Source organism: Danio rerio, chromosome 22 (genome assembly GCF_049306965.1).
Source record: "Danio rerio strain Tuebingen ecotype United States chromosome 22, GRCz12tu, whole genome shotgun sequence".
NCBI lineage: Eukaryota > Metazoa > Chordata > Actinopteri > Cypriniformes > Danionidae > Danio > Danio rerio.
This window is the reverse complement of record NC_133197.1, coordinates 20312297-20384385: the sequence shown is the minus strand read 5'-3', so window position 1 is coordinate 20384385 and position 72089 is coordinate 20312297. Positions and strand designations below refer to the sequence as shown.

The following is a 72089-nucleotide window of genomic DNA, read 5'->3' as shown; positions in this document are numbered from 1 at the left end:
AAAGGGAGTAAATTATGACATTTTTGTTTTTTGGTGAACTGTCCCTTTAAAGTAAGGTCAGAAGCATCCCTGCAGGCTCAGACGTTGTACCCCAATGTCATGGGGAAGTTGGATTTTATTTGTAAATGATGGTTGATGTCAGAACCCAATGTCAGGCCACCAAAAATCAACGTCTAATCATGTTACACCCTGACATTGTTTGGACATTACCACTATCCATCTATCAGACGTTGGATTTTGGTCACTTTCCAACACAACTTAAAATCAACCAAATATCAACATCTAATCATGTTATACCTTTACATTGTATGGACATTACCACTATGGCATCTATCAGACGTTAGATTTTGGTAATTTTCCAACACAACCTGAAATCAACCAAATATCAACATAATTTGACATCGTTATTGGACCTATATGCTTTGATTAAAATTAGATGGAATTCAAGACATTTTTCAAACTGTGTAAATATTAGAGAAAGCACATGTAAACCAATATACAGTCAAATCTTTTGGGAGTATTGGACAAAGCCACTATTGACCTCCTCCATCAATGCTGCACAGAACAACAGATCTTCCACCATTTTTAATGTTTGCAGACTGATTGCTAATTGAAGATTTGTGTGAAGAAGTGTCAAACCGGTTCTTCAGTGAATTAATCTTGGTAGTTTCTAATGGTTAGGAATAGATGGTTTCTGTTTGGTTACCATAGCTAAAACAATTTAGTTTGGACTGCTTGAATGACATCGTGTTAACTGTTATGAAAAATGTTGGGAAAAATGTTTCAAACCAATGAGAAAGGGTTTACACATTTACAAGACCTGTCTTCTGCTCTGCTGGGATAGTAATAATGAAAATGAAGTGGAACCTAGTTTCTTTAACCAGGTCAAAGCAAACAATAAAAACTGTAACCAGGTAAGTCAATTGAGAATCTGTTCTCATGACAACCTGGCCAAGAGGCAACATGAAAAGCAGATAGGAAGCAGCAGTGACACATTACAATTACAATTTCACAGATGCAGATAAACTAAAACTAAAATAGAAAAACTAAAAATGAGCCCAATGGTCTTGCACTATTAACTGGATTGAATTTTTAAAGGATGATAGTGGAATGAAAGTGTTGAGCTTTATGGCCTGCTGCAGATATTTCCAAGCATCAGCAGCAGAAAAGTTTAGCAATCAAATAAAGTGCAAACTTTGGGTATGCAAAGATTAATTGTTAAGAAGTGAGTGTAAATAAAGTGGAGTCTTCCCAATAAAAGTTTTGTAAATGAACAGAAACCAACAAATTTGTCGATGTGGTTAAAGAAAAGGCCAAATTAGTAAAGAATACAGTTGAGAGTGATAGGTATTAAATGGCGCAACAGTAAGAAAACGAATTGTTGCATGGTAAATAACATCCAATTTGTGAAGGAGAGTTTTTGAAGTGTAACTAGGTAAGAGCCTCCCATAGGATAATTACTTCATGTATTATTGTGTTTTAACTGGTAAGTTAACACTAACTGTTAAAAAGGGTGGCTCAGTGGTTTGCACTGTTGCCTCACAGCAAGAAGGTCGATGGTTTCAGTCCCGGCTAAGCCAGTTGCCATTTCTGGTGTTGTTGGGTACTCTGGTTTACCCCACAATCCAACGACACACAGTATAGGTATCAGATTAAGCAAATTGGAGAGTGTGTGTAAATGCCAGTGTATAGGTGTTTCCCATTACTGGGTTTCGGCTGGTAGAGCATCCGCTGTGTAAAATGTAGTGGTGCAGTAGGTAGTGCTGTCGCCTCATAGCAAGAAGGTCACTGGTTCGAGCCTCGGCTGGGTCAGTTGGCGTTTCTGTGTGAAGTTTGCATGTTCTCCCTCCGTTCGCGTGGGTTTTCTCTGGGTGCTCCGGTTTCTCCCACAACTCATTCAGTATAGGTGAATTGGGTAAGCTAAATTGTCCATAGTGAATGTGAATGAGTGTGTATGGATGTTTCCCAGAGATGGGTTGCAGCTGGAAGGGCATCCGCTGCGTAAAAAAATCTTGTGCTGGATAAGTTGGCGGTTCATTCCGCTGTGGCGACCTCGGATTAATAAAGGGACTAAGCTGAAAAGAAAATGAATCAATAAATGAATTGGCCACCACAGGGTCCAGACCTTAACCCTATTGAGAATCTTAGGGATGTGCTGGAGAAGACTTTTCTATCCCATCATTAACAACATCTTAGTGAAAAATGTATGCAACTCTGAAAGGGATTAAAGGTTGAGACATTGCAGAAGCATTTTGAAATGATGCCTCAGCAAATGGTTGCCATAATCAAACGTAAAGGCGGTCCAAGTTTTAGTGTGAGTGTTTTTTGGACTTGCAGTGTATTCTTTATAATAAATCTTGTAAAAAATATTTTAATGTTTTGCTAATAGTTCATAACCTTTTTTTTTTAAGTGATAATTAGAAAATTTCATGAGCACTAAATTACCTTTTCACAGTTACTAACCACATAAAATAATACAAATATAATAATAATAATGGCTGCACGGTTTCCCAGTAATGGGTTGCTGCTGGAATGGCATATGCTAGATAAGTTGGCGGTTCGTTCCACTTATTAAAGAAATCTAAGCCGAAAAGAAAATGAATGAATAATGAATGAATAATAATGAATAAATATTCTATATATTATATGAAATATACATTCATAAAAAAGTGTAAGGACCCCCAAAATAATGAATTGGTTTTCTATATCAGAAAATAATAAAACATTTTCTGGTCTTTGTCAAGTCTTAAGATTTGGAAATATAGCTTTAACACACTGTGCCACTATTTATTTCACCAAAAGGGAAAACAATAGGTGGCAGGTGTATGATACCTTGGTTTTACAGCATGTAATAATTTTCTTTTTTCATTTTTTCATATTGGTCTGAAAGAATTTCATCCCACTCTTCTTTATAGTCTTGCTAAGTTCATAGAGATTTGTGGACTTTAGTTTCTACACAACATTTCAGTCAGGATGAGGTCTGGACTTTGACTTTGTATCTTGATTCTTTTCTTCAGCTGTTCTTTCACAGATTTTCTGGTGTGTTTGGCATGATTGAACTGTTGCATGACCCTATTGTGGCCAGACTTGGTCAACTCAATGTGGTTTGTGCAGGTTCTCCCGTCACTACAAAACAAGCCCAAAATCATGAACTTTCCATCAGCTTGCTTGACTTTCGGTATGAGGTGTTGTTGCTGTGCATTATGGTTAAACATCTCCACTTTGCACTAGGACATTGTTTCAGAAGCATTTATGGCTGTATAAAATAGGGTTTATTCTGGCAACCTTTACAAACATGCCATACCTTTCCTGTACTAAATGTGCCATCATTAACTTGATCATTTAGCAGTTTTTGAAGTTCTTGAATTTTCTGACATTTCTGAGCATCAGTATTGTGTGGTCTGATCTTTGAATGAATCTACTCACTGTGATTTCAAATGGGATCTTGAATTGTTTGAAAATGGCAGTATTTGATTGACGGGAGCAACAGATGCTTCTCTAAGATCTTTGCTGATGTCTTTTTTTTGCGTGGCATTGTGTTAACACACACACGCACACACCTGAAGGCTCCAGACTAACAATAATAATAATAATAAATTAATAATAATTTCATATAAAATAAATAGCACTTTATGAAAATAACTTGATTGTATGCTATTTGTATAATATTAAGAGTTGTTGTTCTTGTTTTTTTCTCACATCATGGGACCTATTTAAGGTTACAGTTCTGTAAAAATGCTAAAACTGACAGAATTGATCAATTAAGTGACGCCTTAATTTGACCTTTGACCTCTAGGAGTGACAGTGTGTCCGAGGGATCCTCAAAAGTCTTAAAATGTTAAATTTCAAAAACACAACAGTATTTGTTTTTTGGGGGTATATCTACAGGTATCTCCTCTTGCCCACTGATTGCCATCTTTGGGATTTTGCCCACGTCATACAATCTTACAAAGACACAATCTGATTGCATAGCTTTTATTGTGCTCTTAGCCAAATGACTAATATTGCTTAGGTGGAAGGATCAGAAACCTCCAACCTCAACACAGTGGTATCGTGATGTCCTATTCTTCCTAAAGTTGGAAAAAATTAGACCGTCTAGAGATTCATCTAATCTGTTTAAGAAAATGTAGGACCCATTTAGGAAATATATCCAAGCACATGTTTTATTGTCAAATATAGACCAAGTTCTTTTTTCACCAAATTGATTCTTTTTCTTTCCTAAGTGCAACGGAGAGTGTATTGTGTGATACAAATTGTACAATTGTATAGTTTTTGTTAGCCACATTATCATTTACGTTTTTATTTGTTGGTATGTTTTTTTTTACATTGTATGCTAAAGTTGATACTATCTGAACTTTTTGAAATATATATGTATATATGTCTTTATCTTACTGTAATTTGCCATAAAAATCATAAATGAAATTATTTTAAAACGTTACATAATTTTAAGCCTTAAAAAGTCTTAAATTTACTGAAACATTGTGTTATATGTTTTAAATCATTTTAAATGTAATTTTTTTTATTGCAAAGAGACTCAATTCACAACAGCTGTTAGACATTTTCACAGCAAATTCTCCTGATTAAATTCTCTAATCAGGGAAAGAAAACTTAAGAAGCACATCCCTTCACATCAAACTGTAGTTCTCAAACTCGATTCCCGGAGGGCCGCAGCTCTGCACAGTTTTGCTCCAACTCTAATCAAACACAGCTGATGGAACTAATCAAGGTGTTCAAGACTACTAGAGACTATTAAGGTGTGAGTTGGAGCTGGTTGAAGCTAAACTGTACAGAGCTGCGGCCCTCCAGTAATTGAGTTTGAGATCATTGTTTTACATGATCGTCCAATAATACAAACAGTATTAACAGAAGTAACCTGGCCATTAGAAAAAAAAACCTTAGTGTTTAGCCCTGTATAAATCTAAAATTTCATTCACAATGGTCTTAAAAGGGTCTTTAAATGTTTTACGTTTGATTTGGACAAACCTGCTGAAACCCTGGAATGAGACCTTTTTCATTTTTCTCTGAAAGTTAATCAAATAAAAGTAAAAAGCATTTTGGAGCCTGAATCTCTGTAAATGATGTTTTAAGTAGTTTGAAACAATATATTGCATGGGTTGATCAGGTTTTTTTTAGCACTTCTGTCATTGTATGGATTTATTTACATATGTAATGTATGTTGTAATGTTTCAAAATACTTGGAATAGCAGCAAGTCACCTGCAAATCCGCACCTTTACGGATAACAGAGCAAGAGCAGAGGAGCAAGAAAATGTTCACAGTATGTCTGATAATATTTTTTCTTCTGGAGAAAGTCTTATTTGTTTTAATTTGTGCTAGAATAAAAGCAATTTTACATTTTTAAAAATCATTTTAAGGTCAAAATTATTAGCCCCTTTAAGCTATTTTTTTCGATAGACTACAGAACAAACCATGGTTATACGATAACTTGCCTAGTTAACCTAGTTAAGCCTTTAAATGTAGAGTTTACCTGTATAGAAGTGTTTTGAAAAATATCTAGTCAAATACTATTTACTGTCATCATGGCAAAGATACAATAAATCAGTTATTAGAAATGAGTTATTAAAACTATTATGTTTAGAAATGTGTTGAAAAAATTGGGGTGGGGGTGGGGTGGGGGAAATAAACAGGGGGCTAATCTTTCAAGAGGGCTTATAGTTCTGACTTCAGTTATATATAAATAAAATTATTTAAAATCATGGTACCCCTACTCTAACTAAATATCCAGTCTACTAACCATCAACCACTACTGAGGGAGGAAAAATGTAAAAACCTAATTGCTTGGGGTATAAATGATCATGTTTTCCTATTTCTTACACACCAGGGAACACACAATCTACGACATGATGGTAACAATTGGAAGGTGTTTAATAAAGGATGTCTTTCATCATTGACAGTCGTGATAGCCTTATTTAAAACTCTTTCTTTGTATACTATCAATGCTCTTTAGTTCTATTCCCAACAACTTACTGGCTGTTTTTACAGCCTTCTCCAGTGACCTCTTCTGGGTCTCAGAAGCATTTCCATACCAACAGATTACACAAAAATATCGCAGTACTTTCAATAAAAGCACTATAAAATATATAACCAAGTATGTCTCACCTCCATATTCTCTCGACTTTTGAGCATCCCTCCACACCCCAAATCCACTCTTTTAAACCAGATTCCTACTTAAATCTAAGCAATGGACTCCTATCGCTGGGACTGGTATTTCTCACACCCTCTGGTAATAACGCAAGTTAGGGTGTCTTTTTGAGCCCAGAGCCACCAAGTATGCATAGTCTATTCATTCAAAATATCTGTTAGTGTGAACTTGTGAATTACACACAAGAATCATGTTGGCAATCACGTTGGAATCTATTGGCAACTGTTAACTAACAGATATTTCCCTTTTTTTTCTAGATTTCAGTGGTGCAGTGGTTCATTATAGAGAAATTTCAGTATTTTGGCATTGTTCAAATTAAAAATCACAGTTTCTAACAGGATTAATGTGAACCATTTGCTTGTTGATACACCAATTTTAAGAATAGCCCTACTGCCACAACAAAAAATCTGCATCCAACGTTATTTGTAGCACTTTGTCATCCCATCACTAATGGCAAATGGCATATTCACCATATGCAGCCTGCGAATCAGGCAGTTAGTCTGAATATATTCCATTTATTCTGTCTGATGTCAGATCACGGTCAACTTTTTCATCATGCCCAGACCCTTTAGTAGGCCTCCATCAGCACCTGTGGAACCCATGCGGTGAGGCTTTGAGAGCGAGATGTATACTCTCGTTGCGGTTTTACAGCCATAGAGAAACAGTTAAACGGTAATGGAGCATTGCCAGTAGCAACCTGGTCAACCGGACACACATCTCTGCAGGTCTGGGTATCCTCATCTCGCAAACCACTCTGCATCTGATAGAGGCCACATGTAAAAATAGATGAGCTTGATAGGACTTGAGACACGTTATCTCGCACAAACACACGTTTGTGCAGCCAAACCTCCTACACACCTTTAGCGCTGCCCACTGAGCTCTGATAGCCTGTAAAAAGGGGCCACCGCAAGGGGAAATCTTTTGATTTAAGATCTGAAATGCTGATGATATGAAATAAGGAAGATGAGAATCTTCATTTGGGGCCTTTTTATGGCTTGGCAACAAGTGAATTGATGCTAATTTAGCTGCAGTGCATTTGGCTGCCACTAGATGGAGCACTAGATGACCTATACTTTAAAAAAAAAATGCTGGATTTGTTTTAACACAAATTTGGGAATATATGTGCCAACCCAACAGTTGGGTTAGTGTTTTTTTATTACATTTAACAACCCAGATTTTGGATGTATCCACATTTAAATGTTCAGTTTTGGGGTGTAGAGGCAGAGCAGCAGTTTTTGGGTTAGCCATCTATTTACGATTGTCTATCAGAACAGAATTTAATATTAGATATTATAAGATGTCTTCATTGTACTTATCTGATTAATTCGTCTTCCTCTGTAAGTTAAACACAGTCGAAAAAACATGTCTTTTTCACACCTAATGCTGTTCTCAGACACTTTAGCACTAAGAAACTTCCTGGCTGTACTGACATTTAGTAAATGTGCAAAGTAAAATCTATTTCTATGAAGCCAAAAGCAGAAGTGAAAGAGATAAATGACAACAAGATTAAGGCATAATAAAACAACAGCTCTGCCATCTTGTGAACTTTTCAATCTGCAACATAGAAGCCATTTGAGCAACACACAAACTAAACGACTCATTTTAAAAAAGTTAAAACAATTGCTTTCTTTATCGTTACCCTTTTTAAAAAAACTTTTATTTATGTGCTTTTTACATTTTGCAAAACTACAACAAAATATAGAAATGAAGAAAAATAAACAATACAACACAGTACAATAATGCACATGAAAGCAAAATATATTTTAGCTGCTCAGGTAATGCATTAATAAAAGCAATTATAAAGTTAAATTGTTCTTGTATTACTAGAAAAAAATGCATTGTCCTGACTAGTTTTATTGTCAAATAATAATTTGGCCCCATTATATAAAACATTATTGATTATGAATACTGAATAGTAATCTTTAATCACTGTGTTTTTGACAGGGGTCATTTGCTACGCTTGCATTTCTTCCTGTTATCCTTTTTTGACCAGTAAAAGAAACCTGGCTGTATTATGGTCCAGAGATATTCAATGTATTTATACTCTCATTTCAATTCGTCAAATCAAGTTTATTCGCTTTTCACAATAATTATCATTCCAAAGCAGCTATACTAAAAGTGCACATCATTACATTACAAAGTTAAGGGGTTGTGTATAAAGTGCACAGTATATAAACATGCTTAACCTGCAGTTATACAGTATATTCTACTTGTTCTTCAGTATATTGTACTTGTACAGTTCTGTCATGCATTATGGGATGTTGATCTCTGCTCTGTTGATTTTCTATGTGGGAAATTCAACTCTACAGTTTAACAAAGTGACATTTATTGACATTTCAGTCGTTTGAAGTAATATAATGTAACAAAATAACAAAAAAATGTACTGGCGGTTTATTACAAGGTTTTTGTGGAGTAATATACAACATCAACCAAGACCAAATATCCCTTTAAATCAGAGATGCCAAGTTGGCCCATTTCTAACCTTTGATCTGGCCCACCATTTCATCTGAGAAGATAGTGGGAATGATGGAGAGGGTTGAGGCGAATGCCTTTAAAAGAGATCGTCATTTCTAATTTGACATCATTTTAGTGAAACTTTTTAATGAAATGTTATAAATGAATCTGATTTTTAACAATGTCTCAATGGATAGAGGACTATGCAGAAGACATCGGTGAGCAAATCAAGGCAAAATCTAGTGTAACTTTATTCTGTTATAAATGAGATTGCTTTTGTTTTTACCGTAATACATTCATCATAATATGCAACGGCGTAGATTTGCTCTTGACATTGGTGGGGACATGCATCCTTAGAGCGCATGCGTCATGCAAATTGTTTCTGCATTTCTATAAACAAGAATAATGTATATAATACAAATAACAATGAATGAATCACGTGTCATGCTGCAAAAGTCAATTTACATGATTTTACTGCAGTTGGACTTTGAGGAGGTATGAATGTAGAAAATATTTATTATTATTGTTTTTCATAATCACGGAGGTCAAAATCCAAACTTAATTTTTATTAATTGCACAGCCTTAGTTTATGGTATTATAGTGAAATCATAGCAAACTTGACTTTAACCCCTTGTGCACAGGTAGGTTACTAAGGGTTGATGCAGCAATATTTTATTTTGAAGCATCGCGAGTGTGAGGTATTTCCCTGCTACATCAAACCAATCTGCTTATTTTGTGTTTTAAATGTAATAATTAAAATGGACCATTTATTATTTTCTTGTTGTTCACAATCACAGAGATTTTTGTGACACCAGCTACTGAACTTGTCTGAGTTTATTATGTCTGAGAGATTCACTACATGTGATTAACCATAGGCTGTTAAACAGAAATGTTGGACTTCTCATTGGCAACACTATGACAGTCTGCCAGCGATCAGAGTTAAGCTGTAATAGAGGTAGGTAGAGTGTGCAAGAGTGAGAATTTTGAGAACGTTTGGCGGGTGGGGGAAGCCTACTTTTTAACAGGCACTTTATTTTCCAAAAATGCTAGGGCCTTATACCTGGAATTACTAAGGGCTCCCAAATCACTAAGTCCGTCCCTGATAACAAGCAGGAAATGTTCATGGACTAATAACATGACCACACTGAAATAGGCTATAGTGTACTTCCAAAAAATAAATAAATAAATGTGCAAGTCTTATACATGATTACTTTTAAACATTTTTTTCAGCTTATCACAATGTAAACATTTCTACAAAAAGAGTCCAACATCATACCTTAAAGTTGCAAATAAGTACTTAAAGAGTACTATTATGTAAAGTTTAGAAGTGAACCTCTTGAAAAGGCACCAGCCAGGCACATTTTTTGTATTTAATTTCAGAAAGTGTACAAAACATGCATTATAATCTTAGCTGACTCCCCTGCGATCAGTTTTTACATACAATTGCTATATTTTTCTATCTCTCGCTCTCTCTAAAACAACAACATACACTGTAAAAGGATTCTGTTATTTAACAGATTTTGTATTTACTACTTATTTACAGTTCTGGATTGCATTATGGTATGCTGATCTCTGCTCTGTCGACATTTGATTTTGGAAATTCAACTCTGAAGTTTAACAAAGTGATTTTTATTGACAATCCAGTCATTTGAAGTGATATAATGTAACAAAAACAAAAACAAAAAATGCACTGGCAGTTTATTACAAGGTTTTTGTAGAGTAATATACAACACCAACCTCAACAATATCACTTTGATCTATTAAAAATCTTTATAAAAGTCACTTTTTTAATTTTCAACGTTAAAAGTGAGTGGAAAATAGATCAAGAGTCCATAATGCAATTCAAAAGCGTAAATAAATGGAGAAAAATTAAAACATAATCACACAATATGGAAAACTGCTAATTTATGGATATATTTACAGTGTATATATACAGTCAAACCCGAAATTATTTATACCCCTTGGGTATCTGTTGTTGGTTTAATACTTTTTATTTTTGTCATGTCTTTGCAAAATCTTAGGGGAATCCCTTTGGAAGTGTGTGTTTGCTTATGTCAGTTTAACTTAGGGAAAGCACCTTTCATCACTTTAGGTAATTAAACCATAGGTGAAATTCTCTCTCAAACCTAAATCAGATCAGGTCTGCTTAATAAGCCATAACAGACATTAAAAATAAATACATGGATAAAGTCATATTACATAATGTGTGGCTGCATGAAATCATCAATAAACATCAGATATTTGCAAGACCTGCAGGCCTAAAACAACAAGACAATACATTTTAAACAGTTGCAGGATCAGGGGATTTTCAATGGCTTGTTGTAAGCAAAAAAACAAAAACAAAAAATGAAAAGACTCAACCTGACCTTTCATTTACAGAGTGTCAAATCAGAACAATATTAAACCATCATCTATACTTAAATGTACTAAATAATGTTTTAAGGTGATTTGATCAAGAATATGGAAAATAATTAAACTCATGTCACCATATATAGCCTTTAACACATTCTCCAGACATATGATTACATTAAAGAAAAGGATATCTCACCTGGGCGAGATGCAGAGGATGCAGTAGATCTGCTGAAGTAAAAGTGAAGGTGAGGTTTGTGGGTGGGTGAAGCTGCGAAGGAACACTGGAAGTTGTGTTTCAGTTCTACTGATTTAATTACCAAACGATACCTAAAGACCAAAATCATGCAGCCTTGATGTGATAATGTATATGCTAAAAGATTTTCCTTCATTTTGACTGCTGTTATAGTAAAGCAAAATGGCACAAATTTCAGTGATTTGTGATATGTTGTATTTTTCCAGAACCGAAAGCTTTACTTTTTAAAAAAATGTCTTCTTAATTTATCTCAAGTCATTATTGAACGCAGAAATTGTCCTTGTTAGCCTAAATATTTGCCGTATGCTAGCTCAAATAGCTTACAGTTGTCGAACAGGCTGAAGACTGATCAAATGATGATTCCTTGGATTTACAAAATGTTTTAAGTGGTTGTAAACAATTTATTTGAGCTGAATTGAAACAAACAAATTAAGTTATACGAGCATTAATCAGTTTAATTTGTTTAAATTCAACACATAAATTGTTTGCAACAATTTTGCAGTTATTTTTCAGTGTATTAGAATACATAATTCAGTAGGCTACTAAATAGTCTGATAGAAATGGTCAATCCTAAATCTGTAGCAATAAAATTTTCCCTCATTGAATGCATGTCCAAAATATAAATGAAAATAGAATATAATAATAATAATCATAATAATAATAATAATAAAAATGCTAATAATAATCTGGAAATATGTCGTGAGAACACTAACCATCTATTTAACCTTTTAAAGGTTGACAGTTGCAGGCAGTGGTTAACGGTCGTATTCATGCGTTGTTTCGCTGCAAAACTTTTCCCAAAGTTTCCACCCGGTCTGTTGAATGTAAGTTAGAAACCTTTTGATCGTACTGGCTTAAAGTAGTCATGTGTTGTCTTGGCTTGTTGCCAGTTACAGTTAACCCGCCAGTCTGACCTTTCTCTGAAAATAAAATTGCAAATAGTTCCCATAAGTGGCAAACACTTTTATTCTACTTGTGGTCATGCGGATTTGTGGTATTAGTTCTTCTAAATGTGATAGAAGATTTCACATTGTAAATGCAAATGTCAAATACAATGGAATGCATTTTGTTTTCGTCATGGTTATTTGGATTAATTTATGTTAGCATTAGGATACCTCCAGGCTTTTCAAAATACTTTTGTGTTAACTAGCGGCTATGGAATATTGTTTAGCTTATTTGGAGACACAATTTTACATTTTACAATTACATTTAATTATAACACACAAAGCTACTTACAAAAGAGGAATTGCCTTTCCCACTTAAAGAGCACTGATGATGAAAATCATATTTTGTAAGTTGTTTTAACAGAATAATGTGTTGGTATAGTGTTTCTACAGACATATTGGAACAATATAAACACAACAAGTCTCTTTCAAAAAAATTCATGATATTAAAACAGGATCCAAATCCCTCCCATTTTGAGGCCCACCGCAATGTGATGTATGAGTGCGTTTTTTCTGACCACCGAATTTATTGACAGCTGCGTATTAACATGTCTCTGTAGTAACACCCGTTATCATATTCACAAAATATAGGACGTGCGCAAATCAACTGGGATTGAAAGATGAATCACAGCGTTTTTACCGTCTTCATCACCACAGCCGCATGTCAGTACAATTATAAAAGAAGATGCTTCAATCCTGGTTTGTGGACGTTAAATCAGGTTTTTTTGTACATTAACATAACAGATATCCATACAGCAGTGGATTTTAACGTGTGTCCTGACTCCTATCACATTTTGCGCGTGCTGTGTGAACTTTGCAATGACCTTGTGTGTGACTCCACAACACAAACATTAAACAATCAAAGTTCTTACAGTAGTATTTATCACAAATGTTACGAGAGATCTGCTTCCTTCATGTCTGTCACTGTGCTGTTTATCTGATGAAGCCGAGATGGAGATTGAGGCACACTCTGACTGGCATGTGGAATCAGTGGATGGGGAGAACTAGCATTAAAGCCACAGGCAACAACAATAGCTCCATTGTGTTTGAGAACATTTCCCGTGTTTGAGAAAAATGCTTGGTTGTTATCCCAAAATTGTATTAAAACTACTCATATTTTTATAGTAAGGATCTGCACTAATTAAAAATGCAAAGGAAAGTTTCAGTCATTTGATCACTTTCTTTTACAGAAGAAAGAAAGGAAAGGGAAGGTTTGTGACAAGGGTGAGTAAACGAAGACCCAAGGTTGGGTTGATATAAAACCAATTTTTCGTTGAGAATTTTATCCATTGTGTAGTTTTACCCGATAATATTGGTTAATAAAATAACTAATTTGTTTGGTTATTTGGCCAAAATTAAACTAAAATCGATGTTATAAAATATGTCTTTTGTTGTTGTTGGAATGTTTGTAGGATACTGTAGAGTGTAAAAATGCTTGGTTGTTATCCCAAAATTGGATTAAAACAACCCATATTTTTTATTTTAAGGATTTACACTAATTAAAAAAACAAAGAAAAGTTTCAGTCATTTGACCACTTTCTATCCACTTTCTATTACAGAAGAAAGAAACGTATAAAGGTTTGTGACAAGTGAAGGGTGAGTAAACAAAGACCCAAGTTTAGGTTGATATATAGAACCAACAAATTTTAACCATTGTATAGTTTTACCCTATAATTAACGTTACTAAAATAAACGTTTGTTGGGTTATTTGCCTAAAATGTTGTTTTAACCAAACTGATGTTATGCTTTTAAACATCTGGAATGTAAGATACTGTCTAAAAATATTAGGTTGTTATACTAAAATTGAATTAAAACAACCCATATTTTTATTGCTAAGGATAAGAATCAGCACTATTTAACAATACAAAGGAAAGTTTCAGTCATTTGACCACTTTCTATTACAGAAGAAGTGAAGTTTATTTATAAACTAATTTCAAGAGGACCACTTGATTATGATTGAACACGGCTGGTTCTGCATTAGCTACGTATGATCCACCAATCAGACCAGTCCTAACCCACTGTAAAGAGCCTGGGTTTCTCACTACAGCCATCTTCGATTTGAAGAATCCCCCCTTCCATTCCTACTTCTCCACCTTTCCCTTCGTAGGGCGGCACCGTGGCCCATTGGTTAGCACTGTTGCTTCACAGCAAGAACGTCACCGGTTCTAGTCCTTTAACAGGCCGGCGGGCTATTCTGTGCATAGTTTGCATGTTCTTGCCGTGCTCGCATGGGTTTTCACCGGGTTCTCTGGTTCCCTCCCACATTCCAAAAACATGCACTACATGCAAGTGAATTGATCAATCTAAATTTAGCACTACAGTCAAACTCTCAACCTGCAGCATATCTCTTCATAGCATTCATTTTACTCATCAGCTCTTATCAAGGGGGGAGTTGTCGAAATCTACCTGAGCTCAAAGCTCTCCTCTCACCCTGCAAACGGGAAGGAGCCCAGGGCTCAAGGACCTTTAGGGCTCAGTGCTCTCTCCCGGGACAGCATGCAAACTTGCTTATTATCAATCATCAGCCAGGTGTGAACTCTTGAAAGAACAGAAAGAGAAGGTTTGTGACAAGCGAAGGGTGAGGATATGAAAACCCAAGGTTGGGTTGATATAGAACCAACCTATTGTTGAGAACTTTTTTGAACTATTGTATATTTTGCCCTATAATTTAGGTTATTACAATAACTAATTTGTTGGGTTATTTGGCCAAAATGTTGTTTTAAGCAAATGGATGTTATGCTATTTTTAGCATCTGAAATGTTTTTTTGTTGTTGCAAAATTGGTTAAAAACAAGCAATATTTTAATTGTAAGGATCAGCACTAATTAAAAATACAAAGGAAAGTTTAGGTCATTTGACCACTTCCTATTACAGAAGAAAAAAAGAAAGGAAAGGTTTGTGACAAGTGAAGAGTGACAAAATGAAGACCCAAGGTTGGGTTGATAGAACCAACATATTGTTGAGAACTTTTTTTTTAACCATTGTGTAGTTTTACCCAATAATTTAGGTTAATGAAATAATTTGTTGGGTTATTAGGCTAAAATGTTGTTTTAACCAACTTGATGTAATCTTTTAGTTAACATCTGGAATGGAAGATGCAGTCTAAAAATGCTGGTTTGTTATCCCAATTAGGATTTAAACAACCTTATTGTAAGGATAATGTTAATAATTAGAAACCCAAAGGAAAGTGTTAGTCATTTGCTCACTTTCTATCCACGCAACCAGCATGGGATAGCATGCTATGCAACCACAGACTAATAGTGAATTAAAACCACCTCATCCCTCATGAATCATCTATGTATAGTTTAGTGGTTAGAGTACGGTTACAGGGGGTGTGAAAACATGCTGGCTTGTGCATGTTGCCCGTTTCATTCTTCATTTATTTGCAATGTTTTTTTTTAGATTTATTGCCAATCCTGAATGTTTTGTTTAAGCGTGGGTTTTGAGATCTGGCTACTGACGTGCTGGGTGGAATTGGAGACCTTTCACCGGGTCACAGTCTCAACCAACGCTGTTTTCATTTATGATAAAAGATGCAATATTGTGTTCGACTTTGTTAAGAGCATCTCCCTCTGGCCAAGCACCAGAACTGACTGACTGACTTCAACAGACTGATCTTTAACAAAAATCTTTCATTGATTTTTTTCAAGAAAAAAAAAAGAAAAGGATTTTTTTTCCAGTTTATTTTTTAGGAAATGTAATTAAGAAGCTTTAATAGTGAAATTTACATGAAAAGGGAAATTGATTAGAAAATGCTGCCAATCATGTCTTGTTACAACCACATACATTTTTGCCAATGCTTTTTTGTTGCCAGTATGATTACTTTAAATAAAATACATTTATTACACAAATGTAACCTAAATAAAGCCTAAACACTTTAAAGTAGTTTTATTTGAAATAAAACATCAACAGAAATAAATAATAATAAATAAGAATGCTCTAAAAAACATTTGTTTTTGTTAAAGTTGCAAGGAAATACCTTTCATTTTCATTTAACTTGGTAAATTACAATAACTCAAACTGCAGCTTTTCATTTTGTAGATATATAAATTGTAAATAAATAAAAAAAACTTTAAATTGAGAAAAACATAAAAAACTACCACAATTCAGCTTTAAATACAACAATAAAAATAATATTAACTAATAATAAAACACCTACCTTTTACACAACTTTTTTGGTATTTATTTTAAACGATAATTTTGATCATTCTAATTGCCTTATAATAATTGTCTATTTAATTATTGTTCTTCTTCCATTTGCAGGGACATCAATTCAATCAATCTGAACGGAGATCAAACCGAGAAAGATGGTAAAAATCTACAATTCATACATTTCTATCTGAAAATTTCCACAGGGACGCAAAAAAAGATTTAGCTCTGGTGCAAGCTTCTACTGATGCACGGTCACTGGTCATACTACAACATCAGCATCCTTCTGCGTTATTTCCTCAACAAACCGTGGCTTTTGCTTTGGTGAACACACGGTACAGTTCTTACAATGGCTTCGGCTTTTAGGTAAAACAAATAGGTCACTTAATGCACTTTACACCCACTGACATCAAACCACACAGTGAAAATGTGTGTTATTGCAGTCAAACTGAGATATACTGTAACATGCTTGAAGTCAGATCATCCGTTACAGTAAGTGTGTTTAAAAGTCACTAGTGTAATGTCTTTTGAAGATGTCAAATATACATACATTGTATGTAAAACATATTATTATTTGATATTGAAAAAATATATACTTAGGTCTCCGGGGTTCCCCTCTGATACTAGTGTAATTTGTACACTCTCACACACAAATATATGTATATAAATATCACCGGCCACTTTATTAGGTACACCTCTCCAACTGCTCATTAATAAATATTTCTAATGAGCCAATGGTAGGGTCAGAATTCGGCGTCAACAACATGAAAGCATGGATCCATCCAGTCTTGTATCAACGGTTCAGGCTGGTGGTGGTGGTGTAATGGTGTGAGGGATATTTTCTTGGCACACTTTGGGCCCATTAGTACCAATTGAGCATCATGTCAACGCCAAAGCCTACCTGAGTGCTGTTGCTGACCATGTCCATTCCTTTATGACCACAGTGTACGCATCTTCTGATGGCTACTTACAGCAGGATAACACGCCATGTCCTAAAGCACAAATCATATATATGAACTGTTGAAGAAACCAAGAGTCAGAATTGAGAAAAAAAAAAAAACATGATTTAAGTGACTTCTCGGAATCTGCCATGGTTGTTGGTTTCAAGCCAGCTGCTGGTATGAGAAATGTTTAAATTACTGATTTATTGGAATTTCTAAGCACAACCATCACGAAGAAAGAGCCATAAAAGTGAAAAATGTCTATTAGATCGGCAGTTCTGTGGGTGAAAATGCTTTGTTGAAGTCAGAGGAGAATGACCAGACTGATTTGACCAGATAGAAAATCAACAGAAACTGAAATAATTACTTGCTACAATCTCTAGATGCACACCACAACCTTGAAGCAGATGAGCTACAGCAGAAGAGCAGCACACCAGTGATCCTCCTGTCAAGAGCAGCAACATTCAGATGGTCTGTTCAGAATTGGGCATGAATGAGATGAAAGCACAGATTCATCCTGAGAAATTGTAAACCCAATGTCCTTCAATGTCTGCAGATTGCATCTTTGGAAAGTACTGGAAAAGAGATTCTCGTGGATGTTCATCAAAGAATATGGACCAAAATTTTTGGAAAATGTTGCCACAATTTTAAAACCTGGTACTAGCAAAGTGTACCTCGGCCAGTGACTTGATTTTATGGACCCTAATTAACTGCCTGCCAGAAAGGTTTTTTTTTTTAATGTGCATAAAATTCTCTGACACAGTTTTGTCTTTTTTTTTTTTTTTAGCATCCTCGCTTTTGCCTGGGGATTTCCACTGTTGAGGTAACTTGATTCATAAACCTATTTCATTTCATACTTAAGTGAGCATGGTAGATGGCCACATTATTTCCATTAGGTGACGTGACCCTTTTATGCAAAAACAAGAAAAACATCACGATGGAAATTTGTTTCTGATCCTTTCTCTCTATTGTAGGTCACTGTGTATACTTTACTTGATTGAATTTACCATTGCACCAGTCAAAGTGTTGTGTTTTTCTACTTAGATATGCTCGCAGTTTATTGCCTCACCAAAACTCTTTTCCTCCAAACTATTGTCCTCTTAAAGCAATAGTCTCAAACTCAATTCCTGGAGGATTTTAGCTCCAAAGACCTCCAAATCACACATGCTTAATAGTCTGCAGTGGTCTTGAACACCTTGAATTGTTGGATCAGCTGTGTTTGATTAGGGTTGGAGCAAAACTGTGCAGAGCTGCGGCGCTCCGGGAATTGACTTTGAGACCCATGTCTTAAAGGGAAAGTTTACCCCAAAATCGAAAGTTCTGTGATTAATTACTCACTCACATGTGATTTCAAAAACTACAGACCTTCAGCACAGAAATGAGTATATTTTGGATGATATCCGAGAGCTATTTGACCCTTCATGGACAGCAGTGGTCCTGCAAATTTCGAAGCCCAGAAAGCTACCGAGACCATTGTACAGAGACCTTTGAGAAAAGAAAAACCTGTTGAATAAAGGTGTTATTTTTATTTAGTTTTATCTTCAAAAATTTTCTTGTGGCTTCATAAAATTAGTTATAAAGACACATGAACTGTTTTGAAGATGTTCTTGTTTCCTTTCTGGAATTTTAACATTTCAGTTGTCTAAGGAAGTTAAGTGAGCTTTCAGACTTCCTCAGAAATATCTTACTTTGAGTTGTGAAAAGGAATGAAGGTCCTAAGGCACAAGTGTCAAATCCAGTTCCTGGAGGGCCACAGCTCTGCATAGTTTAGCTTTAACCCTAATTATACACTCCAGACCAAAGTAATTGAGTCCTTCAGGCTTGTTTGAAACCTACAGGTAGGTGTGTTGGAACAGGGTTGGAACTAAACTGTGCAGAGCTGCGACCCTCCAGGAACTGGATTCGACACACCTGTCCTAAGGGATTAGAATGGCATGAGATTGAGTAATTAATTAAAGAATTTATTTTTGGGGTGAACTATCCCTTTGCTGAAGTTTTACAGACACTGTTGGTTGTTGAGAGGAGAATTTTTCAGTGTTTAAAGGTTTGACTAACTATTTTTTAAAGCAGATTTAACCAATAAGCGAGGTAAGCAGCTGCTTAGGGCCCAAGGAAATCAGGGGGCCCCCAATAAATACTTAAAAGTTCATAATATTTATATTAATTTGTAATGTAATTATTACATGTCTGAAAATGTGTCTTCCCCACTCCTAATCATAAATCAGTCCAGCAGCTAAATCAGGTGACGATTGCTGGATAAGTTGGCGGTTCATACCGCTGTGGCGACCCCGGATTAATAAAGGGACTATAAGCCACAGGTGTCAAACTCAGTTCCAAAAGGGCCGCAGCTCTGCACAGTTTAGTTCCAACCCTATTTAAACACACCTGATCAAACTAATTGAGCCCTTCAGGCTTGTTTGAAACCTACAGGTAGGTGTGTTGGTGCAGGGTTGGAACTAAATTGTGCTGGGCTTCAGCCCTCCAGGAATTGAGTTTGACACCCCTGGACTAAGCCAACAAGAAAATGAATGAACATCCAATTCGTAAATTCAAGACACGATTTATAAAAACACAAATTCAATTCAAAACTTGATTCACAAATGCACAAATCCAGCTCGTAAAATAAATAAATAAATGCACAATTCATGCAATTCATAAATTCAAAACTCAATCCATAAATACACAAATTCAATTCGTAAATTCTTAACACGATTCATAAATATACAATCCAACTCACAAATTCAAAACATGATTCATAATATACACAAATCCAATTCATTTGGCAAAATATTAATGATTTTTACTTTTGAATTCACAGATTGTGTGTTGTAGTTATGAATCGTATTTTAAATTTACAAATTGGATTTTGTACATGTGATTTGTTCTGTGCATGTATGAATTTTAATTTGTAACTGTATTATATTTGAGACTTATCTGGCTCCATACTTTTACAACTATGTTTTACAAAACGCAAAATTCCTTGACTCGTAACTTTCTCTTATCCCTTGCCTTCACTCCCGTCTTTTTCCCTCTCCTCATCTGATTTTGCCACCTGTGCTGCTGCTCCATATCGAGTTCCAGTCCCTCCTCCGTGCAGCGCATTTGCACAAATTCCCCAGCCGTGCATCAGAGAGGGAGGAGAAGGGAGGAGAGACCAGATTTAAAGAGGAGTTTACACTTTAACAACATGTAGAAATAAACAGAAGAATCATGGTTCAACAAGTGCGCTAACATTCACGTTAAACTCGGGCGCGAGGAGCAGTGATTTACCCGGATGAGACGCTGGAGAGCAGAAGCACGGAAAGTGAGTCCTGTGGGAACTGCTATCAGGGAACAAAAACTGTAAGCAGGTAAGGTGTTTTGAGGGTGAAACTCCCTAGTGTTCACAGTTTAGCACTTAGTTTTAATAATCAGGCATGGGGTGTTACTGTATACTACTCGTCTAATGCATGGAATGTATAGCTACTGAAGACAAGAGCAAGACTGGTACGCTAATTTAGATAATGCTTAATAATTTTGTTTACATTTTGTCATGTGTTTGTATGTCATGTTATTCAGGGGATGAAATGGCTTTGGTTTTAATTGTACACCTAATTGTGTTTTTGTTTGATGATATGTTTCTTTAGAATATTTAATACATTGTTTATGTGTGTATACATTTACTCTATATTAGGCATGGGACAATAACCAATTTCAAGGTTTACCGCGGTTTAGAAAAGACACGGTTTTAAAACCGCTAAAATTTTCTGTTATACAAGATAAGGGTTTTTAAATGTATTTTTTATGTCTTGTAAAGAAATCTGTGTTTTTGAAACTAATGAAGAAAGCAGAAGTCAATGATTTATTTTAACTACTTGGCCTGACATATTTACTGTTACAAAATAATATAAATGTTTCCTAAAATAAAATATATTGTGTTCAATTGCGGAAAAGGTAGTTTTGTTTTACCCTGACATTTAAAAAGAATATATTTTAGAGCAGTAACCACAATACCATGATACTATGAAACTGTGGTAATTTTATCCAAAGTTATCATACCAACAGAAACTTATACAGGCCCATGCATTTTATAGCTAAAAATAAATGATGACATTTGTGTGTGCAGTTATGTTATACTGGTTATGCAGAATGTCCCACATTTGTCTCAGGGAGCAACATAATGAATGACAGATTTCATGCAAATTCTTGTTAGACTGGTCACTTTCAACTGACCTCTGTTAATATGGGTTTCATCCTTCTTTTTCAGAACAGTCTGTACAATACTTCATCATGACTGGTAGCACAACTGAGAATGGTTAGTATTACCAACATACCTTTCTATTTTAATAAACATGCTGATCAGTACAAAGATCAAAAACTTGCTTACTTGTCTTTTTCAAAATGACATAAGCAAAACTTGGATGCGTATTATTATTTTCTATGATGCTACATTGATTCTACAACATCTATTATCAGTAATTGATTGTTGCAAAACATTATGTGGCTCATAAGTTGAGATTTCAAATGGAACCCTTTGTCCTCTAAAGAGTAAATAAAAAAGTAATTGTAACAAAAAAATTACTCTCACTTTCTCAGAATCACAACTATTCTTCTCAGAACTGTTTAGATCTTGTAATATTTTCTTTTTGTTTAAAAACAAACAAACAAACAAACTGAATTATAAGTAAAACCGAGATGAGATTTTTGTATAGTCAAAACTCGTATAACATTGTTAAAATGGCAGAACATTTTCCTTATGATTCCAATTTTTTTTGCAATTCAAAAAGAATATAAAAAAGACTTTTTCCTCAGAATTATTCTTTTCTCACAATATCAAGTTAATCAAAATCAAGATTTTTTGTCCAGAGAATTCTTTATTTCTCTTGCAGTTCCTGCAAAATAAAATACAAAATCATCCTATGGCAAAAACAGACTTCCTAAACTAGATCTAAATGTGTTTAGTAGAGACAGAAATTAGAATACTTAGTTTATTTATTTAGTATCAATTAATGTAGTACTGAGAAGAATTAAGTGAAGTTTATTTATAAACTAATTTCGAGAGGATCATATGCTTATGATTGCTTGCAGCCGGCCCCGCATTATTCAATTTATGATTCACCAATCAGAAGAATCCTAAGCCATTATAAGTACCCCAAGTTCCATATGACAGCCATCTTCGTTTTGAAGAATCCCCCCTTCCACCCCTACTTCTCCTCCTTTCCTAGATGGGTGGCACGGTGGCCCAGTGGTTAGCACTGTTGCCTCAAAGCAAGAACGTCACTGGTTCTAATCTTTACCAAGCCAGCTGACATTTCTGTGTGGAGTTTACATGTTCTCCCCTTGCTCACGTGGGTTTCCCCCGGGTTCTCCGGTTTCCTCCCAGCGTCAAAAAACATGCAATTTAAGTTAATTGACTAATCCAAATCGGCATCATAGACATGCTCCAAGTAAATGGTTATCTCTTAAGAGTAATCACTATCTGTTCATTAGCTACTACAACAGGGGAGTTGTCGAGATCTACCTGCTCAAACTTCCCTCTCGCCTTGCAAACGGGAGGGAGCCCAGGCTCAAGGATCTTATGAGCTCAGGGCTCTCTCCCAGGACAGCATGCCAAACAAGCTTTATAAACAATCATCAGCTAAGTTTGAACTGTTAAAAGACAAAGGAAAATAGGAAAGAAAAAAAAAACTACTTACATGTACTAAATTCACAGGGTAAAGTGTAACGTAGGCATGGCAGCCTGGGCACTGCACTGGACTGATCCATGCCACACGTTACACTTTTTTTAATGCATCACAAAGCAACTGACAAACACTACATACCTCAATCCCCATCATACAACTACAACCTCCTCAATTTATTGTTACAGCTGTTGTTGTTTTTATTATTATCATTAATATTAGTATTATTATTATTACCAGCATGAGTATATTATAGTTATCAAGTTAATAATCTATCATACATATCTTTAATATTATTCTTCCATGTGGGTTTGTATAATTCATAATTAGCATTGATATAGTGTTTTCGTTTTTGTTTATTTAGTTTTTATTATTATTATTAATTTTTTTGCTTATTCTCATTGCTTTGTTTGCTGAACTTTATTTTTTTCTCACTCCTTTTGTTTCTTTTCTTTTTCTTCGACTCCTCCCCTTCCTTTTCTGTTTTTTAATTTTATTTTTTTATTTTTATTATTATTATTTTATTAATTTTTGTTTATTATTATTAGTTTATTTTCTCTTTTCCTCTCTTTCCCCTTCTACTTACTAACTACTATTATTATTTATTTATTATTATTATTGTTATTATTATTATTATTAATATTATTATTACTTGTCCTCTCCCTGATTTCCCATCCTCCCCTTTCCTCGACACCTTTGTCATAAATAGTATTACTTTTATTTTTTGTTATCATTATTATTATTACTGTTCTGACTTGTCCTGTTATCTTTCCATTATCATTATTACAAGTATTTATACCATTATCATTATTAAGGTTACAGTTGTTGTAGCGGTAGTAGTTGTAGTAGTAGTAGTAGTAGTAGTTGAAGTAGTAGTCATTGTAATAGTATCGATTGTTATTGAGTAATTGTTACGGAGATTATTGAAGTAGTAGTTCATGTAGTAGTAGATGTCATTGGTATAGTAGTAGCAGAAGTAGTAATGGTGTGGTTGTTACAGTAGTAGTAGTAGTCGTTGTTGGTGTAGTAATATCAGTAGTAGATGTTGTTGATGTAGATGTAGTGGAAGTGATTGTAGTAGTAGTAGTAGTAGTAGTAGTAGTAGTAGTCGCAGTAGACGTTGTTGTATTAGTTGTAGCAAACGCTATAGTAGTATCAGTAGTGGTAGTCGTTGTAGTAGTATCAGTGTTAGTAGACACTTTAGTAGTAGTAGTCGTGGTTGTGGCTGTAGTAGAAGCAGTAGTAGTTGTAATATAAGTAACTTTCTGTAGTAGTAGTTGGTGTAGCACTTGTGATTTATTATTATTGTTGTCAGTTATTACTGTTGTCCTTTCTTTCTTTTTACTCTCATTTTTATTATCATACATTAATAAGCATTGTTGTTACTCCCTACCTCTACCTGGTTTCTTTCTATGTGTTTTATCTATATCTGTGACACTTGCTTCATTTATTGACTGTTATTGTTCCTTATGTATGTACTCTAATCTGTCCACCAAGTTAACTTTACATGCATACACACACTCACACGCACACACTCACGCACATACCAGTACCTGACTATATTGTTGTTGTTTTTGTTTTGTTTTTTTTCGTTGCTTTGTATTTGTTAATTGTTGATGTTTTCTTGTATTTGTATGATTTTTGCATATTCTAATAAAAAAAAAAAAGACATGGTTAATTCAATATTGAAAACTCAAAACAAGATACTAAAGATTGTTTGAAACTTTAACATTAACTTCCATAGTAGGAAAAACAAGTACTATGGAAATATTGTTACAGGCTATCAAAATATATTCTTTTGTGTGTTTTGACTGATTGCAATCCCCGATTCAACCTAGGAGGGAAGAGAGGGTTATATAATTATATAATTAATGGGAAGTAGGGAAATAGAGGGAGGGAGGGTGGGTTTGAGAGAACGAGAAGAACAGTGCTAGAGGGCTGGTCTGCTTTAAATAAGATTTAGGGAGTAGTTGATTGGTTAAGGAGGCAAAGTGAGGCATTCCCCCGCTGCATATTCTTTGTTAACAAGTCAACTAATTTAAATGATGATTGATTTCAGACACACATTTAAAACAAACTAGCATGTTTTTTTTGAGGGGGTCTCAATGTCTAATAATTAGGCTCAGAATAAGTGTTCTTCATTTCTGAAGTACAGGTTTTTGAATGTGTCAATGTTGTAATTTTTATTTCACTTCACTTCCAGGAATCAAATGGGAGGTTCGAGCCAATGGGCGTGATTTTCATCAGTCCTGCCGTCGCAGATCTGTCCTATGTATCCGCTGGGGCCGCTATGCGGTATGTGACCGACCATTTGATTTGTATCAGCAAGGGAGAAGTAGTTATGGAGGCCCCACACAATATCTGATACCTTTGGGCTGTTCTAAGTTTCATATGTTTCTATCAGTTTATTCAAAGCTTGACTTGTTTTGTAATTGTTTTTTGGCAGGATAATGTGGTGCGGAGCTATAAATACACCCCTTTGACCTTTTTTCCCCTAAATCTGTATGAGCAATTCCAGCGAGCAGCGAATCTCTTTTTCCTGCTCATTGTGATCTTGCAGGTTTGTGGGTTTCATTTCCAATTTCCGCAATAGAAAGTTTCTCTCAGCTTATTCCTGCTTAAGGGCCAAACCCAGTTGTTTGACCAGTGTGTTTTTTCTGTGAATGCTGAGTTCATGATGATGAAATGTGTGCTTTTGCAAATACTGGACAATCACCTGTTGTTTGAAAAGGACATTCACATGGTCACAGCTAAAAGGAGAATTCATAAAAAGATCACTTAATTTGTTTGGGGTAAATATTTAAGTTTAAGTCCATAAATCTTGTGGCATTTGACAACTCCTTTTAGTGTTGGCAATAATATCCTTTATATTTGACCCTATGAACTGGCATGATTAATTGCCTCCATGTAGTTGTGCGTTTGTCTAAATAGTTTTTTTGTACTAAATAAATGCAAGTTAGCCACATGACAAAAATACTATAGTAATTTATAGTAATCATTCATTCATTTTTCTTTGGTTTAGTAGTGAAATTAGTTATGGTTTAGTATGAAACTCAAGTTCTTGACTATAGTATGAAATTCAAGTTCTTGACTATAGTATGGTTTAAAAAACAATAGTATTTACTGTGAATGACAAAAATAAATAAAACTATGTTTCATAATACAAGTGAACGTTCATGTAGTTTTGTGTTTACATCTTGTGTTTGCACGCTTTTTATGAAACTATTATTATCACCTTTTTATAATCTGTCAAAGGGCAGCAGATGAAAATTTGCCTTTGTAGCTAACTCTGGCTTATTTACAGTTTTACTGTTGATTAATGAGCATTTTCCCTGTTTAAAAAAACAAAGAATAAAGAATCTTTACAACGTGAACGCAGAATTAATAATAGGTTCATAGTCTAAAGTGGGTCGCACACCAGAAGCGCTGCTCTGCGACATGCCAACACCACTCAGCGCCATACATTTCAGTGTTCTAAACATAGGTTTCTTTCAGGGTACACACAACGGCGTCGCAAGTCAGCAGCTGTCCTAAGGCGCCCAGCGACGACACAGGACATGTTCATATTTCTGCCGCACCACAGAGTGCCATCTGAATAGTTCCATTTTAAATAACACGCGAATGTGCACGTCTGCATACGTTTATTTTAAATGTCATGTGCGTGCCATGTCGCGGCGCCAAGTGGCGTTTCTGGTGTGTGGCGCACTTTATAGTCAATATCCTCATTATTTTGTGTGTCATTTATATTTACAGTGTGTTCCTGTAATTGCAACCATCCCATGGTATACCACAATGCTTCCTTTGCTGATTGTTCTGTTTGTTCGCGGGTGTAAAGATCTGGCCACTGACGTGGTGAGTCTATAAATTTTACCATCCAACTCGACATATAACGATATTCAAGAAATTCAATATATCATCATAATGAACATGCACAATATTGATATGGGCACTTCAAAATACAGTGAATAAATATTTAAACTTTTAGAGTGCATTTTAAGAATATGCAGATTGTATTAGCAGTGGTTGTTCATCACAGCCACAAATGCTTGTAGACTTAATAGGCAATTTTAACATAATTTTCAAAAGGTAATCTGGTATAAAAAAAAATTCTGTGATGATTTATAGTCCTTTTGTTCATTAACTGTACAGTAAGGCTCCAATTGTTAATATCAGTTAATTGAACTAAATCAATGTAATGACTACAAAAGCATTTATTAATCTTAGCCAATGTATAATTCTTCGTTAACGCCTAATAACGCATGAAATAATTGTAATCGTTTTATTAAATGGAGATAATAACTAATCAAATTTTATTGCAGTTTGTAAAATTATCTTTAACATATCTATAATAATGTTTATTTCTTGTTGTTAATTTGAATGCATTAATTAACGTTTAATAATGAAACTTTATTGTAAAAAGTGTTACCTTTTATTATATTTTTGCAATCAAGGTGGTTTATAGGGGAGCTATTATGCAAAAGTCACTTTCATAACGGGTTTAAACTGTTGTGTGGCACCTGTCTGTGAATATAGCCAACTTCTAATGGCACAAACATAAATTTTACTGATTAATATTAATATTTTTAATATTAAGTCTACAGAAAGACTTTGATTGACATTCTCCCCTTGTACGTGTCATCAGAGAGGGAAAGCCCCGCCCTTTATAGTGAGATCTCTCCCTCGTTAGCAAAGGACATCAGTCATGTTTTTGAATCTGCCGCTTTGCTAAACCATAGCCATTTGTAGCTCCACCCTCTTTTGAAAAGAGCACAATCTCATTTGAATTTAAAGTGACAGTCACTAAAATAGCACAATTAGGATCAAATCTTAAATGGGGCAGTTTCAAAGAGTTAAAAACAATATTTGTGGGGTAATTTAAGCTAAAAATTCACATACACACTCTAGGGACATCAGAGTCTTTTTTTACACATGTAAAAAGGAGCATAATTGGTCCCCTTTAAAACAATCACTTACTCTGAACATATATACAAAATACAGCAATACACTTAGTAGTTTTTGATAATTATACCTGTTAAAGTACTCTTTCTGGCAGTGATAATACTGTATATAGCGATAAAAGCTTTAGCAATTAATCACAACAAAATATTAGACTATTCTCAACCAATATTTTAAACTATTTTCTCCATCACACACAAGTTAGATAACCAAAATGATCTCCTTCACTCCCATCCTGTTTGCTGTGCTGTGTGTCTCGCAGGGCCGACGACGTAGCGATGCGCAAATTAACCGGCGCCCCTGTGACATTCTCACTCCTGAGGGGTGAGTAACACTGTCATGGGCCTGCACAATCCAAACAAACACATCATCATCATCATCCCAGATTAGTCAGTCTATCACTGTATTCCGCTCTAGCTAGCTTTTCATGCGCCTGCCAGTTTTGAGATTTTGGACTTTAATGGACTTTTTTTTGGACTTTTAAATTTCCGTTAATGGATAGAAAACATCCATATTAGCCTTTTATGCGTTTCTTTTATGGTATTTTATGACTATTATCGTGCCTGTAGATTTTAATTACCATACATATTTTTAAAGGCTGTTTTCTCAATATTTTTTTTTATATAATTAACAACTTCAGTAGGTTTTTATACTCTAAACATCCCAGTTTTATTCATATGTATTCTGAAGGTTTTTTTTTTAAACTGAGGTAGATGTAAATACATAGTTTTCATTCTTATATACATCTTTTTTCTACACAAATTGCTAGGAATGATAGAAATGTATGCTAGAAATGTATGCAAATTAGTTAAATCTTCTGACTAATCAAGTTGGTAAATTACCACCGTATATATCTAATTTGTTGGAGTACTGTTCAAATACTTACAAAACCAGAATACTTCACGAGAAAACGAAAGTATTTTACGTTTTGTCAGTTCACTGGTTAATTTGTATGTATTTGTACGATTTTTAAAGAGGAGGCGTGGCACCTAACCCCACCCCTAAACCGAACCATCATTGGGGGATGGGCAAATCGTACCAGATTGTACAAATTAGATCATACTAATTAATACAAATTAGCCACTAAATCAAAAAGTTACGAATTGGCGTGAGATTGTGTTGGATATACTCCTAGTTAAGATGGCATTTTTTCACACAGAGTTAGGTTGATCTGCATTCTCTAAGGATGCTTAATATGTATTAAATGAGCTTCAAGATAGACTACATATGAAGTCCGTACCATCGCTATATTTAAAAATATTTGAAAGACTGTCAATTTAGAAAAGTGCACATTTTAACAATTGATTATGGTTTATACTTTACTTTCTAAATCAAATTTAGTATGATTTGCTTATCCCCCAGTGAATGACGGTTGGGTTTAGGGGCGGGGTTGGGTGCCACGTCTCCTTCATAAAATTGTACATTTTCTTATGAATGATCACATATGAATCAATCACTGACATTAGTCAATTATTGAATAAAAAAAATGCACATTTCAAAGCACTTCACGGGACCTTTAATTAAATTGTGACTAATTTTCATATTTGTACATGAGTATGGGCAGTATTTATAATACTAGTATTTTAAATACGCATTTAAAATACTTTAGTGTCTTGTATTTTTTGCATTTTTAAAATACTGTAAAATACTCTGTAAGAAGTCTACATGATGACATCATAAAAATGTGGAGAATGAGTAAACTGCACAAATAATAGTAGTTTTAGAGGATTGCTGATGTAGATGCCAAGAAAATAAAACATTAACAACATTAAAATAAGTTCGACAGTTGCAGTTTCAAATTCCAGTAATTGACCTGTAGGTTCACTGTATAATTAATAAAGAGGAAAGACATCTGTCTAAAGATGTCAGTGGCGCAGTACAGTATATTAGACACTAGGGATGTAACAATATTGTAAATACTGTCATACCGCAAGAGTAATTTTTTTCAATATTACCGTAGGCGCATGACTCAATAAAACTATATTTCTGAGAAAAGTTTGCTTAGGCGAATGAAGCGAACGGGAGGTAGCGGGAACTACAATTCCCATCAGCCTAGGCGTGGCCATCATCCTTTGCGGTCTGTTGTCACTACAGATCCAGTAATGGGGAAATGGAGTGTGTTGCTAGTAGCGGGAAAGAAAAAGAGCTGGAAATGATCGAACCCAAAGCAGGTTTTAAATCGGATGTGTGAAAGCATTTCGGTTTCTTTCTAAAAAGATACGAAAAAGGAGAAAAGGTGACAGACAAAGAAAAAACGGTATGCAGGCACTGCCAGACTGTGGTGAAATAAAAGTCACCAAATGGTACGACTATGACTAAAAACAGTCATGGGGACTGCAGAACACAGCACACTTGTTAGATTGATGAGACATTGACTTGTACCCCAAAGAGACCTCTATCTCACTCATGGCTTGTCCTGTCAAGTGGTGGAAAGACGATGCACAACGTTACCCACTGCTGTCAACCTTGGTTAAATCATATCTCTCTGTCCCAGAAACCTCAGTCCCAAATGAGAGGGTTTTTTTCTGTTGCAGGGGACATGCCCAGAGATCCCAGCTTTTATCAGATTATAGATATATGATCATTTTTTCTTAAAAAAAACAAAACATCTCTATCTAAGTGAGTGAGGGATTAAATGTTGAATGTGATGAGTTTTCAACAATACTAAATTGAAACTTTTTTTATATATATATATGGTTTAATAGTTTTTTGTTATTAAAATTGAAAAATCAAGTTCCTGTTTCAAACGTACAGATAGATGGCTAATTTGTATGTCATTGATATGTTCAGTGCTAAGGTAAATAAACACTTTTGGCACTCTTTCGAGTCTTTTCATTAGTTTTGTTTTCCTGTAAATTACTCAATAAATACTGTACCGTGCCATTCATACCGAGGTATTACCGTATCGTGAAATTCTGATACCGTTACATCCCTATTAGACACAAATATATAATAATACTCCAGTCTATACTGAAAGACTGATGCAAATCGAAATTTATTTTTTAAAAAGTACGTGAGCAAAAAATGTAAATAACCTCTTCATATATCACTCCTTTAAAGCATAGAAGAATGTTAAGAAATGGTGTTAATTTTACTGGCCATGCAATGGATGGAAACTCAACAAAGAGATATACTGTATTTCTGTGATCCAACTCAAGACAGGACTTTCTGTATGAAATTTGTATAAAATGTATTTTAAAATCTAAGAGAAACAAAGGTTTATGAAGATCCCCTAGTGTACAGGAGTAAAGATGAATAAGTCGACAGAGAACCAGACTTTAATTTAGGGAACAGCAGTTGCTGTCAAACATTGTTTACTTCCCTAAGTCAGTTCAAATCGTGAAGGGATTGATCCAATAGGCCTATTGATGGAAGATTTACGAAGAATTCCTGCTCCCTTGTAAAAGTATTTTGTACAAAATACAATATTTTATTTAAATACTTGTTGTGGCTGCTGTATTTTGTAGTTTATTTTGATACATGTAAAACATTTTATTTTAATATACATTTCAATGTATTTTGCCCATCCCTGTTTGTACATAACATTTTAATACAAAATATGCAATTTTTATTGTGATCAATGAATGCGTGTTTTTATATACCATTTACCTTGCTTTAAATATCATCTTTACAGATTCAAAACAGTTAAATGGAAAGATGTTTGTGTAGGTGACATTCTCCGAGTTCATAAGGACCAGGTCATTCCTGTGAGTGAGTGTATTTGGTTTCAACCTTATAGTCACAGATAAATATGAATTCCTTTGCATTTTCCAAACCATATTTTGTCTTACAGGGATTTTACTCCAGTTTACATAAAGTAGAACCAAGTTTATCTAACATTTGAACTTAAACATCTCTCTCTTTTATTTTTAATCTCAGGCTGATCTGCTCCTACTTTGCAGCACTGAACCATACAGTCTTTGCTACGTAGAAACGGCAGACATCGATGGGTAAGAGTGCCAGCCTGACTGGTCTTTCCACACCCACTAATAGCTCATTCATAACTACTCAGCACACAAAAACAATAAACAAATGTTAAATTTGTTATTCAAAGCAGTTCTAAAAACTCTGTATATTGCGGTGAGTAAAAACCACTGAGATATATGATATTGTGGACAGACAGCTGTAATACTAATTAGGTTCTAAGCATCAGTGATTCAGAGTAATGCCTCTGTCAAACTACAGTTTAAGCATGTGCAAGTCTGTCACATGGTGCAGCAAAAAGGGGCAGAATTAAACAAGATGATCAGACATTAAAAAGAGAGTGATTGGTCCATATTTTAAATTACAGAGAGGTAAATGTACAGAGAGGTCTTGTTTTGATCTTCTATTGGTCTCACACAGCCATGTGATGTGATTTCTTAGGTCAGACTTCAAACCTAGTCTCAAACCTTCAAATAGTCTCACACAAGCTTATGTTTCTCATCTGCTGCATCCGCATGTGTATGAATGGGAGTCTATGGGGAGAAAAGTGCAGTGTGACCGCAGCTTAAATATAGTTGCAGCCCCGAGACCTCCAAGTGGGAGAGACTAGTCACAAGTAAGCCCGGTTTAGAACGGGGGTAGGTGTACACGTTTTTTAAAACACAACAGGGTGCTATGAGGTTGGGTTTAGCGTTGTGGTAGGTGTAGGTATTGAAAACTCCAGGAGGTATGAAAGGTATGAAAACTCCAGGAGGCCCACTTGGAGCTGACTCCAATCTCCAGTGATAACCTTCTAAGTGATTCAGGGAATTTTTCAGTTTCTTTTTCTTGCAAAGTAATGACATTTTTGAGGGAAATTAATTAACATTTTTGAAAAACATGCTCTCAAAAACTTTTCACACACTCCAGAAGTGGTTATTATTTAAATGTTATGACAAATTTAGAATTTAGTGTGGGAAAATGGCTCAAGAGCGCCATCTATAAAGGTTGTTGCTGGATCAGTTACGGTTGTGGCTGAAAGTTAACGAGAATTATTTCTATTATTTATTAAATTTCCCATTAATTGTGTTTTATTACAATCTACCCCCACCCCAACCCTAAACCCAACCGTCACAGTAATGTTAAAACAGTAGCTGTACAGAGTATTATTTATTTTTATCTGTTAAATTACACAATAAATTTTATTTTTAACACCTACCCCCACCCCAACACTAAAACCAACAGTCGCAATACTGTAAAAATATAAATTATTGTTATACGGTGTCATAAAAAATGCTGCTATATTAATGTGCATATCACACTTCCCAAACATCCCAAAGCTAACAAAAACACTACTTACAAAACTCAATAGGAAGTCAGTTATTTAGAATTTTTATTTTTTATTTATTTACTTTTTTTAAGTTGTGTGCTGTTTTTGCCATTTTCAGGCATTTTATTTTTGCCATTTTCAGGTTTCGTATGAACAGACTTTCATAAAGGTTTTGAATGAACTTCTATAGGATTTACTTAGATCCACATCATTACTTAGATCCAATCCTGTCTAACCGAATGGCCTTTTTGCTATGTTAAATTGTGAAGATCTTGAGTTTTTGTTAAAGGATCACCACAAAACAGGAAGATGTTATAACTCAGGCATACAACGTTCAGTCTGACTCAATGTGCATGTTTGATAAAAATCCTATCCTGAACACATCTGCATGATGCCAATATTCAGTTATAGTCTTATAGTATATACATGCTGGCAACAGGAAATCAAGTACACTAACACAAATACATTTTTGTCCAATCTGCACCCAGCTTCACATTTGAGTCCTGGCGTAAAGTCATGGGCCATTCAAACGGAATCATTTTTCCAATATAATATACTGCTTTTCCACATTGTTTTCCTATCTAAATGTGCTTGACCAACATTTGTGACCAACTGTGTTTTTTGACATGGGAGCCTCAAGACACTATGTCAAGGTTAAACAATTTCAGCTTTTACACTCAGCACTGCTTGTCAGTGTCAGATACCAAGCAGTGGACCAATCTGAAGAACCAGAGGCAGAGCAATCATTGCAGCACTGCTTGTTTATGTAAGTTACAAAGCCGTGGACCAATCTGAAGAACTCAGAGGCGAAGCACACATTGCAAGCTTCTGTTTACAGTAGCAAGTTTGGCATGACAGCTGTTTTATTGACAACTGTGGACTGTTAAACTGTTTATGAGCACATTTTTTAGACAAAGGCATTCTGTGTGAATGGCTATTGGTCAGGATTCAGTTGCAGGCATTCCGCCACCTGCTGGTAAATTAATTAAGCTTTAAACAAATCATGCCGTTTAATCTTCAGTAAACCTTCACATTTGACAAAATTCCTGTTCTGAAGACATCTACATACCAATATAGTTATGATTAGTTATTAACAGTTATTGTTATGATCAGTCATTGACATAGTAGCATCTGCTGGCAGAATAAAGCTTGCATATCTGAAAAACTGATATATATCCTCCTATATTTACCTTCTTAAATCCCAGCCTTTCAGCAGTACTTTTTACCTTGCTCTCACACTGTTTTTTCTACTGTTTGCAGAGAAACCAACTTGAAATTCCGCCAGGCTTTGACTGTTACTCATACTGAGCTGAATGGAGATTCTACTGAGCAAAACCTGGCAGCATTTGATGGTCTGTATAGACTCTTTGAGCAAACACTGGAGTCTTTCATTTGTACTGACTAAAAGATAAGCTCTCTATTCATTGCTTTGAGCTCTTTTTCTCTCTCTCTCCCTTTTTCTTTTTACCTTAGCTATTGTGCGATGTGAAGAACCAAATGGTAACCTGCATTCGTTCAGAGGCGAGTTTCATTGGAAGGGAGAGCGCCACCTTCTGGGCACTGATCACCTGCTGCTCCGAGGAACTGTACTGCGAAACACAGACTATGCCTATGGACTGACCATATACACAGGTGCATTTATTTAAAAATGGCCTACATGTTGGTTAATGGATGACCAAATAATGTCATTTGGTTAATAGATTAAAATTAACCTTTTTTTTCTTTGAGCTTGCAGGCTCAGATAGTAAAATACTTCAAAACTGTGGACGTCTAAAACTGAAGAAAACCCATGTGGAAATACTGCTTAACAAAACCGTATTGGTGGTAAGAGGAGAACTAAACCATGCAAATTTGCACAAACTATTGTCATCCATCCATCCATCCATCCATCCATCCATCCATCCATCCATCCACAATTAAAAAAAATGGCAGTTTTTTTTCCAGCAGCCTTATATAAAAATCGTTGATTGTGTAATTCATAAAAGTTTGAAACACAAGAGGGTGTGTAAATAGTTAGAATCTGTGTTTTTTTATCTTTAAAGGAGCTGCATGTAAGTTTTTGACTTTTGAAAAGCATTAAAATACCATAATATGTTTGCAGATACTTAAAAAAACATGCTAAGTGAACATTCTTGTTTATCTGAAAAACAATGCTGAAGCCAATTATAACACCGCACCCCGAGTTGCTTTCATGGAAAACAGCGTATTTTAATCATTCATTCAGAAAGGCTTTTAAAGCATGTGTCCATGACCGAATTGCCACCTCTAGTGGACAGTAGCAGACTCCAAAATGAGACGCAGATTCAGAGTTCCACATGAGATTATTAATTTGCAAATAATATAAATATTAAGAATGTGAACATGTGAGCAGGTTATTATTGCAATCTTGTGTCTTAACAACACACTACATGACAAGATTTGCAGTGATAAGCACAGAATAGTGCGCTTACTGCACTCCAATGAAATGGTAAGGTTTATAATATAATTATTAAATATTAAACGTCTTTAACATAATTCAATGTACATGCTGAATCACTGATATCTGTTGGCTTGCACTGAGTCACAGTTCTAAAGTTAAATTTCATTTTATTTTTTATTTTTATTTTGATGTAAACTATCTGCTGCTGCTTTCAGTAGTATGGCAATAAATGTCATTCAAACTCACATTGTTGGCATTTAACACTGAATAAGGCACATGAGGTGTACCTGAGGTGATCATTGTCAGTTTTCTGTTGTTCAGCTGCAAGAAGTCGTTACTAATATATTAATTTGAGGTGTTGGTTAGAAAAAAAAAAACTCCTTTTAATATGGAAAATTGTCACCTATTGTGTGCCGTTGCTTTTATTTAGGACATAACATTCAGTCGTTAGGTTTGAGACTTGCTGCTGTTGGTCTGATCAGACAACCTGCGCTTGCGCTTGCTTTGATCCAGGAATGCAATACCTAGTTCAACCACTGGGTGTCAGACTTACACACTTCACCTTTAACTGCATATAGCAATTTAAATATTAGGAAAATTTTATGTATTTGACATTTATATAGTAAATTTTATATATGATTAATTTTAGTATAAAATACTTTTTGTACAATATTTTTTAATTTTGTTTTGTTGTTTGACATATTATATATAACACTTGTGTCTTTATTATTATTCTGTCATTAAATGTTGTCTCCCTCCTCTTTGTATCCAGATTCTGCTCTTCATGCTGACCACAGCTCTCCTCCTGGCCATTGGCGCTGGGATTTTCGAGTACAGGATTTCTCCGAATTATGATGTTGTCTCCATTGTACAACGCGACTCGTCTCCTGCCTATCAGGGCTTCCTAACATTTTGGGGCTACATCATTTTACTGAGTCCCTCTATGCCCATGTCTCTCTATATCACGTAAAAACCAGCTCTCCATATTTTGATTATGTCTTTCTTTGAGGTTTTAAGTCCTCATATTTGAGTGCAAAAAAAAAAAAAAAAAACTTTTTCTTTACTCAAGGAGTTATAAAAATGTGTTCTCATTCCCAGTGGTACAATCAAAACGCTGCATAATATATGCAAATAAAATTGCTAATTGCTGAGCTCTACTGTAAGTTTAGATACGCAGAGTTATTTGATGTTAATACCATAAAAAATATAAGGTCTTGTTACAATATTTTACGAGAATTACTGGGTTAACCAACATAACAGGTTATTTCAATAAGCTCACTAGTATATTGGTGCCATGCTTTCATTGTTGACATTGTTTGAATTGTATTTCATTGTGTCAAACCAGGTTTGAAGTGATCCACATGGTGCACTGTCTTCTGATTGGCTGGGATGTTGAGATGTATTGGGAGGACACCAACTGCCCTGCTCATGCTCGAACAACCACCCTAAATGAGGAGTTGGGTCAGGTGGGCCACCTCCTCAGCGACAAAACTGGCACACTAACGCAAAACCGCCTGCTTTTTCGCCAGTGCTTCATTGCTGGACATATTTATGGTAAGTTAAAGTCTGTTGACAGTTGTTTCAGCTTTTTATAGAGTTAATAACAACACATTTCTGTTCATTCATTCAGGTGACATATCACAGAAGTCCAAGGTAAGAACTAAAATCTAATTTATTCTTGGTCTACTGTACCCACCCAAATGAAGCTGACGCTTAGTTTTCTACAAGCCTTTAGACTTGAGCTGGAACCGGTTCTCCTGTGGTGGATTGAAGTTTTCTGACCAGCGCTTGGTGGACAAGCTGCGTGGACGAGGCAGCCTTGAGTGCCAAGAGTTTTTCACCGCTTTGGCCCTTTGCCACACTGTCATGAGCGAGTGGAAGGATGGTTTGTACAAAGGACTTTTTTTCTGCCGTTGACACAATTTATCACAGTATTGTCATTTTCTTGTGGCTAAAGAAAACATATTGCTGCAAGAAGCATTTATAGAGCCCGCAATAAAATACATGTATTAGAATGTACAACTTTTGACTACAAGGGGGCATTAAATTATACCCTTAGGGTGTTGGCCATTTAAAATCTGATTTAAACAAATGTTTTTAATTGACCAAACAGAAGTTATCAAGCTTTATGTTTTTGAGTCTACATTTATATTTGATCGAAATACAGTAAATCGGTAATTGTCAACTCTTATTACAGTTTATGGTACCTATTTGAATATAGTTCAAGTTGCTTTATTGGCATGACATCTAGTAGTAGTGGTGTAGCGGATCATGAATCTTATGTTTTGGATCACATAACGTTTTTTTTTAGTCACAGATCGGACCATTTTTCGGATCAGCCAAAAAGGGGAGGAGACCATTGTAATTTGTTTTCCATTTATTACAGAAACAGGACTGCAAGGCACTTTTTAGTTTTAACAAACCGAACCGAGAACCTGTAATTTTATAATAAATAAAATGAATATATATAATAAAAAATAAATGGCTGGTTGTCGCCAACTATTGGTTAAATAATGTAATTGCTGTCTACAACATTCATTTTTGAGCATTGTTAAATGCATATGATGGTAAATTTCATCTTCACCATAAACATCAGTGGTTTTATATAAACTAGAAACTGTTATCCCAGTACTTTGGTTATTTGACTGTTTGTAACTTCATAACTAACTCAAAAGAATAAAGACTCAATCTCTTTCTTGATTTTTGAGTTTTTCAAACACAGATTTGAATGCAGTGATTCGAGGACTAATAAACATATGCAAATCACCATCATTTATAATTTTTTGTAATGTTGGTGTTGAGATCCCGATCTTTTAATGAATTATCATGCAGCTTACACTGAATGCATTAATCCAGGCTAAACATTTAGTAAACACCTTTAATAACCTAAGAAACCCACCACATCCCGAATAACCTACCACAACTTTTCAGTCATCATTATATTTTACAGGAAAGCCTAAATGCTTTCCTGAAAGACGTGAAAGGTGATCTCTCTATGATCATTAAAAATTTACGATGAATCTACCAGTAAAAAAAAAAAATGTATTAATCTGCGGGTCACGTGTGTTCCAAACCATGAGTTGTGATTCTTATGGCGTGTATACATACTGTATTTTGCAGCCAGTTTAGACGTCAATTTATCCTCTCCGACTACATAGTAAAATTTTTATTAGTCATTTAAATAAAATAAAAAGAAACTAATTAATTATGTTTCAAATTTGGGGGAAAAGGAGTTCTCTAGTTGTGGTGTATTTGGGGCAGAACAGAATGAAATGTGTCTCCTCCTCTTTTTGAAAACCATCCAGGTTTTTTTTTCTTCTATTTCTAGGTCATGATTACTGAGGCAATATTTAGAAAGAATGCGTATTTCTTTTCATTTTTTTTAATGATAAATAATTTGCCAAATGTGTAGTTCTGTTTAGGGCCGAATAACATTGAAGTTTAATTGGTTTAATTGTTTAATTGTCATAATTATATTTGAATGTTTTGTAAATGTGTTTGTGAAGGTTTTGTTTATTTTATTTGAATATATAAAATTTAAAATGCTATTTATTCCTCTGATGGGAATGCTGAACTTTCTGCAAAATTACTTTTAGTTTTGGATGATCATAAACGGAGAAGGAGGAATATTTCAGTTTCTTTTGACCACTTTCTGATTTTTTAGGAAAGAATGTATTTTGTATATGTATATTGAGTCATTATATGTGTATACATCTTTTTCTTTAATCTTGCGCTCTATTTGTAAAAATGTAGACAAATAAAACCAGAGGAACGTATAATTGACCTTCTGTTTTATAAATGCAGGTTTACCTCACTACCAGGCTGCGTCACCAGATGAAGAAGCTCTGGTTTGTGCAGCTCGAGAGCTGGGCTGGGTGTTCCTCTCCCGGACACGTGACACTCTCACCATCAGCGAGATGGGCCTCACTCGAAACTATCAGCTCCTGGCCCTTCTAGACTTCACCAGCAAGAGAAGACGCATGTCAGTGCTGGGTGAGATTCAGATGGAAAGTTTCATCCTTTTTGTCTCCCTCACACTAGTTCTCACCAGTTTAGCTGTAAATTGTTGAGTCTCAGCAGAAACTTTGTAGCCATTTCAAGACTCATGATGTGAATTGTTACAAAAGTGCAACTTTCGGGAAACCTCAATGAGGCAGTTTGCCACAACGTTAAATAGTTACAAATTGTTGCAATTTTCAGTATTGTGTTTGTTCTATGTCATGTTTTTCTTTTCTGACTTTGGATTAACTTTTTATATGTAACTTTGAACTAACCGTCCTAATGTTTCTGTCTTGCTAATAAACTAATTAGCTGGGAAAAAATTAGCATATGCGTTTGGAAGAATCAAGCAGTGCAGAGCTTTTACACAGTGGTTCTCCATAACCGTTTTCACCACCCACCGCTCTGCATATTTTGCCTGTCTCGCCTAATTAACGCATCTGATTCAGATAACATCTTAGAAGATAGCTCCATGCATGATCTGTGTTCCCTACTGCATAATCACAAGACATTTTTACCACATTTAAGTTCAATGGTTAGAATTAGCTGACGTGACGTGACAGCTAGCATCAAAACCCTGTCACTCAAGTGGCCATGTCCTTAAAGGTGCAGTAGGTGATTGTCTTCAGAAGCAGTTTTTGTTGTGCTGGTTAAAAGTCTCTTCACATTCCAATTGTAATGATTAAAGTAAATGATCTAAATGTGTTTATAAGTGTTTTTATATTTTGGGTAAGACATAAAACAAATTTTTAAAAAAAAGTTCATCCAATTAAATAGAGTCGGGCCGACACCTCTCATAGTTCCGATAAGTAGGCCAAACGGTCTGTCAGCAAATGCAGATTTGAACAACTGCGCAGCCATTTGTACACAGCTCCGCCGACCGCCTTTTGTGCATAGACGTGCTGCACGGTCACGGGAGAGAGAGAGAGAGAGAGAGGGCACGGGCGCGCGATCGGCAAAAACATGCAGAATCTAAACTTTTTAAAAACCTTAATTAATATTGGAGTTACCTTTGCACGCTGGAGAAAGGATGACACCATGGCTGAAGGATTTCTCTTAGACAGGTAATGTTCTGTTTCAAAACTGTTTTAGCTTCACGCAAAGCTGATGTAACGTTAGATGTTGTTGTTACAAATGGGTTATATCTTCACAGAAGAGTTGTTCAGCCACTAAAATCTTCCGGTGAAAGATTGATGTGATTATTTGCAGTTTCATAAGGGGCCTTTTACAGCATCGATAATGTAGATTTTAATTTGTTTAACGACAAAACACAAGTAAATACCGCTATTCTGCCTAGTTTCTCCCTATATTGTTTATCATGCAATTCTAAATATTCACTCTGAAATAGCATGTCAGTTTGGCTTAGTAATGAGTGTAATTCCTGCATGCCGCCAGACAAGCACTAGTCGCTTTTAACACGAGAGGGTTCTTTTGCTGCGCTCGTGTTTCTGGAGGCGTGGCTCTAGACGGCAGGGGAGGGACTGTGATTCAGAGATTTATGCTAAGCTGTTAGCATTGTGGAAGATCACCTACTGCACCTTTAACTATGCACAGTTTTAAAGATAAAAAAATACCTTCCTTGCAGTTGTAATGACCGCCAATATTAGCTATTTAAACCATTTTTGTATCGCTTTTTACTACTTATGGTAGTCTGAAGCAATTAGAGAAACATAAAATGGGTAGAGCAATGGGTCGTGAGGACTGCGATTAAAAGCTACTGTACTAGCTTCAGCATAAAAACCATAATTTAACTCTATTGTGTGTGTGTGTGTGTGTGTGTGTGTGTGTGTGTGTGTGTGTAGTGCGTAGCCCTGGAGGACAGTTAAAGCTGTACAGTAAGGGTGCAGATATCGTCATTCTGGAGAGGCTTCAGAAGGACTGGCCGCTTCAGGAGAGCACAGACAGAGCTCTAGAGGTAAGGCGACTGGACACAATCACCACTTTTGACCACTTCGCTGATGAGAGAGGGTCTGTGGGTGTTTATTGGCTTTTAAAGCTAGCACCATTTCATTCATTCATTTTGCTTCAGCTTAGTCCCTTATTTATTAATTTAATGCACCCCCAACTATTCCAACATAAGTTTTACACTGTGGATGCTCTTCTAGCCTTAACCCAGTACTGGGAAACAGCTAGCACAATTTTCATAATGTGAAAACAACCTTATTAATAGTTTCAGATCAATTAAACACACTACTGTATGAATAGGCTACTCAATGCATCTGTAATGGCGGTCTATTCCTTTCAATTCTCCGCCATTTCCATAGGGACTCGGCACAAAGGATTTGATGCAAAAAAACACAAACTTGCGATGTACCTGTTTACTTTTCATTTGTAAAGATACAACAAACTTAAGAACTATTTACACCTTTTTAAGCTTCAATTTAAATATGGTTTTGAAGAAAAGTCAAAAGACTACCATCTAGTCTACCATCAAGCCCCTTCCTTCTTTTTTGTCATTTTTTTCGGTTGCCTACGCTAACATATGACATTAGTTAACAAATGGATAAATTAAAGCTTTATCCCTAAAGAATGACCAGTCTGTCAGATGAAGAAGAGCCGGAGTTAAAGATTCAAATAAATCAAGTTTACTGAAGATAGTTTGCAGTTTCATCAGCAGAAGCCAGCTTTAACACTCACAATGAGTTTCTAGGCCGCTCTGCTTACAATCACAAATCATCATCAATTATACTCTTACATAGCGTAATTAACTACATCATACATATAGGTGCTTTAACCTGAATGGTTAAAGAACAGATAAACTTGGATAATTTCCAGATGGGTGCGTGCATACAGGTCTGAACGATATCTCAATATCACAAGCTTACAAACGTCAGACATCCACTAGACTGTTTAGAGCTGACCTCAGACCTTTGAAAAGGATCCACAATCGAATAGAACAAACGCACACTTAAAGTACAACCTGTTTCTTACCCAAGAGTGTACTCTCAGTTGCTTTATCAAAACTGTTTAAAAACCGGTATGATCTACATTAAGGCTGCTATATCCTCACTACACAAAGTCTATCTGAATTAAAAGGAAAATCACTTTAAACCGAATTAACACATAATAATAATATCAAAATCACTTTAGACTGTATTAATACAGCAATATAAATAGGAAAACAGTTGTTTTCAATCAACAAGCCCTTCAGTTACACTAAAGAGGTCTCCGTGACCTCTGACCTGCTTTAATGGCTGCTGGTAAAAGTTACAAAGAGGCAGGCAAATGCACTGAACATTCTTAAATTAAGCAGTGTGTTTTTATTTTGTTCATCAGTCAAAATCATTTCAAGATTAAATACTGATTCAAATAATCATATTAATAAAGTAATGAGAAAAGGATAAACGTTGATCCATGCTGGGAAAAACTGGAAGGCAGAAATCTGAATCCATTAATATTAAATGTCATGTATGTAATATAATATCTCAAAATATACAAATCAAATGCTGTATCAAAAATAATAACTACATATCTTAGTACATATAATATAATATTGTAGAAAAATATTACAGATCTCTCAGTGCTCTTTATGGCTCTAACAGCATCAACTAATGAAAATGGAATTGATTTCTTTTATTTCTGTTACAGCTTCAACCTTTGTGTTTTTGTTTTTATTAAATCTAACAGATATTTTGGAACATCGAATTAAATTGTGTTTGTGTCTTTAAAAATTCATTATGCAAAGCTAGCTCTCTGCAACTCTCACTTGGTCACCCACTGAAACTAAGCAGGGCTGTGGCCAGTCAGAACCTGGATGGGAGACCTTATGGGAAAGCTATGTTGCTGCCAAAAGTGGTGTTAGTGAGGCCAGCAGGGGGTGTTCAACCTGCAGTCTCTATGGGTCTTATAGCCCCAGAATAGTGAAGAGGACTCTATACTGCTCAGTGAGTGCTGTCTTAAGACAACAAGATGTGTGGTCATTAAAAAAATAACAGGATGTACTTGGAAAAAGAGTAGGGGTTTAACCCCGGCATCTGGCTTCTGTTCATCATGGCCTCCTAACCATCCCCATATCATAATTGGCTTTTTCACTCTGTCTCCTCTCCGCCAATCAGAATGGTGTGCGGTCTGGTGCAATATGGCTGCCATCGTGTCATCCAAAATTTTTGAGGCATAAATTGGGGACCTAAATAATCATTTGAATACTATAAAATTATTAAAAACGCATTAAAGACTTTACTAATGATGAAATAAAAATCGCAAAGCTGCATGTATAAAACAACACTGATTCAGTGGCGCTGCTGTATGAAAGAATGAAGCCGCCATAGCCTTTTCCAAAATCTAATTTGCAGTCAAACATATAGCTATTTTTGACCAAAAACAAAGGGTTTGGGGCTGGTGAGAGATCATCTTAATTTATTAATGTCTTCACCTCCAATGTAATATGTACTTAAGATTATCAATGACAAAGTTTAAATCAGTGTCTGTAGGAGAGATATGTGGAGAGAAGGCGATCTTTACCAGCTATTCTAATGCATTCAACCACATGTACGTCCTCCCTACAAGAGCAATTTAATCAAATGCCTGTTCGACCATCTCTAGATGGGCTCAAAGTAGACAAAACATTTCACAACCTGTTCACAACTGTACTTATCCGTGTTCAATTATGATCAGGTAAATAAAAATGCATTTTAATACCAGGTGTGATCAAGGCCCTCTTCTCTCAATCAAGCTTCAAAGGGCCCATGTTCTCACTCATTTATAGTGCTATACCAGAATTTATATTAGTCAAACCAAACATGCCAAGTGTGAACACACCCCAAGACCACAACAATACAGTAGTGCTAACAACGTGTGAAGCGATTGTTCATGTTCTTGCTTGTGTTTGCGGTTGGCAGCTGTTTGCTCAGAGCTGTCTGAGGACTTTGTGTGTGGCGGTGCGCCCGGTTCCTGAAGCCCTGTGGACGGAGTGGAGCCGAGCTCTCAATCTGGCGGGCACAGCCACGGGTAACCAGGAGACGTTGCTGGAAGAGATATATGATCAAATGGAAAAAGACTTAATGGTACTCAAAGGGAGTTATTATTAAATAGAACAAATGGTCTCTGGAGTCAGCTTGAGGCAAATTAGCTAGTGCATGTTGCTTTCTGTTATGAAACAATGCTGTTTGTGTAGCTGTTGGGGGTGACCGCCATTGAGGATCGCCTTCAGGAAGGTGTGCCTGAGACCATTGCCTCCCTGCGGCGAGCGGGCGTGAAGGTGTGGGTGCTGACAGGAGACAAAACAGGTGATTTGTCAGTGTGTAAATTGGTTTGAAGAATGCAGTCAATGTCAAAAATGTACATTGTCTGCTGTTTTTCCCTACAGAAACAGCTGTCAATGTGGGATATGCATGCAAACTGATGGATCCAGACACAACTCTCATTCAAGGGGAGGAGCTTAGGTCAGAAAATACATCATTATCAGACTTGATGCTCAATGCCTAGCCAATTTTGAACAATGTTCTTTCAACCATGTTAATCAGAGCTTTTATTCTAGTTAGCTGTGACCTTTGTGTAATTATTATTATTATTATTAGTTTTTAATTTTAGTTTAATTAATGACTTGGTTTTAATTTTTAATTATTATAGGGGTATGCATGTGCTAATGATGCAATTTTATGACCTCAAACTTTTTTTAAACCTGTCTTTTGGATAAGATATTAAACCGAGGTCCTGACTCTCTGTGGTCATTAAAAATCCCATGGCACTTCTCGTAAAGAGTAGAGGTGTAACCCCATTATCCTGGCCAAATTTCAAATGTCCCATCATGGCCTCCCAATCATACCCATTCACTGAATTGGATTGATCACTGTCTCTCCACTCCATCTATAGCTGGTGTGTGTGGTGTTGTTGTTGTACTGTGGCTGCCATCGCGTCATCCAAGTGGATGCTGCACACTGGTGGAGGAGTGGAGAGACCCGTATTCCAAAGTGCTTCACATTCGTGAGAATAGATATAAATACATATATAAATACATACATATATAAATACACATTACTTTCTTACCAAACCCTAGCATTGCTTGTGTTTCTTATGGCATATATATATATATATATAAAAAACATTTCTTACTTAGAATTTTTTCTAGCATTTTTTCTTGTTTCTAGTCCAACTATCTACGTTTCAAAGCGAAAACAAGGTTATTTCACTTAGCCTGCAGGCAGATACTTTCCTTAAAACAAGCAATCTCTTATAATGTTTTACTCAGATTTATTTTGATATTTGGAGTAGAAACAGGTCAAAACAAAGTAAGAAAAGCATTTTTTGCGGTGTGATTTATATAATTTCTGTATCGGAGTAATTTTAGACTCAGAAATCCATCAAATAGAGCTATTCAAACCATCTTCTGAACAGTATTTATACCAAAATACTTATCTCAGTAAAATAAAATAGCGGAATATCAGATTTTCCAATTTCTTGCATTCCTAATAAATATATACACACACACACACACACACACACACACACACACACACACACACACACACACACACACACACACACACACAGTTGAAGTCAGAATTCCTAGCCCGTGTTTGTTTTTTCTCCAATTTCTGTTTAACAAAGAGAAGACTTTTTTTTTCAACACATTTCTAAACATAATAGTATTAATATCTCTTCTCTAATAAGTGATTCATTTTATCTTTGCCATGATGACAGAAAATAATATTTGACTATTTATTTTTTTTCAATTTAATATTTTTCTATTTAATATTTTTCAAGAAACTTATTTACAGCTTAAAGTGAGATTTAAACGCTTAAAAAAATAGGTTCACTCTGTTAAACATCATTTGGGAAATGTTTTAAAAGGAAAAAAATTCAAAGGGGGGCTAATATTTCTGACTTTTACTGTGTGTGTGTGTGTATATGTGTATCTGCATATATGTATGTATGTATATATATATATATATATATATCTATATATATATATATATATATATATATATATATATATATATATATATATATATATATAGAGAGAGAGAGAGAGAGAGAGAGAGAGAGAGAGAGAGAGAGATAGAGAGAGAGAGAGAGAGAGAGATAGAGAGAGAATATAACACATTATGACCTCTGTCAACATCTTCAGGCAGCTCCTAGAGTCTCCATCTCCAAATGTTGATGTCAAATCTAAAGAGCCAGAGGTTTGGATCACAGACAAAAAAGCAGTCATGAGCAAAGCTGCGCTAGTCATCTCAGGTCCAGAACTGGTGAGAATATCAGTACTATAAAAAAAATTAAATATTTTTTTTAAATTTTTAAATGCTTGAATAATTATACAAATGTTTTGTGCCAGTAAGTTTTTATTTTTATTTTTTTTTGAGAAATTATTACTTTAATTCAGCAAGGATGGGGTTAGTTCATCCAAAATTAAAATTCTGTTATCAATTACTGATCATGATGTCAGTACAAACCCCCAAGATCTTTGTTCATCTTTGGAACACAAATCAAGTTGTTTTCTCATCCTCCATAGACAGAAATATTCCTGACTCATTTAAAGTCCTGAAAAATACCCCAAAACATCTTCAAAACAGACTATAGACATTCAATGGTTCAATCTGAATACTATCAAGCTTTAAGAATACTTTTTTTCACATATAAAACAAAAATAACCACGTTATTCAACAGGTTCCTCTCCACAGTGTCTGCATAGGTGCATTTATGCGTCACAGAATGTCATTTGCTGGCATCTGGGGTATACATCAGTGCACAGTACTCATGAACATGCGCAATATACTGACACTGAAGAGAAAAAACTGTTGAGTAAATTCATTATTTGTGTTTTATGAGTATATGACACAAAAGTATTCTTGCAGCTATTCTTGCAGATTACTGCAGGCATATGGTCTGCTTTGAGGATGTTTTTCATATTATTCTGGACTTTGAACACCTTAGGGTTGTTTTTTCCTATGGACGAGATGTAAATATCTTCATTTGTGTTGCGAAGACGGACAAAGGGTTTGGAACTACAAGAGGGTAAGTAAATAATAACCCAATTTGCATTTTTGAGTGAACTAACATTTTAAATTGATCAAAACTGAAAGTAAAGTGATTTATAATGTACAAGCGATTTCTATTTTGAATAAATGCTTGTCTGTTTGTGTTAAATTTCTCTGACTAAATGCACTTTCTGTGTATTACAGGCAGAATTAACCAAATCGTCGGAATGGGGGGCAAAGTTTGTTGCTCTATCTGGCCAGTGCCAGTCTGTGCTGTGCTGCCGCGTTACTCCAGCTCAAAAGGCCGAAGTGGTCGAGATGGTCAGGAAGCATTCTGCTTCAATTACAATGGCAATAGGAGATGGCGCCAATGACGTCAACATGATTAAGAGTGAGAATTTGAACCTCTGTCAGTGCACAGAAATCCTCCAATTCTCTTATTGCTTATAAATCTTACATTTCCCACCAGCGGCTCATATTGGCGTGGGTCTTTGTGGCGTGGAGGGAAGTCAGGCGGTGCTGAATGCAGATTTTGCTCTGGCGCAGTTCAGTTTTCTCCGCAAGCTTCTGCTGGTGCACGGCCACTGGTCATACTACCGCATCAGCATCCTTCTGCGCTATTTCCTGTACAAAACCACAGCTTTTGCTTTGGTGCACACATGGTACAGTTTCTACAATGGCTTCAGCGCTCAGGTAGAGCAAATAGGTCACTTTATGCACCCGCTAACAGCAAACCACAGTGAAAATATCCCAGCAAACATTTTTTTGTTTATAAAAGATGTCTGTTAGAAATGAATGACTACACAAATAAAGTCTGTCTAATCTGTTTATTTGACGACTAGTCTAGTTTTGGGCTATTCTTAGATTTCTATTAGATTTTTACTGACAGCCCAAGTTTAGCCTTGTTTTAGCCAAGCTGTCTACGTTTAGATGTTTGCAATACATTAACAATAAAATTGTTTGCTGGGATCTGTTATTGGAGACATGTTTAAGACTGAAAATGCAATTAGTTTCTTTAATAATTTATGAAAAGCAGCTCAGTTTTACACATTTCTGTTCTTTTTTCCAGCCTATGTATGAGAGCTGGTATATTAGCCTCTTCACAACAACATACACATCGCTGCCTATACAGTGCACAGGGATTTTTGAACAGGTAAGATAAATGTAGCAAATTTTTATCATTAAAAAAGATATGTTTTGGTTTCCACTAGTGGTGGGCCGATATTGGCGTTAACGCAAGACTCTTATCGCGCGATAAAAAAATATCGCCGTTAATCTATTCTCAAAGTTTGGTTGCTATTCTATGCAAGCTACAGTATAATGACTTTCACCTTGATATTTTGATGTATACGTGACCGGTGAGCCTTTTGACAAAAAAAGTGTCCTTCTAAATCAAATCAGCTGGATGCCTGACTTTAACTGCAGTTCGGTAGTTTCACTTTAACTCATGAACATTTCATTCATGTGTGTGTGTGTCCGTGCATGTGGGCCTATATTGACAGCCGCATGTCTGGATTTTGTCAGAAAATATGCCGAAAAGTTCTACGTGACGGTGTTTACTGATAGCGGTGTTTACTACAATAATGCCACTAATATAAACTCCACATATCTTAATTCCATTTCTGTTTAGTTCAGTTATGACTTTAGTCGGATTAAGCTGATCATAAATCACTGTTTCGAGCTTATGTAGGCCTTAGGAAGATGTCTTAGGAAGACATTGAAAATATGTACTGTCGGTGTGCCTTCAGGAACAGGGTTGGAAAACACTGTGTTAAGATATATGCGGTGGGAAATAGTTCATTAGCACAGTACGGAAAGCAGTCGATGCCAAAAGTCTATAAACACATGAAAATGTGTACTGATGATGCGCCTTTATGAACAGAGTTGGGAATCACTGTATTAAGATGTGAGAATTAGTTAAAAATCACCAAAACTCCGATCACTAAAAAATATGCTTTGGTTTTTACATGCGTCGAGGCAGTGTTTTCCAACCCTGTTCCTAGAGGCACACCAACAGTACATATTTTGAATGTTCTCTGACCCATTATCTTTAGCTTTTGGAGGATCTTCTCATGTTCGGATGAGTTGATTTAGGTGGGTTTGATTAGGAAAAGGTTGAAAAAGTGTACTGTTGGTGTGCCTTCAGGAACAGGGTTGGGAAACACTGCATTAAGGTATAAGTGGTGGGATTTTGTTCATTGCAAAATACAACCAAAAAGTTATGGTAGGCACCTTATTCATGAAGAATATGTAATAAGCATATATGTAAACAAACACAGAAAAATATTGCAAAGTTTACTCTTTTGTCTTTGGTCTGCACTATGTGCCAAACCACAGATGTGAAACACCCACCAAAACATCACCATGACCTTAAAGACGAACAGAAACTCTTGACTCTAGCAGCTGAACATGATACCATACATATTATTCCCACTTCTTTCCAACCCTGTTCCTGGAGGCACACCAACATTACATATTTTGAATGTCTTCCTTATCTGACCCATTAACTTCAGGATTTGGACGCTCTTCTAATGTTCTGATCAGTTAATTCAGGTGTGTTTGATTAGGGAGACATTAAAATGTGAACAGGGTTGGGAAACACTGCATTAAGGTATATGCTGTGGGAATTAGTTCATTAGCACAGTATGGAAGGCAGTCGGTGCCAAAAGACTACAAACATGAAAATGTGTACTGTTGGTGTGCCTTCAGGAACAGGGTTGGGAAACGCTGTGTTAAGGTATATACTGTGGGAATTAGTTAAAAATCAGCTAATTCTGATCAATATACAAATTTGCTTTGGTTTTTACAAGCGTTAGGGGCTTAACACATGAAAAAAAACGCTGTGTTTCCCAACCGTGTTCCTAGAGGCACACCAACAGAACATTTTTTGTCACCCTTATCTGGCCCATTAACTTTAGCAGGTGTGTTTGATTAGGAAGACGTTGAAAATGTGTACTGTTGGTGTGCCTTCAGGAACAGGGTTGGGAAACATTGTGTTAGGGTACACGTTGTGGGAATTCATTCATTAGCACAGCTCCATAGAGTTATGGAAGGCAGTCGGTGCCAAAAAAAAAAAAGTCTCTAAAGACATGAAATTTGATCGTACACACACACACACACACACTCTCTCTCTCTCTCTCTCTCTCTCTGACAATGCCGGCTGTATTTGTGACTATATTTGCTTATAGGATATGTGTATACAAACATTGTGCTTATTAATAAAGGAAATGTTATAAGAATATGAAAAAACAAACACAGAAAAATGCTGCAATGTATAATCCTTTGCCCTGGGTCTGCACCAAATGAGCCTTCAAAGCTCAAAAGAGACTTCAAACCTGAAGTTAATGGGTCAGATAGGGGAGAGATCCAAAATATGTACTGTTGGTGTGCCTCTAGGAACAGGGTTGGGAAACACTGAGTTAACGTATGCATCAGAAAATATATACTTTGTACTCCGTGGCTGATTGGTTCACCTGCTAGTCTGTTTGTTTACCTTCAGGACATAAGTGCTAGGAGTTGTCTGTGCTGGCCAGAGATCTACTCGATTGGACAGAAGAAGCAGCTGTTCAATCCTTCAGTTCTGGCATCCACACTTCTTTACTCCTTCTACTCCTCCATCATCTTTTTCTTCGTCCCTATGGGAATCTTGCAGTACTCTGCTCTCGATTTCCAGACTTTAGCCATTACTATTGAGACATCTGTGCTGTTCGCAACCACTTTGGAGGTAACTATTTATATAAATAACATTCGGATTAAAAGGTAATTGGAAAGGAAACATTAATGATGGTAGACTTGTTTTGTTTCTAGGTTATTCTTTGCACTAAATACTGGACCAAGTGGAACGTTGCAGCAGTCATTTTTAGTCTAGCAGCGTTCTTTCTGTCCACACTGGCTCTCCATAGCACTCGCCTGTTCACCGCCTCACCTAAAGACTACTTCTTCCTAGGTATGAATGTCTGCAAAAGAAATTATTATTGTGTTCATCACATGACTCTAGAAAAGGGTTACCCAAACTTTTTTTTATGAAGAGTTAAAAACCAAACTTGATTGAGGCTAGTGGGCCGAAGGAAAAGATAGTTGCCATGAGAAATTTCTTAAAAATATTTTACAAAATAACTGAAAAACATTGCTTTATATTAACTATTACATCATATATTGTTTACATTTTTATAATTAACTTATTACAGTAAATACAAAAAACAATCTCATTTATAACAGAATGGAGTTACACTAGTTTTTGCCTTGATTTGCTCACTGGTGTCTTCTGCATAGTCTTCTATCCATCAAGACTTTATTTAAATTTTTTTTTTAATCAGAGTCATTTATAAATTGAAACATGTTTTTTTGTAACTCAGCAATAAAACAGAAAATCAAACAAAATGATGTCAAATTAGAAATGACGATCTCTTTTAAAGGCATTCGCCTCAACCCTCTCCATCATTCTCACTCGCTTCTCAGATGGGATGGTGGGCCAAATGGGCCAACTTTGGCCCGCGGGCCCATCTTTGGGTATCTCTGCTCTAGAAGAAAATATATTTTTATGTTGTAAGCTTCATATTTAATCTGCTTGTTTTTTGTTGTGGTTGTTTTTTTTAAGCCTTCACAAAGAGCAATTTGACCCACTATAGTTACAAATGCAGTAATATTTTCATTGTTTTAGTAATATTTTTAAATGCATATTTGCCCTTTTTTATTTATCTTCATATTTCAAAATAGTTATAAGTTTTAAATGTTGTTTTTAACTGATTACAAGTTTTATAACTGTGAATAATTTATTAGAAAACACATTTTAGAATAGAAATAGTTTTAAAACATAATGTTAATGATTTTTTAGCTATAGATAAAACTATATTATAACTATATTTATATAATGTTCAAAAAGGATTTATCACAATTTACAATAAGGTTTTATTCGTTTATTAATTTACTAACGTGATATAATAATTAACAATACTTACCGTATACTTAATACTTAGCATTAATTAATCATAGTTTATCAAAACTCAGTTAACATGAAATAACAATGAACATTTATATATATATATATATATATATATATATATATATATATATATATATATATATATAATTAATTTATTAACATTAACGAAGAAGGATAAATAAGTGTTAGTAAATACTATAATTTTACCTTTTTGTAAAGTGTTACCATATAATGTAACTGACTAAAGATTTAAAGAACATATACAGTTGAAGTCAGAATTATTAGCCCCCCTGAATTATCTTTTCCCCAATTTCTGTTTAACAGAGAGATTCTTTTCAACACATTTCTAAACATATTAGTTTTAATAACTCATTTCTAATAACTGATTTATTTTATCTTTGCCATAATGACAGTAAATAATATTTGACTAGATATTTTTAAGACATTTCTATACAGCTTAAAGTGACATTTAAATGCTTAATTAGGTTAATTAGGTGAACAAGGCAAGTTAGTGTAGCAAGTTATTGTATATCGATGGTTTGTTCTGTAGACTTTTGAAAAATTAAAGCTTAAATGGGCTAATCATTTTGACCTTAAAATGGTTTTTAAAAATTAAAAACTAATTTTATCTTAGCTGAAATAAAACAAATAAGACTTTCTCCAGAATAATAAAAAAAAATTCATTGCTCTGTTAAATATAATTTGGGAAATATTTAAAAAATTAAATTAAATTCAAAGGGGGGCATTTAATTCTGACTTTAACTCTTCATACACAAACACTACTGGTCAAAAGTTTAGGGTCAGTTTTTTTATATTATTAATTATATTTAATAATTTAAATGAAATTATTTTGTTCATCAAGGCTGCATTTATTAAATGTAAAAAGAAAATTGTAAAATATTTTTTTATTACTTATTGTATGTAGTTTCAAATGATATTATTACTTCAGTCATTGTTGCTTTTATTACTGTTACCATTAATAATAATAACAATCAATATTAGAGTGATTTCTGAAGGATCATGTGACTGAAGACTGGAGTAATGAAGCTGAAAATTCATCAATAAAATGACCAGAATCAGTTGTCTTATGAAAACTGTTTTAGAAAACAGTTATTTTATAGTGCAATAACATTTCACATTTTTACTGTATTTCTTATAAAATAAATGCAGCCTTGGTGAGCAGGATAAGCTTATATACATATACTTAGTTAAGTGACTATTTCATGTATAACCAAGAATGAAAGAATAATAGATAAGTGTATTTATAGTTTTGTATCATTTATAATCTTAAAGAATATTTGTGACTACCCTTTTTAAAATAAGAATTAATGTAGTCCACCAGGTGGCAGTGTTAACAGACTGTTTATCACCAAAAAAATTGCAAAAGGCATTTGCAATTAATTCAAATCACATTCCCTGAATGCTACAATCCCATCTGTATTTTATATTTTCAGGAGCATCGCAAAATGCTTACAGCACTCCTGAGGTTTGGCTGACCATATTTGTGACCACCTGTGTTGCAGTCCTTCCCTCAATAACAACACGAGCCTTGGGTGTTGTGCTAGCAAACCCCAACAAACACAAGGTTGCTCCTTACTTTTGTACCAGTTTACATAAAATAAGCATTGACATTGTTTATGCTCACCTTATTTGTTGTTGCAGATTCACAGCTCAGCGAATGAACCCGTAGAGCTTCAGTCGTGGTTTCAAAGAGGTACTGTTCAGCGTCGATCATCCTACGCTGTTTCCCAAGGGAAAGGTTTCGGAAAGTTAATCACCACAGGAGTTGGTCTTCCCTCAGCAGCGCCTCGACAGGATGGGAGAGTTACAGCAGAAAGCCTGAAGAATGAATCTCCACAGGGTTTACACATAGAAATGAATAGAGCTGGTGTGTCATGCTAGCATCTTTAGTCATGACAGGATTGGGATTAGCGAATGTAGCATCAAGAATCTGTGCTAAACAATCATTGTTTATATATATATATATATATATATATATATATATATATATATATATATATATATATATATATATATATATATAAACCCACTGATAGGGAACTTTTTGTCAATATAAATTTTTATATGCATTTTTTTATTATTAAAATACAAATAAGTAAAGCCTGTTAGCAGTAAGCATGATATGTCAAAATAATTGGATAAATCCTATTATTTTTTAGTTTTGTGATTTTAGATAAATAAAATAAAAATTACAATAAATAAATACAATACAATTTAATCAAAAATCTATTATTTTACTCTTTATTGCTGCAAACAAATCCAGGCTAGGTAAATAAAGAGACTGTAGCATGAAAATGTTCAACAATGGTTGTATTTTATTTCAAAACACGCAAATTACCCATATTTCCTTATTATTTTTTTTCCTGTAACAGTTATTACTCCAATTTGTCTCCTTCTGAAGAGTGTCCACTTGCACTAAATGAAAAGTGCTCCACAGGCTCTCTGGCTCCCCCTGTAGGACAGAAAGAGGAACGAGGCTCTCCTTGATGATGTGCCCTTTAACCTTTAACAGCTGCCTGAGAACAAGTTTTTGTGTGCATGTGAAGCTTCACTGGATACTAAAACTGGAAAATTCTTGTGCATAAGATTTTGATCACAAACAGGCCATCTTTCTTTACTGGGCCTTGATTTTCAACTTGAATGCAAAAGTTCAGCTGGAGCATATCTACAGCTTCAGAAACACACATTGATTGGTTGTTTGGATTGTCTTTACCCTTTTATCAGTCTTTGGCTTGGGTAGATGTGCTCTAAGGAGAGTTTCTGTACATGTAAATGGGTCTTGCTTACACTCTTCCCTGAAAACTGTTCAATTAACCCAGGTTTGTTTGCTAAACTGCATACATTTCCTGTGTTTAGTGTGGTTTGCTGATCTTAGCTAGGATAGCTAATCAACTTGTTGATCTTCCAACGCCTATATAAAAAAAACAACATACCAGATTGGCTAATCCCAGCAAACCAGTTCAGTTTAGTGCAACATTTCAACATTTTCTGCCACTCTGTAATTGGTGCAGGTATCCTTGAACATCATCCTGGTTGTTGAAGTGGAGTTAGGGGAAACTGAAAAGCAGCCTGAACCAGCAACATCAATTCGGATTGAGGTAACGGTTTTGCTTTTCTCTGGATTTTTGCATAGTTTTCTGTGCAAAGACAACCAGTCTCATCAGTTCTTTATTGACTGGTTTGTGGTTATTAGAGAGCATTATTAGCCCAAACATTAGCACTTGACTGTGCTAGCTCTTTTCAATTGGTTTAGTATCTCGCTAGATGCTGATAGTTGACATTACAATTACTCTCTGAATATTTTTGGTAGATAAAATTATAACAAATTTAGAAAGACTTGAATGTTTTCTATGGATTGCATTTAAAATAACAGGGAAGAGTGTTTGCGGAGTCAGCACACCATAAGCACCACAGCAAGCTAAATAGGGCAGTGGTCGCCTACTTGCGACAAACGAGAGCCTCTTTCCTCCTTCCTTTCTCCTCTTCTCAGCCTGTCTTCTCTCTACCATTTTATTTTCTCTTTGTTTTGAAACTGATTGTCTTCTACCATCACAAAGACACTTGGTTCTGATTGATTGACAGGAAACAGAAGAGGAAGAGCACAGTGTGACTGGGGGGGGGGATTGGATCTGCAAACAGACCCGGAGAGAAACGTGATGTACATGATGCTGTTTTACAGTCGATGAGAGACCATTTCTGGTTGGAGGGGTCTGTTGCAAAAAACTGGCTGGTAGCATTCCAGTTTTGCATGAAATGGCGTGCAACCCAAATTGAGAAACACTCCACGTGTAAACAAATGCACACAAGATTACATTTTTAGAAGAGACGTGTACATTGGGTCCATGACCAAATTCAGTTGCCCAGGATACACGGTCATGCCCCGTTATTAAGAGTAATATACATAAAAGAAATACAAGGAGGGCAGAGAGAGAGAGCTGCAACAATACATGCACACAACCAGTGAAAAACAACAGTGACAGAAAACTCTACAAAATAAAGACCCCTCCAACACCTTTACCACCCTTCCCACCCATCTCCAACCTCCCCCGGGGTCTGTTCATCCTAGTCGCACCCACCAAAGTCCAGGTCGATCCAGCTTTACTCTATACAGTATACAATTACTCATGCAGAAAAAAAGTGTCCCCGCCACTTTAAATGGGAGGAGTTTGTTTTTTCATTTGTCTTTTAAATTAATGCTAGGAGCACTTAACACAATCAGGTTAGCTTTAAATAAAGAGGAAAGAAATTGAAATAGTTACAGTTTAAATAATGCTGAAACTGAAATGATTAGGACAAAAATCGATGCATATATTGGAAATTCTGCGCAATGTGATTTCGCTCTTTCAGTTTTCCTTTTCCTTCATGTCATGTCTTTCATTAGAAACATTCAAATGTCTTTCTTTTATAAAGAATTACATACCACAATTGATCAAAAAAAAATAAATAAAACAATTGGCAAATGAGTGAACTGAACAACACCAACAAAAACACAATTTAACAGTATAAAGCTTCAAGTCACAAGTTCAAAAACTAACTATTATTAGTCTTAGTAGTGTTAGTGTACTCATTGTAATTAACATTAGTGTAATCTAAATTACATAAACTTTACACAAAACATTTGAGGTATTTCAGAATCAATTGTCAACACCTTCCTGCCAAGTCTGTGTGGTTTCCAATGGGAGAAATATAAGAGGGAAATGGTTCAATGCTTTTTGTGAAATGGCCGTTTTTCCTGAATCACTTAAACATTTCATTCAAAATCTGTTCAGCACCGTAATCAATGTAAAATGTTCATTTTAGCAAACCACGTTCCTCAATTAGTGCTCATGAAAACAGGCCACATGTGGGTACAGCACTGAGGCATATTGAGGGAAATCAGGGTGTGTATAGCATTGATCATGCTAGCTAATATAAAATAATATTTTGCGAATATTCGCCAGTGCATACAGTAAACTGGCATCCCTCTATTATTAGACAAGCCTAATATGAAGGTACTTCTGATTTTGTATGAGCTCTGAGCGCAAATAATGCAGTGACAATGGAGGAATAATAAATAAGGTCATTAAAGTGCTTAAACACCAGTTTAATATCAAACTAAAGTTAATAGGTTACTAAAGTTAATAAGTTAAAACTAAAGATCACACCCTGCTTCGATATCTATATGCCTATGCGCTGTACATTCGTATTTTGAGTGAATGTGTGAACGCGAGCTTGTGGTTAAATGTGACAAGAATGGGAGTAAACGCAAGAGTTAATACGCGTACTCAATTATGATGCTGCCTCTTTAACTAAAATGCCGCGAAACCCGTCAACGGTCAAACGCGTAAGTGTAACCCATGTTTATGCAGAGAAAACTCCTAGGAAGCAGCTCCGGTTTGTGTATAAACTTAATATGTGTAAGTGTGCTGCGTGTTGTTGTGTGTTCCAGTGCAGTCCCACCCGTTGTTGAAGGAAAAAGGCACTCAACTCAACCTGCATAGCAGCCGTATCCCTCATTGCGGTGCTATGCAGTCTGACTGCACTGTGAGATTATGTATATGTCAGCATATGCGTAACGATCCGTTTGTAAGTATGTATGCATCTGTAACAGCTTTGGTTTTGCTATTGGGCTTTTGGTTTGTGTGTGTATTCCTCCCTTTGGCAGCACAGGACTGGCAGGTCAAAGAATCTTTGGTATCAGTGGCTGTTTCACAAACCACCCAGCTCAGTGAGGTAGCCACACTGGTTCTCACTACAAACAAAAGGTCTGTTTTATCAGCTAATGTACATATAGATGCCCACTGATTTGTGTTGCACAAATCGGCTGTCTCTTAATGCTCATAACCAGGCCCACATGGATTCTGTGCGCAGAAATCCTGTCTTTCACACAGTCTGTTGTCCCACTCATACGTTTTGGCAAATTTGATGATTATGCTTTCAGCTACATATTGGACCATGTTGGAATTTACTCAACAGAATACCGCTGACTCCTGAAAATTCTGCAGATTCTTTGTGGGTCTGCTTATAACTCAATGCTCAGAGCATAGTTGAATTAACAGTGCTCACTTTCATCTGTTCAGCAAGTCCTGCAACATTTCCAGAAAATGCTACTGTTGCATTCAAATGTACTAAAAGAAGACTCCTCTAAGATTTTAACATCTCCCTATGGAGGTAAGCTTGTGCCCTTGTTTCGCACCCATTTTGGCAGGGTTTTTGAGGATGTTAAGAGGAATTTTGGGTGGAAATCTCGTTTTTGGTTTACTTTTCAACAGTTACATCTCCTTTGTGGTCAGTTAAAGTTTCTTCTGTTATGACCTGTGGTAGTTCACATGCAATGCAGAGATGTCCAGTTTCAGTCCTCTCAAGTTTTGTTATTCTTTTAGAAAGTCTTTTTTTTAATGATTTTTTCACATGATCAACAAGGTGCCTTACATATGCACGGATCATAAATTTAATAAGAAATAGAAATACTTTTGTACCAATTACCCGCTTTAATATTATGAAGAGAAAGCAAGTGGGAGACATTAAGAGAAAAATAAGGGATTAAGAGTTAAACAGGAGAAGGAACAGAAATATTTTAGTATTTTTTTTCTGTTCCTGTTGTGTTGCTGCAGAGCGATTTCTAGCTTTTCATTTAGTTTTATTATAGACTAGCTGTAGTGAATGATTTAAAGCATTGATTATTTTCATAATTAAAAAAGATTCTGTTTCTTTTTAAAATATGATTGTTGGTTGCTATGGCACGTAATGCCGGTTTGGAAGTGGACTCTGGCTGAGGGTGTGTGAACTTCTATTTTATATTAAGGCAAACATTATTGGCACTAGATTTTATGTAACATTTTGCACTATGTTTACCCCTTGTCCACTTTTCAGGATAAACATAACATTTTGATTTGTCAGTAATATTTCAGTTGTGTATGGATGTACCATTTTGTAACAAAAATTCCCATTTGTATTTAAAATGTGCCTTTCGTTGTGTTTGGCTGTACCTGTCTTGACCTTATTGTGGATCTATACGGAATGAAAAATATTCTTTTTGTATTTGAAATGTCAGAGATTACAGTCTCTTGAGATTAGAAAGGGTGCACCGTTGCTGAAAATGGTCCAGTATTTTGCCCCCAAATAGTGGTTGACTGATTCACTTGCATTAAAGAGAGTTCGGATTGTGATAACATGCGTTAACCACAAGTGCCATAAAATGTTACAGCCCAGGTAACACTCCATTTCCATCTGTGCAAAATAAACCGAATGGAGAGCCATGCTGGGCGAACATGGTAGTCCTTGTTGTGGGAGCTCGTTCCATTTCACCTTCAGTAGAGGTCGACGTCCTTTGCTTTTCTGTCTGTATCGATTAGTCTCTCAATTCATTAGCTTAGCATATGATCTGAGAGCCTCTGTGAAACAACTGGCCATTAGGGAATTGTGCCGCTGTGGGCCTGAGAGTGATGATGCAGGTGGTGGCTTTCTTTGACAATCTTGTTTGAGTAACAAGCTGTCTGTGCTGTGAGCTTTGAAAATGCTCATTGTCCACAACTGCTTGAAGAAAGCACTAACAGGCCTCTTCAGCTCACTTTTTTCTGGTTTATGTGAATGCTATGTGGTGCTTTTTCTCTGTTAAGATGTTTGGCTTGGTTTCATAACAGTCCCAAAGAAGTAAAAGGTTGCATTTACGGGAAACGTTGCCATTTTTGGCAGCAGTGGGATTGATTGGCACGCAACGAGTGACTATGTGAGGTTGGAATGAATATCCAGTCTCAGCCACCCAAGGGAATGGGGGTTTTGATTTAAGCCTTGGAAAAGGTGGTGGCAGAGGTGCCTGGCTGGCCAGGACTGGCTACATGGCCGTGATGGTGTTCCTCATGCCAGCGGTCAACACATCGCCGACGTGCATTCATGAAGAAGTTGCTGACGGTGCTGAGTTCCAGGCCGAGCTGCTGTGAGATAGTCAGCTGCATTTCCTTTGAGGGCCGCTTGTTCTCCTTGAAAATGGCGATGAGTGTGCGACGCTGGAGGTCGGTGAAGACCAAACGCTGTTTCTTGGGCGCCATATTGCGTTCCTTGTGCTGCTCCTGTTCCTTTCGCTTGCAGGCTGTGGGGATCAGGAGGATGAATAAGAAAAGATCAAGGAAAGTGAAGTGGACAAAGAAAATTGATAGAAAAAACACTTCATTAGACTCTTGTTTGCTTTACATACTTCAATGCCCTATTTCAGAGCAAATTCCACCGATGAACAGCTTTGCAGGGAGTCGAAATGTTCAGACTCTCCTGTTTGGCTGTGGATTAATAGTGATTTAAGACAAATCCATTCTATCTCCCCAGAGGTCAAAAATCATCCCTTTAAAGAGAGCAGACAGAGCAGGCCAGCGGTGAGCACCTCAGCCTGGTCGTTGGAGACACTGCTGTTTGATTCAATATTAATGCAGTTTGGGCTCACAGTAGGAGAGCGAGTGACTGGTATACAAAAGTAGGGGTCTTTGTGTGTGTGTGTGCGAGAGAGAGAGAAGGAAAGAAAGGAAGAAAGAGAAATAAAAAAATAGAAGAATGCAAGGGGGATATTGACTCATCCTATTTTAGTGTGCATGTGTCTGTTTTTGGAGGTGGGGTCGTCCTCAGAGACTTCGGTCTGAACGCCCCTCCAGCAGGTCTGTAGTCTGCGACTTCAAAAAGAGGCCACTGGAGGGCACAGACCTAAGAGAGGCGGAGTATTTTCAAACTGCCTTTAACTCACACCACCACCTCCCTGTATGTTTCTGTCCTGGCAGCACACACAGAGAGATTCTGGCTGCCTACTTGAGGGCAGTAAACATTGCAAGTGTTGAGCCAAAGTGCTAAGAAACACGAGTATGCCAAGAAATGTTTTGGTTCGTTTACAGCTTGCAAGCACATTACATATTATTTTAGTTTGTATGAACAGGTGATCTATTATTTATTTAAATAAAAACAAGGTGACTATAATGACCAGTGTTTTCTTCTTGTCCCGTGCTCTCCCAGAGCTCTTGCTTCTCTCAGCGGTTTTTGTGAATGGATCATTCATTTCTTACCTCAATAGCCTGTAAAAGCAGTACCAGCTTACTCGGGTTTTATCTGTCTGTGCGTTTGTGGAGTGACTGGAGCCAAACTGTGGTGCCATGTATCTAATTACACTGAGCTGAGGCCCATTGATCACGTCACCTCTCGCAGTCAAATCTGTTTACTACAGGCGTCTAACTGCCTGGACCGCATCCATCATATTCAGATTCCATATCAGCCGCTCTGCGTTTGCGCGCGCGCGCTCACACTCGCCATTAAAGGCTTTGTACACTTGAAGCGCACGCTTTAAATGTTGACGGTACTTTAACGTGTCTGTAATATTTGTTTTCGCATAACATTACTCCCATCGCATAAAGGTGTCTTGGAGCGCCGAGTCTGAAGTGAATGATGAAGCTTTAAAACCTTTAAATTGTAATGAATCGTCTGTGTTGCTCGACTGAAATAACTACGTCTGAAAAGGCAAACCTCAGCGTTTCCGACGCAGACGATCCTTTCAGCGAGATTTACCAAAGCATTTTGTTTTTCTTTTCTAATGACGATGGCTCTTAGTCTACCAACACTTTATTTTGAATGTACACCCCATCGGCGATCAAACAAACCTGTAAGGTTGTGATTTCGGTGTTCCAATCAGAGTCTACCAGCAGGTGTCGCTGGTGCTATTCCCTGGTGTAAACGGTTTACAGGCGTAAGATTTTGTAATCAATATTGATCGATCGGTTGGGAAGGGGGCCCTGATTACTGAACCAAGCTCGGCGTAGAAAAGGAAAAAAAATCGATAGCTGCAGACTTTAGAGCTACAGTGAACAGAGAATGGGACAGAAGCACAAATATATTGTACAGAAAGAAAGAAAAAATAAGCCAATGAATGACAAAGTGAATTGAAGCTTTCGGATGAGATTTTGACGCCCTCTATTCGCTTATTTGCACGTTTGATAAATTCCACAAAGTCTAAATAAACCCAGACTGTAGCCTTTTTCTGTATTTTCTTTCTTCCTTTTTTAGTGCCTTTGGAATTGATATGTGCTAGTTGTATTTGGATAACTTTGTTCCGCTGCTTGTTCTTTTGTTTTATCTTAAGATCTTTGAGTCGAATGAGACTTAAATTAAAAATATATATTTATTTATTTAAATTAGGATATTTGTTCATATATTGATACATATGATAATTATTAAACTTTGTCTTTAAAGTTAGTCCACATGACAGAAAGTGTACTTAGGGTTTACTTAGACACTACAATATGTTCAATATAAAGAATACCGCTCATATTTTTAAGTATTTCTTCACCCTTTAAAAAATTTTATTAGTAATTGCACTATTTCTTAATAATAAAAAAAATACTGGATCGTGCCTGAATAAATAAATAAGCAAAATAGTGTACAGTGAAAGGATGCGAATCTTTTTTTAAAGAAATATAGCTACTAACATAACAGCTTGATGCAGTTTTGTGAATGCCACATGGGTAAAACCTCGCCTTTTTAATGTTTTTCTATATAAAAATGATACATTTTTCATAAAACCATCTTTAAAATGTGTAAGGTGTACATTTTTAAGCAATTATGAGTTGCTCACATTTTACAATGTTTTCACAGAAGTAGTTTCGGACATGCAAAACAAATGAAACGCGGGTAAGGCATGTGGTGTTGGGTGTTCAATACCGGTCGATAAATCCGTAAATAATTCGTTTTTGAAATTCATTTAATCTAATTAATTATAGTTCCATGAAAAAGGTTCTGGTAATGAGCCAGAAACTACGGTAGGCCTGCTTTGTACCAATGGGGCGCTGACTCTAAATTCGAAATAATACCAATTTAATAGTACTGCGTGCTGTGCGGTGTGGGGAATGACAAATGAGGACACACTGCAGAATGATTCTGAATAATGACTAGAAAACACAACTGCAAGCGTCCAGAAAACCTCATTTATGTATGGCCTATGATGCTGTTAATTAGTCTCGATGTGGCACATTGGCCAACCGTAGGTAGCCTACGTTTTTAAATTGCTCAGTATTCACCGCAAACGGCTCCCGAACGTTTTTTTAATAAATGAGGTATAAGCTATTAGACTATGTATACAAATGCGTTTTGTAATGAGAGCACTTAGATGAATCATTTTTCTTATCAATCGTTGTTTTATGATTTATGTATGGCCTACTAGTGAAAGTTTGTGTTTTCACGAACTACAATTTAAAGAATGTAGGCCTATATTGCTAACATATGTACACGGTAAGTATAAATATTTGTCTGAATATTTGTCAAAAAAAAGGTAATCAAGACCAAAGTAAGAGCTTAGAGTTAGTGTGTTTTTCGTGTGTTCTGCCTTTTTTGTCTGGTCGTGTTAAATGGTTAGCTGCCGCACTTGTAAACAAGATTGTGCTCAAGGCTGTCTCTAAATACTCGACTAAATTTGGAGTAATGCAATAAGGAAAGATCAGTATGCTAATATTCAGGCAATTTAAAATAACACCTCAAGCTGTTAAAGTTGGGTAGAAGCTATAACCGTTGGTATTAAACTTCAGAAATGTGTGTTGATGGATATTTAAAAGGCCTACTAAAAGGTAAACTATTTAATGTAAAACATTTGACAGTTTTTGTAATGTAAAATGTATTCTAGACTTGCATATTGCGGATTTTGTTTGCGAATTATGGTCCACAATTATTTTAGGCGGGAAAGTTATTTATTTATTTACATATTTTTTGAAAGATATTTCTGTCAACTTGCTCTTCATGGCGCAATCTGTTGAGGCGACTATATGTTGAAACAGTGTTTTATTTCAATTATCGCATAATTTCAGAATTATTACCGTGTGTGCGTGTGTGTGTGTGTATATATATATATATATATATATATATATATATATATATATATATATATGTGTGTGTGTGTGTGTGTGTGTGTGTGTGTGTGTGTGTGTGTGTGTGTGTGTGTGTGTATGTATATGTATGTATGTAGCCTGTGTGTGAAGGTATATGTCGTGTATAAAGCAGTCTATCTTCTGCGTGTCAAGTGGTTGTCGGCCTTACGGCCTTATATGTTCAAAGCTTACGATGGGAATCGTTGCCATATGATAAAATATTTATATCACAGAATACAGCGTGTCTTTGAAGGTACAGTGAAATGTATGGGCCAAACGATAAACGTAGTTCTCATCAAAGGCAGTCGTACACGTTTGAAGTATAGGACTACATTTAGCTTCATAGGTCCATGGAAGGTTCTTTGGGGGTTAAACTTAAGGTTTCATCATCACAGTTAATTGGAACTATAATAACCAAGCTCTAAAGATTTAGTGCAAGGGTTCTTGACTTTAGAAAGTATAAAATAAAATAAATAAATGCTGCCTCCCGTGAAAGCTGAAGGTGTATGCGCACTCTCTTGGATTTCAAGTGGGAGGACTGAGGGAGTGCAAGGATCGATGACTGGCCGCGCCGCTCAGCCGACCAGTCTGCCTAGGATCGATGCACAGAGTGCGGCTGAGCTGAAATTGGGAGCGGAGTGGCTCCCATAGAGGCCTATGCAACGGTGGTTAAAAAGTCAGTGTGTCATGAAATTGCCCTTGTACTAACATGAATTGGTATCATCAGCAACTATTCTGTTGTATGAATAGAGGCGTGTTTCATGCTGTGTAAATATATTTAACATTAGTGCAATTATAATTGTGGAGACCAAATTCATAATGAATAATCTGTTGGGTGTTCAGGTTGGAAAATACTAATGTAAACAGCTGATACGTGAGGCTAGTATGGAGTGGGTGAGGCTTCTTGTCTTGCAACAACATTGCTAATGAGGTTACACCTTTTTCCAGCTGTTTTCTCTATCAGGTAGTCTGACTAAACAAGCACATGACTTTAAAAAGTTGCTCACATTTTAAACAACCCACTAGTATAGTCTACCTTTCCTTTAGAACTTATCATGGATTGATTTTATCTTTCTCTCTCTGATTTGATTTATTGGATGTCCACTGTTTTTATCAGCATTACTTGGTGCTAATCGTCTCAAAGGTCGATGTTTTGACAGGGGCCAATTCTGCTGAGTGAGCCACGGAGAAGGAAGGTGGACAAGGTAAGGGGCCAACTCTGTGGACTGACTACTGTACAACCAGGTTCTCAAAACTTTTGTTTGGAAAAGGAAGGATTGCTTAAACGCATTTAATTATTACTGGCACAATGATAGCACATGACTATTGTGGAGAGATCAATAATTGAACGGTCTAATAAAAGAGTTGTTTAAGTTAAACATCCACTCTATATAGGCATATCGACACATCGGCATGTGTTTGGTTGTAAAGACTGCTTGACCTGTAATTACAGTGAAGTGAGTTTAAGAGGTCTAAAGGGTTGAGGGACCAAACATCCATGCACAAAGTCTTGAAAGACCATTTAAGACCTCTGAAAATACCACAGGATTGATCAATAACTTTCATTTCTTAAGTGAGCCTAAGCTGTCATTGAGTTTGCACAACTACACTAATTTTAGAATAAAGATTGCAGACAAAACCAAAAAAGCAGTTCCCCAACTGCTGGCAGAAAATCACCGGTGATCTAATCTGGAAAATCCATGTAACTAAGATATTGCTTTTAAATTTGCCAACATATGAATCTCATAAAAACCAACTTCACAGAGTATTTTAAATGCTGACAAACTATAACTCTCGATGATGCTGTGCTGCTAAATGATGATGAGCTCAGGGGTTCAAAGTTGTTACAGGTGGTTACTAGATTGCGGGTTCAGTCAGTCTGTAAATGGTGTAATAGCACACCAATAGAGTCACTGCTCTGTAAATGGCTCTTGTTGCCTCAAGATGTGTCAAACACCCATCAGTCTCTCAGCCTCTCGAGGGAGAGTGGTTTAAATCTGACCACAGTGTCTAGTTTGAATGTGGTTGTGGTGTTATTTTGTATTTGTTTTAAATATGGATTACTAAATAAAACACAAGTTATATTTTGTATGTAAAATGCATGAATATTTTATGAATGTATGAACATTATTTAAGAATGAAAATTAATAATAATAATAATAATTAAAAATTATTATTTGCCAGGACATAGACAATTCACATATACTGTATTACATTATGCAAAATTGTGATGTAAATTAATTTAACCTCTGTTTAATTTATTTCACATGAGTTTTTTTAACATTAGCCCACCAAGTATTTATTTATACAGAGAACATGGAAAATGTATACATTTTAGCTACCTTTTAAGATGCATCAACTAAAACACTGAAGTATATTTTCAACGTGCCCAAGTGCTTTGTGCCGTGACTCTAACGATTCGGAGGCGTTATGCTGTAATATCAGCTATGTAAAAATTATTAAATCCCCCTTGGTACAAAATTTAGTGGTGACGCAATGCAATTTAACCCTTTGATGCTCTCCTCCTAGGCGGCACGGTCTCTTAGCAATTTGATTTAAAGGTCACTCTCTCCTATCGATCCATTTTGGCGGGCGAGCTCAGAGATTGATCATGAAAATCTAAGCTTGTGGAGACGGCACTGCACGCATTAAACTTCAACAATGTTAGCTTATGGTGTCGCGTACATCTTTTACTTTGTCATCAGTTATTTTAGGGAACGGTAAGGTGCTGTAATTATTGCCTGTATTAATATATAAAGTAATTTAGCCTACGTTGTCTGTAATAATGGCCTTTAGAATCGAAAGTTTACCTTCTCCCGACATATGTAGAAATATACTGTACATTGGGCTAGTTAGTATTATGTATACAGGCTGCCCAAAAATCGCAAAAGCATTCGCGTTATTTTGTAAATAATGGGCTATCCTAAATTATATGCTTAAATTGGTGAGCATGTTGGCCTATTATTTCACAGGTGCAATCTTATAAAATTCGACCCTCTGAACGTAGCTAATTAAACTAAGCACACAATATGGATACCCTTACTATAACTTTAAAGCGTTCAAGTAGGCCAAAGGGGGAAGGGACAGATGTAAACTTTCTGCCTTTTACATCAACTCAAGCTATTAAAATAGCAAGCCGTGCCATTGAAATCAATACAAATTTACTGCTTGTTATATGGACCCTAACTATGCGAGGCTGTTGATGTCACATAGCACATACAAACAAATCGAGGCGTGATCAAGAAATTTGCTTTTGAGTATAAGATTTTCTTTGAAACCCCTGAAATAATCGTGTTTTCAAACGGCTTACATGTATGTGTTTACCAAACAGGTGACCGCATCTTCATTTTTCACTTCTGGCTCTATCAATTATTAAGGTCAGCATCGATCATTTTCTTGGCCTGCCAAACCCCGTCTCCCCTGAAAATGCCTCGATTCGCTAATCCTAAATCAATTGTGTCCATCCTCGTGGGCTGGGAACTGGAGGCGAGACTGGAAGTCATTTTGATGAGGAAGGCGATGATGATGATTATGTTGAGGGAAAGCAAACACACTTAAAACGTGTTAAAGTGTGTATATTATTTGTAGTACTATTTCTAAATTGATTATTTGCCCTCAGTTTCCTGCAGGAGAGCACTGCTTATCTATAAAGTTTAACAAAGATGCTCAAGTGGTTTTAGAAACACAAACCCCACCTGGGTAGGTGGTGGGTCTAATTCTCACATGATTGTCAATTTAGAGGCTGAGCCTCCACACGGTTCATTTATGTTGACCCAACACAAGTCGATTAAGTTAACTTAACCCTTATAACAAATGTATGTGGATTGAATATAAAACATTAAGTTGTCCCAATGAAATCTCAAGAATTGTGTTGTTTCAGTTCATTTTAAATAAGATTTCGAGTGTACTTTGTTCACATTTCGTGTATCCTAATGAAATTAAAAATTAATTATTTTGTTGTGGTACACTGCGGCTATACACAAATAATCGTATCCTTTTCTTCTTTCACGTTCAAGATTAGAAACCATATACAGTTGGCTAAAATCTACATCCTATCTTCTAAACGAAACGGTAGGTAAATCCAGAGTCCAATGAGAGAGAGTGCTGAGCCGGTATAATTGATAGATGTACTGGCTATCTTTATTGATCGCTGTATTGATTGGGCCAAATACATTGAGATGGAGTGTGGAATACAGCACAGATGCTGAGACGAATTGTTTTTCATCGTTAAGGCAATCTTTAAACATTGCGCATTGCACATTAATTGAGGTGCATTTTTTCTGACAAAAGTGTTTGTTTTTATGTCTTGTATATTCTGCATTTATAGCTCTGTTTTTATTAACCGTTGTAAAATGTTTTGTTTGTTGTTAACTTGTATAAATGTAAAAAACGCTTCAGCGTTAAGGAGAACACAAAATGATCCCACAGATACGGGCATTTTCACATTAGCCAAGCAGTGCCACGGCATTGATTTTTGTGACTGTGATGAATTTGGAATAGTAATTTGAATTTATTGATTGATGTAGTGAACGAGTATTCCCAGACTCTCTATGAAACACAACCCCCAACTTCTACATGTGCGCAGTGCATAATGGCTCATTTAAATGCACTTGCTATTGTTATTTGCATACTACAGTAATTTCTCACTGAGCCAAATTTACTATAGGTACTGAACGTGTGGGAGCTTTTTAAATAGTCTGTTTTTTTTTATTTAAAGAATGCAAGGATTTTTCAAGTTAGTTTTTCTGCAATATTAAATTACATATAACTCATTTGATAAAAGCAAAAAAGTTCGTAGAATTGTATTTTGAAAATGTTATTCATCTAAAAATGTATTATTATTATATTTTTATTATAATTATATCCATGTATAATCTTAAAACATTAGAGGTCACACTGTTCGTGTAAGTGAAAGGCCTGCACAAAAAGTTTATCCGAAAAAACATTAAGTTACTTTGTCTAAGTTACCTGTAGCAGTGGAGTTCGTCTTGCTTTTAGGGTGCTTTTAATAGGATGTAGAAGAAAAAAAATCTCGATGCCCAATTAGCTTTAACAGCAGTGGCACTTAAGAGGACAATTGGATGGCGTTTAAATCTTTATTTACCAGAACAACTTTAAATGCGTAAAGGAACAATTTACATTCCATTAAGTGTTTTTCAACGGGGCATTGACTGGAACTAAAATATGCCACTATATCCTGGTTAATTGAACCAACAACTGAAATACGACGCGAGGCGATAGGTTTGGACGGGTCAGCGGCCTCTCTACCAACAAAGGTAATGTTATGTACACACAGTTTAATTAAAATGTTCTGCTATACTTTATTTTCATTGAAACATTTTGAGTTCATTGTTTTAAAATTAATCTGGGATATTTGACGTAAAATGAAAAGCGGACTTTTCTTAAAACAAATATTGCCATGTGGTGAGGTTAAACTAAAGTTCGTTATTGTCGTAGACGTCAATTGAGTCAAGCTTTTTAAAAATAATTGTTTCGTAAAGTAACGCTTATTTTAACATTTACATGTCACTTTATTAAAAAAATAGGCCACCTTAAAGCCTTTTCACAAACCATAACATTCTACAGGCCGCAGGTGGTGTTTTAACTTTTAAAGTATTTCAACTGAGCTCACCATTTTCAAATCTTTTACATCTTGTAATAATTGAAAAATACAAAATAAATACAATATAATTCAGATTAGTTGTTGTAGTTCATTAAAAGATGAACTTGTCCAACTTCTTTTCTGTTTGATTCAAAGTATGTTGTATCGTAATAAGAGCAGTCATCTCACCTACATCTCTCAGAAAGCAAGCACATATTAACAACACAAATGTCTGGGTCCTTACATTGCATTAATTTCATTACTGGAAAAAATGAAATACAAGTAATACACACACACACACATATATATATATATATATATATATATATATATATATATATATATATATATATATATATATATATATATATAAATGTGACTGTTTTGATTTCCTTTTTTTGCAAAAGGAAACTCAAGTGACCTTCACTCACCTGCGAGCCTAAGGGCCGACATGCGCTGGAACTCTGGTTCTTGTAGCCACTTCCACATCCGTCTGAACGTCTCCCGACCTGACTTGAGTTTACTCCAGGGTTTTGGATTCCGCAGGAGATCCGACAGAGTTCCTTGAGAGCGACACAAGATCCTTTGGGCAAAGATGGCCTGTGGAATGCTGTACCTCTTTAACTCCGCCGTTATTCGCTGAGCCACCTCTTTGGTGTTGATCTCCTCTACTTGACCCGACCCACCACCCTGTCCGCCGGCTCCTGCCTGCCTGTCCCGCTCCGAGAGCACCGAACCATTCGCCTGAGAGTGCGAGTGACTGTGGTGGTGGTGGTGATTGATGCCGTTGAGAGAAGACATGATACCCGCTCCATGTCCCCCTAAACCCCGCGCCAGGTGCTCCTCGCCCCGTCCGAGCATCGCAGCATGGGACTCGAAGCCCCCCGAGGAAATCATCTTGTCATTCCCCAGGTGAGCACTCGGACCGTACGCACTTAGAGTTTGTTGAGAGTTGTGCAAAGACCCAAGGCCGTTGGAAAGAGGTGACAAAGGTGGTCCCATCCCGGACAAATCTTTGGAGTAGTGGCCGTATAGGTTGCTCATAGACGCGAGGCCCCGGTCATCACGCATCAGCGTAAAGCTGCCGCTGACGTTCCCGGCTGCGAGACGCTGGTGCGCGGGGTGGTGATGAGCGTGAGGGTGCGGATGATGGTGAAATTTATCTGAGACGTTGGATATGGGAGGCAAATGGTGCTGCAACGGCGTCAGGGTGGTGTAAGTGCTGCTCAGACTCATGCTCGAATCGCACGACATGGTCATCGCTGGATGGAGAGGACCGGACAACGAATGGTCCGTGCGATACTCCCCGGCCCCGTCCAGTATCGAGGCCATGCTGGACACCATCGCTGACCTCCCGTGCGATGATACCAAGTTCCTATGTGTCGCCGACTGTCGCGCGTGAGGAGAGTTCATCAAGTCTCCCGTTTGATGGGAGTGTGAGACGCCGTGCAAATTCCCAATGTTTTCCATTGTAAGTTCCATTGTTGAAAGACACTGTTTTCCCTCTCTCTCTTTCCTTTCTCTCTCACACTCTCCCTTCCAATAAATTTTAAACGATCTCAAAGCCGCGCGCCATTGATCCCCGAGATCTTCAGTGTTAGTCAATCCAGCATTTCACCACGCACATGTACGTACGCCTGGTGTCTAAACGCTTGTATCTATCGCCGTGGCGCGCGTCTTACTACTGACAGTCGAAGCTGACCGAGTGAGAGTGTCTGCCTCGTGACCGCGCAATATATTAAGATGTGTTGTGCCTGAGTGTACGGGCACGCGCACCGGACAGTATAAACGTTCTTCTGTGTTTCTTGAGTTCAGAAAAGCGCCTCATTCTCTGTTCACAACAAATGGTGGTTCTTCAATCTGAAATATCAAAAAATGTCTTTATTTATTTTAAAGAATCTTCAGCCTATGGGTTTCTAGGCAGTTTAAAGCACCATTATAGGATTACTATACGGCTGTTGTAAAGAACTAGTGAATAGAAAATCGCTGTGAAACTTCAAGATCCATGGACTATTTAAAGGGTGTACACTCACTGTTGCAGACTATATTGACGTCACCAATACTGTCTGTTGAATAGACGAGAGGCACCTAGATGATTTACTTATTCTCACTGCTCGCCCTCTTCGGTCTTTAAACAAGACAACGTAATCAAGTTTTACACTTATATGGGGGTGACATCTACACACTTTGACACCAACAGTGTTATTTTGAATTATTGGGGATTCCT

General features: G+C 36.1%; 2 protein-coding genes across 3 annotated transcripts; one reads left to right on the top strand and one right to left on the bottom strand.

Annotated features, from left to right (window-relative positions):
* The first annotated feature begins 20381 nt into the window (after positions 1–20381).
* Positions 20382–54358, top strand: atp8b3 (ATPase phospholipid transporting 8B3). 2 transcript variants are annotated; one of them, XM_009296348.5, is made up of 28 exons: positions 20382–20603; positions 21500–21547; positions 25117–25208; positions 25360–25473; positions 26667–26765; positions 28132–28193; positions 31504–31576; positions 31749–31819; positions 34363–34454; positions 34576–34734; positions 34838–34926; positions 36294–36487; positions 36867–37075; positions 37152–37174; positions 37250–37406; positions 39326–39514; positions 41323–41435; positions 44359–44523; positions 44634–44745; positions 44826–44901; positions 46587–46707; positions 47641–47827; positions 47906–48129; positions 48506–48589; positions 50936–51160; positions 51244–51382; positions 53833–53963; positions 54041–54358. In XM_009296348.5, exons 2-28 carry the CDS (start codon positions 21523–21525, stop codon positions 54278–54280), a joined length of 3465 nt encoding a protein of 1154 aa, XP_009294623.2. In that variant the 5' UTR covers positions 20382–20603; positions 21500–21522; the 3' UTR covers positions 54281–54358. The 2 variants fall into 2 exon arrangements, with proteins under 2 accessions (XP_009294623.2, XP_003201102.3); XM_003201054.7 differs by having other exon boundaries at positions 20582–20739.
* Positions 54359–54696: 338 nt separating this feature from the next.
* onecut3a (one cut homeobox 3a) lies at positions 54697–71852 on the bottom strand. The gene is made up of 2 exons (XM_689117.7): positions 70294–71852; positions 54697–60467 (listed from the first exon to the last, which is right to left on the bottom strand). Exons 1-2 carry the CDS (start codon positions 71342–71344, stop codon positions 60163–60165), a joined length of 1356 nt encoding a protein of 451 aa, XP_694209.1. The 5' UTR covers positions 71345–71852; the 3' UTR covers positions 54697–60162.
* Positions 71853–72089: the final 237 nt, after the last annotated feature.

Excerpts from the sequence above, each read along its gene's own strand:
- atp8b3 (XM_003201054.7), top strand. The coding sequence starts at position 20,703 with ATGGAATGTATAGCTACTGAAGACAAGAGCAAGACTG. Across the intron at positions 34,927-36,293 it reads TTAACAAAACCGTATTGGTG|ATTCTGCTCTTCATGCTGAC; the intron begins GTAAGAGGAGAA and ends CTTTGTATCCAG. Across the intron at positions 37,175-37,249 it reads ACATATCACAGAAGTCCAAG|CCTTTAGACTTGAGCTGGAA; the intron begins GTAAGAACTAAA and ends GTTTTCTACAAG.
- onecut3a (XM_689117.7), bottom strand. The coding sequence starts at position 71,344 with ATGGAACTTACAATGGAAAACATTGGGAATTTGCACGGCGTCTCACAC. Across the intron at positions 60,468-70,293 it reads GTCGGCCCTTAGGCTCGCAG|CCTGCAAGCGAAAGGAACAG; the intron begins GTGAGTGAAGGT and ends TGATCCCCACAG.